We start from the raw sequence: 72,089 nt of genomic DNA on the forward strand, positions 1-72,089 counted from the left end.
TGCAAACCCACACTGGAGCCCATGCCAAAGACAGTTGTGACAAATTTCATCACCTGGGTTTTCTCGTTTATAATAGCTAGCCCATGCTGGCGGGCGAATTGGCCAGTTGTGTGCTATTTTAAACCCTTCCTGCTCTTTTTCTCATTTGTGCCAAGGGCACACAAAGCTGCCCAGAAGGAAGGAATTCAATCAGCATTAGAAGAATGCACTGAAGTTCTGTTTCCTAAACCCCAGGGGAGATGTGAGTGGGAGGGGAGGACCCAGCTAGCCAAGGACAGAGTCCTTTTTATGTGTCTGTTTCCCCAGGCCAGGCGCTGGGCCCAGCTGACACATGCTAGTGGGAGGGAACCTTGAAGGGTGGCTGGTAGCAAGGAGAGGCCTGGGAAAGAGTGGGGACCCTGAGGGGGTGGAAACACTTCCTGAGGCTTCATCCTGGCCCGGAGTTTTCATCTGCTACCCTCAGAGTCCCATCCCTCTGCCTGGCCAGGTCCACCTGGTCCTGACAGAAAGGGCTGCAGGCAGGACTTGTCATCAGCCTGTCCTTACCTGGTCCTGACCCCCATCCAAGGCCAGAAACATTATGGAGCCATACTGTCTGTCTTGGGCCCTCCAGTCAAATACCTGGAGTGCTGGACTGAAGGTCACCCTTTTCTCTGATCCCCTTCCCTGGTCAGTCTCAGAATTAACACATTCTTTTCCCCTTTCCTCAGTCTCTTCCCCTTTTCTGAAATGATACACAGATACACTCATGGAGCTGGCCGCACTCACCTCCGTGTGGCCAGCCCGCTGCCTGGGTTCATTCTGGAAGCTGAAGGCTACACCGCCAGCCTGCCCTCAATTCTGAATAGTGCTGTTCCTTAGCTCTGTATTGATGTGTGAGTGGGGATAGGAGTCGCCTACAGGCCCAAGTCCTCATAAGGCCCCAGGATGTCAAAGCACAGGGTTGCATTGTGGGAATGATAGGAGGGGAGGCAGCAATGTGGGATCAAGTCCACCCTAAAAGAGGCACCGCGTGGCTTTGTACCTGCTAAGGGGGTCAGGCTGGCCTTGCGGATAATAGGCTACTGTGTGTGAACCCCTGGTGCAGTGCCCACAAGTGCTAGAAGAAGATATACCGATGCCCAGGAGTGTCTGATTATTATGAACACCAGGGAATGGACCGGGATTTTTATGAAGTACTTTACACCCAGGGGACTTTGGGGGACCACAGTTCATATAAGCTATGAATTCAGAGACCTTTAAATGCTGAAACGTTTTGAGAAAAGGTAGGTTCCAGGTTGGCGCCATGGGAGGTTGTTCCAACCCCTTGGCCGGTGTGGGCTCAGCTTCCCCAGTCTGTTCTGGGATCAGAGTCTCCTGGGAGCCTCGTTTACCCCCTCATCTGCAAAATGGCGGAACTGCCCTACGTCATAGGATTGGTGGAAGCGTCAAATACAGTCCTAGAAGGAACTCTTTCTGGAATGAAGTCATAAAAAGAAAGTGAGGCGTTGGAGAGAGAGGCCAGAAGCCCCTCAAGTCTGAAGACTTGAGATGGAGAGCGTCTTTCCTTAGCTCGGGCTTCCGGTCCCCTGCTGTACTCCTCAGGGTCCCCCCCCCCGTTTGTGCCATCTTTCCTGATCAAAACAGACTGTTACTCAAGTCCAAAGCTTTTTGTTCCTCTTTTGTGTTTAGAAGCAACGGCAGCTCGGCCGCTATGAAGCCCCTGAAGAGCCTGGCCACGGGGAAATCCACACACTGATTCCTATGAGAAGGGGTTCCCAGAGGCCCAAGGAAAATCATCTGTTGTGAAGCTGGAGGATTTCTTCTCACAACATAGTTTTGTAGACCATGAGAGCACAAAGGGTTCCTAAAGATCTCGATTCCACCTGCTTCGAACGAAAGCACCAACCCCAGGGGTATGTGGTGAGAAACACCTAGGCGCATCGATTTCACTCTGCGAAGAGCATGTGGGGAGTTAAGTCATTTTAATATCAAATATGGATGTTGTTTTGGAAAATGCAAATTGCTCACTGATCAAGATTAAACACAAGGCTTCAAAGAAGTTTCGGGCTTACAGCTTAAAGCAGTAATCCACAAGTCTGGCTTTGGAGGGTTCCACACCTCCTCACCCCTCACCACCTCAGCACACACAGGCCTGCTTCGCCCACCCCCCCAGGGTGAGGTCTGGGGCCTCAGTGCTTCTAGAAAGGCTCCCAGGTGGCTCTCATTTTCAGATGAAATTAAGCAGTGTAGGCTCGAGGGTGTGCTTGCTCTTGAAACTCTGGGTAGGAGGTGGAAAGGTCTGGAGCATACTCCCTCCACACTGGTTTCTGCTCCCTTTGTAGGTGAGCTACTGCTTTCTTCAAGATCCAAGTGATATAGAGACAGATCCATCAGGGAGCTTTGCTGTATCAGACGAGTGGTCGTATCGAGCCCTAAAGGATGAGGAAGCCCAGTGAGGTGAGCTCCAGATGGCCTTAGGGCAACGCAGCATGCCCTGTGACACCCGATATCCACCTGGCAAAAGGGACCAAGGAGTCACACTTAGGTGGCTTTTTCCATTTTTTGATGATGGGCAGTGAACTAAGAACATCTTACAATGCCCTGCAAAAGTAATATAGCAGCCCCTAACCCCTCCCAAGGTCTAGAAGTCGTGTTTCTGAAGACCTCTGCTTCCTTCATGGAACCAGGGTCAAATGGATAAACCACAGAAAAATGAGACTTCTCAGAAAGGTGCAGATGTCCTAACTTTTCAAGTAAAATCTTAGCACCCAGAATATAGATTTTTTTTTTTTTTTTAGGCAGCTGAGTCCTTCATTGTTTGCTCCACAAACAGCATAGTATCTTTGACCAAATAGATTTTGAGGTGACTTGATGCGGCTCCCCGCCTCATGGACAGCCCATCCTAGGTGCCAGGTGAAACAGGGAGGACCTGGTGAGCTACAAAGCCAGCTTTTGGGGCACAGTGGTCTGGCATCTGCCAGCAGAGAGATCTCTGAGTCCCTGGAATGGCCAAGAGAAGGCTTCATAAAGAAGGGGGCCTAAGGCTTATCCCAGTGGAAGGTAAACTGCTCGAGGGCAAGGAAGCAGTACAGAGCAGGGATGAAGGAGGGCCTCGGAGTCCCACCAATGGGGTGAACGCCAGTTCTGCCCCTCAGCGTGTGACCTCAGGCAGGTGCATTCATCTGAGATGGTCTTCTCATCTGTAAAAGAGGGGGTACTCCCCTAGCAGAGTTTAAGGATTAAAGGTGACTATATAAATACTTCATAGCATGCTTCACTCAAATACTCATAAATGGTGGCTATTTTAACCATTTAAAAAGTTTTCCCGGGCTCCTGGGTGGCTCAGATGGTTGGGCGTCTGCCTTCGGCTCAGGTCGTGATCCCAGGGTCCTGGGATTGAGTCCCGCGTTGGGCTCCTTGCTCCGCGGGGAGTCTGCTTCTCCCTTTCCCTTTGCCTCTCCCCCTGCTTGTTCTCTCTCTGTCTCTCTCGCAAGTGAATAGATAAAATCTTAAAAAAAAAAAAAAAGTTTTCCGTCACTTGCGCATAGAATGTCTAGTACCTAGGATTTGCTCAGGTTGACTGGCTAAATGAGGGCTTGGTCGAATGTTTACCTAAAGCAATGCTTCTCCAATGGGGCAATTTTGCCCGTGTCTGAAGACATTTTGGATTGCTGCAATTGGGTGGATGTGTGCACGCGTGCATGCTTTTGTACAACTAACAAGTAGGTAGAGAACAGGGATTTTCCTAAACATCCTACAATGCACAGGACAGCCCCAGCCTGCCCCACCCCCCAATTATTGCTTCAAATGTCAGTAGTGCTGAGGTGGAAACAAGGGAGAAGCTGGGGTTTGCCCACCCAGATGAGGGGAAGGAGGGAAGCAGAGAGATTTACAAGTCTGGAATCTGGCAGCAAATGAAAACTCCTGCAAATATCGCTGGAAGAGGAATTCTCTTCTCCATAAGGGTTTAGCAGTCATGACATACATAGAGTTAAGTTAGAGAAACTGGATTCTGACTTAATCCTCCGAGATCAGTGGACTGACTTAAGCTCTTTGGTCAGATGTGAAAAAGCAATAGAAATAAGATGGGCAGAATGAGAAAGTAGTCGGAGGTTGCAGTGGGGTCCAGGAAAGAAAAAAGGGCATCACATACTGTAATAGATGAGGTCCATCTGTCATTTTAAATCTTTTTAAAAAGATTTTGTTTTTAAGTTCTCTCTCCACCCAGCGTGGGGCTCGAAATCAAAACCCCGAGATCAAAAGTTGCATGCTCCAACAACTGAGCTAGCCAGGCGCCCTGCATCCCTCTATTTTAACTTTTTTCCTGGGATAAGGCAAACTACATACTAAGAGACTATAAAGCACTAAGTAAAGGGAAGTTTCCATGATTCGGGAAAGACTAATTCCTTAGAACGTCAACAAAGGTATCTGGCGGATATCTACTCATCCTAGGGCCTTCAAGATGAAATTAAAAACCTAAGTAACAATCCTGACTTGAACACAGTTTCGGCCAATTTTTGATATTTCAATTGCTGGCAGAGCACTTTGGTGCTCAAGAGGAGTCCACACATCAATTCTGAAACTAGAATTGGTGCCTTAGCCCAGCCCAAGTCCCTCATGGTCATGATAGTTTGAGAATACAAAGTAACCCTATTGTATTAAGAAGTGCTATTGAAATCTTTGACTGGGGTGCCCAGGAATCCTGGAACCAGAGTTCAATGAAGAATGCTCACATCTCGGTTGTATAATCTTTCTGAAAATGCTTTTAGATTTGGGGATTTTTATCTTTGCTTTAAGCTAGTTAAACTTTAAAGCTTCAGCTTTTTTCCCCTGCAAAATGGAAAGAAGCTTTTTTCCCCTGCACCCTAGAGCTGCAGGAAAGATGAAGTAAGATTACGCACCTGAGTTCACTTTGTACTGGATGGGTCACCCAACTTAAAGGAAGTGTTTTTAAAACCCAAAGGTTTTTTACTTTTGGTTTACATTGCTCTTTAGCTGCACTTCCTATTTTCTCAGGGCTGTGCTGGGTTTTCAGAAGAAACAGAACAAAAGGGATGCTACTCAGGAATGCATATTAGTCACCTCACAGCATCTCCAGAGATTTGTTTCTGGAGTTTCATGCACTCCTCACAGCTTACTTATTCCCATTTTACAGATAAAGAAAATGAGACTCAAAGTATACAATCCACAAAATATGGGATGAGATGCCCTCTTATCAAAGCCAGAAAATAAGGGAACTTGAATTGAAACAGAATCCACAACTGAAAAATAAGCTTTGTGGGCCTAGTCCAGAAGCAGCTTCCAAGATGAAATGACCAGGAGAGCATGGGAAATGACTAAAAAATGAGATGTAGTCTACAAGGTGGCATGCTCAGTTCCTCTCAGTGTTCTACCGACAGACTTGGAGTCCATTTGATTCCATCTTTTACCTGGAAAGGTCTACCTAAGGGTGTCCAAATGGTGATGGAAGGGATGGTGGAAGAATGTTATTCCTGGCAAAATTAAAAGAGGTAGGGTCAAGAGCTGAAGGAGGTCACCGAAAGGGTTGAGGAAATGGAATAACAGCAAGCAAGGCTGATCTATTAGTAAAGAAAGTAAAAGCGAAAGGACCATTTCTGTAATCCTTGACCACAATCTTTGACCTGAGGCTGTATTTTCCAGAAAGCACTTAGGAATCACCTGTTTGGGAAGAGAAAACATAAAATGTGATCCTGACTCGAGTCCTCACCGCAAGCTTCCAGGCATGAGAGTAAGATTTCTTTGGTTTTCATGTGGATCAAGAGAAGCCACTGGGATAGACCAGGAAAATGAGACACTTTTGGAGCTTGCTTCCTCAACTTCAAAATGAGATGGTGGCTTTCAGAATGCGAACCTTTTCCATGTACTGAAAAGACAAACCTGGGAAGGTATGTCTAGCTTCTAGACAACTGGGACTTCTAGAATTTTTTTTTTTTAATGCCAGTCATTTTTTTTTTTTTTTTTAAGATTTTATTTATTCATTCATGAGAGACAGAGGGAGAGAGAGAGAAGCAGAGGGAGAATCAGGCTCCCAAGGAGCAGGGAGCCCGATGTGGGACCCGATCCCAGGACCCTGGGATCATGACCCAAGCCGAAGGCAGACACCCAACCATCTGAGCCACCCAGGCGCCCTGGGACTTCTAGAATTAAAAAGAAACATCCTAAGCCATACCACTGGTGACTTAACACGTGTGGAAAGAACGTACTTTCCAAGAAGTACAAATTTGGCAATGTATGGACTAACGGAGGAAAGCTCCACTGAATCCAAACCCAACCAAGAACCCATTCATAATCTATTTTTGGTTTTTATCAATAGTCAGATTCGGAAAAAAAGTCCCCAGCTGAGGTAGTAGAGACTGTTTTAAGAAAGTAGCTTTAAGAGCGGCTTTCAGACACCCACACAATTATTTTCACACATACGCAATTCTTAAAATTATTTCCAGCAAGTTCTTGCAGACTCCACCAACATGGAAGAAATGAACTGGCCTCTCTCTCCTGTTTTTCTCTGTGGTTTTAAAGTCTTACTTTCAGAAGATTTTTCTTCACAAATGATATTAACCACTTCTTGATAATAAATAGGCCGGGCTATTTCTTATTAACTCTATTATCATATTCTTCTAATTGTCACCCAACAGTGAACCTTGAAGACTTTAAATAAAGGTTATTTACACATACATGGTCAGCATTAGTGAAATCCACAAGCTACCAATCCTTTTTGAAATCTTATTTTTCTAGTTGTAAATTTATCTTTAAAGTATGATGCCTAGTTTCCCTATTTCAGCACATTACATCTATGACTCAGGTAGATGTGAAATCACTACCCCATTCAGGTCACTTGTTATGATGTCTTGGTAAATCCCCTGAAATTGCAGCAACAGATAATGTCACGATTTCCAGTTTGCCTTTGATCTTGGGAAATGTCATGGAAGATACGAGCCTTGGCGCTTTGAAAGAGGAATACCTACAATTTAGTTCCCAGTTTCAAATACTAATTATTGCATTCTTACAGTGCCAGGATCACATTTTAAAAATCCTCTCATGTTTCAATTAGTAGAGGCTAACTGCCATTGACTTATCCAAGAACATTCTAATTTAACAGCCCCTCCATCTGTCGCTGGGCATAGGTCATACCTATATTTTGAGGTTTTGTACAGCCTTTAAGATGGTGAGAATGACCTTCCCCACCTTGATATTCAATATTAATGTATGCAATAAATTATGCATAACACTGCTAGAGGCTTTGGGTAAACATTGAAATGTTGCTGGTAGGCACTGAACAAAGATTTATATAGTCTTGGCCAACTTCATGTCCCATTTCAAACTAGCAAGCGTCTTATTACCAAGCCAGTTCTTTTCAGTTTTTTGCTGTTGAATATTCAGCTATCATAGCTCCTTCTTAAGACTTTCATGTTTAAGACGTTTTATGCACACTCTGAGAGAGATTGGAGATTTATAATTTTAAAACACAAAAGCAGGGGCGCCTGGGTGGCTCAGTCGGTTAAGCGTCTGCCTTCGGCTCAGGTCGTGATCCCGGAGTCCCGGGATCGAGTCCCGCATCGGGCTCCCTGCTCGGCGGGGAGTCTTCTCCCTCTGACCCTCTTCCCTCTCATGTGCTCTCTGTCTCTCATTCTCTCTCTCTCTCAAATAAATAAATAAAATCTTTAAAAAAAAAACCCCACAAAGGCAGCAGGAACTCACTTAGGCGTCAGGTTTCAACATGTCCATTTTCCATTAGACCTTTTACAGAACACGCTGAAGGCCTAGAAATCTATGGTTTCTCTTCAGCTGTTTTGTCCTACCAAGCCCCACCTCTCATCGGTGAACTCTACTTATTATCTGAAGTATCTAAACACTTACCCTCCCTAAGGAAGTTCTCTTGCATTGGTGTACAATTGTGACCTTTAAAATGTAAAAGCAGATGAACATCACTACAGAGGGTGGCACAGAGAATCCCAAATGGCAAGAAAATAGAAGTCTTTCACAATTTTCAATTATTTCTCATGGTCAGCTTGAAGATCCTTTAAGGGAATAATTACGATATCCAAGAAGGAAAATATGGCGGTTTAAAGAAAACAGCTGTTCTTCTTTGGTGGGGGAGGGGCAGAGAGAGCATCTTAAGCAGGCTCTCCATCTCACAACTGAGATCATGACCTGAGCCAAAATCAAGAGTTGCACGCTTAACTGACTGAGCCACCCGGGCGCCCCAAGAAAACAGCTATTCTTAATCTTTGCTAACTGGAGTCTCATTAGGTTTTTCAATGTCCCTTCCTAATTCATCAGTGCTCCCCTGCCCAGTTACTCAATAACTAACAGGAAACGCTAAGTATGGACTAGCCATAAAACAGAAGGTTACTGCAGCTGAATTATGTTGTGGAAGTATACTGTCATGAAAAAGATGCTCACTATATATTATAAACACCCCTAAATCCCCATTATTTACAAAAACTTTTGGAATGATAGAAGTAGAAATTTAAGTGGGACTGGGAATGGGGGGAGCATATTGAGAACCACTGTCTGGTTTTTAGGCGAAGAGAGCCACTGATAAGAATAACTGGGGAGGGTATGTGTTGTGGTGAGTGCTGGGTGTTAAGACTGATGAATCACAAATAATACATTATATGTTAATTAAAAAATAATTAAAAAAGGAATAATTTGGAGTGTAATAACATACCTGTACCTATTTTCAAAACCTAATTATTCTAGCCTTCTTTACTCTTGCTAAAAACCTGCTTTGCAAGGGAAACCCTTCGATAAAATCCCATATAGAAAGAATGACATGCCATTTTAACTGGGCTGCCAGCCAAACCAAGTACTTTCAGCTTAGCACCTACCCGGGGAAAATGGAAGCAGGTTACCTCCATTGTCCAAAAGTTTGCTTTGTACCACTTTACTTTTATGAAAGACCCACATTACTATCCATTTTTGTTAACCAAAACAAATCTGAAGAGGATTTTCACTTTTTAACTGCTTCTTTGCTTTATGCCTTTTCAGCTCACAAAAGGTTTTATAGGAACATTTAATTTCAGATGATGGGGGAAACATGTAATGTCAAGTACTCAGCAGCTTTGCCTAATTCTTAACTATTCACACTGCAGATCATCCAGTGGTGTAGCAATTCCCTGGTAAGGCAAGTCCACAGGTTTCCTAGAGCCTCTCTACCCCAGTACTTCCCTATGCAAGAAAATGAACACAAAGGTCTGAGGAAAGGCCGCCCTAGACTTCGAACTTGGGGAAGTGCTTCTCAGTTTTGCTAATGTAAATTTCAGACAGTTTTGGCTTCCTCTGGCAAGGAAAGCCTCCAAAGTAAATTATTTCCAAGGTCCTCTGAAAGATCTTGACCTTATATTAGGTACAAGAAATTCATGTTCATCGGTCATTCTATGTTGGAGTTGTATAAACACAGCAGCCCATCCTCTTGTCTGAGGAGGATGTTCCAAGACCCCCAGTGGATGCCTGAAACCATGATTAGTACCAAACCCTAAATGTACTGTTTTTCCCTATACATGCATCCTATGATAAAGTTGATTTATAAGAGTAAGAGATTTGTAAGAGATTAACAAGAATGATAAAACAAGGGGTGCCTGGGTGGCTCAGTCGTTGAGCGTCTGCCTTCGGCTCAGGTCATGATTCCCGGGTCCTGGGATCGAACCCCGCATCGGGCTTCTCCCCCACTCCTCCTGCTTGTGTTCCCTCTCTCGCTGTGTCTCTGTCAAATAAATAAATAAAATCTTAAAAAAAAAAGAATATAAAACAATTATAATAATATGCTGTAAAACAAATTATGTAAATGTGGTCTCTCTCTCTCTCAAAATATCACCCTTCTTGTGATGAGAAAATGCCTACATGATGAGATGAAGTGAGGGGAAGGACGCGGGTGTGGTGAAGCTGTTAGGCTACAGAGGGTCCCCTACCTCCACACCGGACAGCAGCCGACCGTGTGGGTAACTGAAATGGCAGAAAGAAAAACTGCAGATCAGAGGGGCCGGATGACAGTCCTGTACCACACCCAAACGTTTCTCCTTCATACTTGTGGGGGTTAATCCTAAAGCTAGCAAAGCAATTCTAGGGCAGCTATCTTACCCATCCTCAAATCTCTTCAGTCTTCTGGCGCAGCCGAGGAATTTCTGTCCAGCACCACCATGAAAAGACTCATTGTGGCTGTGTAACATCTCTAAGAATGAACAGAATTTTCGTTTCTTTAAAACATCTTAGAAAGGTCTTTATTCTTGCTTTGTAACAAATGGCAGTGATTTACTCCAATCAGTATCAAATCATTTCATTAATGGAGTAACACTTTTATCAACCACAAACCTTTCAGAAGGTACTTCGTGACTGAAAGTTAAAAACTTGTACCTTCGCATCGGAAAGAAGTTCGTTTTCTAGATTTAATGATTAAAAAGACAAAAACCTGTAACAAACGGTAGAAACTGAGTCTATAAGGATTCAGGATTTTAGTTAACATAAATGTATAAAAAGTCATTATTTACAATTAGGTTAATAGTAATTGTGGTCGACTACACACACAAGCAACTAAACAATCTAAAACTAGCTAAATCTCTAATTTTACACTCATTTAAAGGAAAAGCTAAATTTGGATAGGAGCATAAGTGACCCATTTAACACTAAGAATACACTAAAAAAAAAAAAAAAAAAAAATCACTCCAAGAATGAACACAGGGAGCTGGCTTAGGAGAGGGGAAACTTTGTAAAAGAAAATGTTCAAATTCTAGCAAATGGCTATCTTCCAGTCTAAACTAATGATTGCATGAAAAACACCAAGGAGAATACATTCAAGTTAATGGAAACAAGTCTTTATTAAGTAACTTTTAATATCAGAAAAATAAAACTCTTATAATTCTCTTTACAGCAAATATATAATATCAGTGCTTTGGCCATCTTAAGTTAAAGGCCCTTTATCATAAAATATATGGTTTTAAACTTTACTCAAATTGAATTTATAATCCCTATGACTTCCCTACATATACATAACAAAAGAGTGTAGTAAAATTAGCAAATACTAAACTATATTGATAATTTATCATTCTTAGTTTGTGGTTTTTAGAAACAGTACACGCACCTAATATATGTCGATTCCTTGGCTTATTAGTTGCAGTGTACAATGCAACAAAATACAAAATACATGCTTGGTGAACATTCGTTCATATCTACAAGACGGCAGCTAAAGATTAGGTTTCAATACTGACATTTAACTATCCTACAAGCAATTAGCATTACATCATAATATGCCATCAAGGCAATTTTTATACTGAAAAAAATCAAAATAAAAACCGTTATTTGTAAACTTTTATACGAAATGTAACTCTTCAAGTGGAAATAAAAAATAAAATTTGTCTATTTACTATTCAATACACATAGGATTTTCAATTTTTTGTTATATTGAGAAAAAAAGCTCTTTTGTGTTGGGAAAATAACGCTTCAAAAAATAATTAGTAGAAAAACCCACCAGTATATTGTTTTGTCCTTTCAATGCCAGCACAGATTTGGGAACATACTGAGGATGAAGTTATAGACATCCACAGGTGAAATGTAAAAGTGTTTCTTAGAGAAATCTTTCCTTGTGATTGGAAATAGTTTTGAAATGAAGTAAACTGATGGAAGGTCATCACAGCGGCTTTTGTAAATTATGCTAAGGGCATTATTATCCCTCTCTCCCTCCCCCTCCCCTAAATTACTAAAAAATAAAAATATATTTCTAATGTGCAAGACATATGGATTGAACATAAAATGTTTCACATTTTGATCTATAGTCTAAAAATTAACAGCTTGATCAGACTAATGAATGGAATGTTCGCATCCTCAATTATTAGCCAATATAGGTGCATCCCAAAGCCCTTCCTGAAATGGGAAAACCCAGGTGGCCGTTTCCACATTCACCAAGGGAGGCAATGGGTAGGAATTCACAATCGACACAATTGCATTCCTGATCCACTGATCATACCAGCCGTGAGCATTCTGGGCGAGATGAAGGTCAATGTAGCAGTTTTTTGTCCCAAATTATAACCAGTGATCGAGTAAACTGCCATCAGCCCTATTATTACCAATAAGTAATCACAATGCATTAAAAAGTTACTTGCAATCCTGCAGAATTAGGCATAAGTTGTTGTAAAATAAAAAACGAACCTGTTTTGTCAAAACTGGCAGTGTAAAGAAGGCAGCACTGGAAGTGTCTGAATCATCTGTAATGCCAAGTACCCTCCATAAACTCTTAATGTGGCTAGGCTTTGGGACCCACGGTTTTGAAATCTAGACGTATAAACTTTTCTCATAGGCTCACACAACCTATGATTATCTTCACTCAGCCAAGCTGAACTTCAGTTTTAACGATTCTTACACAAGCTATGTCTCTGGGTCTACAGGATAGTATTAATAATTCAAACCAAACTAATAGACAAGAGACCACTTAGGTTTAGTGTTACCATAGCAGCCTTTTATAAGTTTACTAACAACTTTAGCCTAATCCCAATAAAGCCTGATAACAGTCATAAGAATTCATTAGGAAGTTTACTGGGGGTACCATTATACCCATGCCTTTACGAGTCCATATAGAGATATAGTATTTATGTATATATATATAGTTAAGAGTGAATTTGGATTGCCTGAGTAACAGCTGTCTGGCAAACTGGACATGATGGCGTTCTCTTTTCACAGATCTTGTTGGCACATTCCATGCAGAAGAGGTTGTGGCCACATGGAACTAGGGCAGCAATAACTTCATTCTCAAAGCAAATCACACAATCGTGCTTTCGTCTTGATTCTGGAGGTGAGCTAGAGGTGGAACCACCATTGGAAGAGGAGTAACTATTGGTACCATTAGAAAAAGCAGGGATGTATATCGGAAGGCCAACATGGTTGCCTGTACTAGGTGGGTCGCTCCTAACCCTCCGAGCAAGTGGGTGTTCAATGCTCTCAGGAAATGTAGGAGACAGACGAGGAGTAGATGGCTGACTTCCTCTACGCTGAGTCTTCATGTTACCAGAGGGATCACTCCCAAAGCCAGAGAGTGGGTTAACTGGTTCAAACGGAGTCCAGATAGTTTGAGCAGATGTTGGTAAAGAGTCAAAGGCAGGAGAATCAACTGCAAGATCTTCTGAGCCTACAGATGGTAGTGTATCTCCAAACCAAAAGTTTCCTGTGCTAAATGGGCTTGTTGGACTAAAGTCAGCCAGCCTATTGCTTCCAAAGTAGGAATCTGTGGAACCACTTCCCAGAGAACTGGAACTATCATTTCGATAATTGGATATCATTCTTGCGCGGCTGGGAGGAACTGGATTGGAGGAGAGCCACGCGGAGCCAAGAGTGCCACCTTCAAAGCTTACGTCGGTACCATTGTAATGGAAATCATTTTCTTCATTGAGTTCAATGTAGTTTCCTGTACGCATGGCAATATGCATTTCTATTTCTTCTCGTGCTCGGTCAACATTTTCGGGCATCCCTGTCACTTCAAAGACAGGCTCCTTATCTCTGCTTGGAGTTACTATGTATGTGTGGGTCTGCTGCTGAATTCTCTTTATAGTTGCTCCTTTGGGCCCAACGACCAATCCTACCACGCGATAGGGGACCCTCACTTGAACGGTGGTTTGACCTGGAAGATTTGGACTACATGACAACCCTCCTAGGGCAGGACCATTTTTATTTCGAGATGCACGGATCATGGAGAAGTGCTCTGCAGCTGAGAGAATTTCTCTTTTGGCCATGGCAACATCTTCTTTCCGTCCAGTGACAACAAAAATGGGCTCTTCACCACGAACAGGTGTCTTGATATATGTGTTTGTCTTGGCTCTCAATGCTTTAATTTTACAACCTGTTAGAAAGAAAATATTTCACAAGAATCAACATCTATGTCAATAATTTTGATAAAGACAACTCACAGAAAGCTCCTTTCAAGCTAAATGTCTGCTTGTGGGCAGTTTTTTTTCTTTATCATAAAAACCTGTCACTAGATCATGAGAAAGCTTTCCTAACTCCACAAATGCTCCCCCATCCTCAGGCATATTTGTCTGCTGGTCTTTCACTTAGGAATAGGCGGCACCTCTACTGGGAGATCTTAGAAGTCACGCCTATTGTTTCCGTCTTGTTATTAGTCACTGCAAATGATGCACGGAATACTCTGTACAGGCAAGCTATACCATATGCAGGTCTGGCATTCAGAACAGTAATAATTAACTCCCTTGCAGGATGTTGGTGGCAAAGAAAAACCACTAATGCACATATAAGACATTGAATATCTACTGTCTCATTCAATCTATACAATAACCCTAAGAACTAGGTTACTTCACTCCTTTTATTGCTAAGGAAAGGGAAGCTTACAAGAACAGTTAAACCTACTCTAACTTCAAAATCTATGGTCTTTTTGTCAGTCCGAGAACCTCAAATTTTGCACAACTCTAAGACAGAAGTTGTTTAATGGACTTCCATCTAATTGTCATATTTTAACATTACTCTCTCCTCTATAAAATTCATGATGAGCAAAATGCTCATGGCTCAAAGGCCATCTCACATCTGCTCGCATCAACTGAATTTCAGACTTACTAAGATATCCCCATATCTGGTTATTCTAGTCATACTCATGCATTAACTAAATTAACTTTGACATAAATCAGTGAAATATGAATGCAAAAAGACACTGTACTTGTATGAAAATGAAGCTGATTATTTTTGAAAATCTCAATAAAGGGGTGCCTGGGTGGCTCAGTCAGTTAAGCATCTGACTTTGGCTCAAGTCATGATCTCAGGGTCCTGGGATCAGCCCTGTGTCCGGGCTCCACGCTTGGTGGGGAGTCTGCTTGTCCCTCTGCCCCTCCCCCTGCTCATGCTCTCTCTCTCAAATAAATAAATACAATCTTAAAAAAAAAAAAGAAAAGAAAATCTCAATAAAAGATATATCTTAGAGAAAAAAAAAGGTTGTTGCTGAATTATGTATGGGTGAGACAACTGTAAAGGCCTGGGGTAAAAAACTAACACAGAATGACTCTGCATTCACTGTAAAATTCTTGCTAAATTCAAAAGAAACATATTGGAAATTGTATGGAACATGGGCATTGGATGTGATTTTATTAAAAGACTACTCAGATTGGCAGACCCATTCTCAATTAAAGCTTTTGGCCCAAATCCTAACTGTATTTAAGTTAAAATAAGATATCTGAGATGCATATTCATAACTATCCATAATTCTACAATTAACTTTTTAGAGTAATCACCTATTATCAGTGCCAACTATGTGAGATTAGAGGGCTTCAAAGTGTAACTTAAAATGTCAAATAGACAACTAAGGCATAGAATTCTGGGGTTATACTTTTCAAAGATCTTAATGTGAAGCTTGCTAGAATAGATTTGTTCTCATGAATATATCATGTTATTCCTAGGTTCCTCAAAATGAAGAGGCCAGGTGCTCTTAAAGACACATGTCACATTTTGGGTGGTCTTTTTTCTTTTAACCCCCCCTTTTTTGCCCCCAATAATTTAATAACATATAAAAACTAAGTCTTTATATACATCGTTTCTAATCTGTATAACTGCAACCCCCACCCCCCACAGGTCTCCCTGCCTCCAGTCCCAACTTACTCCAACCCATTCTCTATATTCATTTTAGTCAAATGATGGTTTCTTTTTTTTTTTTTTTTTTTAAGATTTTATTTATTTATTTGACAGAGAGAGACACAGTGAGAGAGGGAACACAAGCAGGGGGAGCGGGAGAAGTAGGTTTCCAGCAGAGCAGGAAGCCCGATGTGGGGCTCGATCCCAGGACCCTGGCATCATGACCTGGCATCAGCCGAAGGTAGATGCTTAAGGACTGAGCCACCCAGACACCCCCCAAATGATGGTTTCTAAATAAAACACAGATCACATGATCATTTCTTTGCATAAAGTGCTTTAATGGCTCCCTTTTACCATAAGGATAAAGTCCAAACAATGTAGCACACAAGGCCCCTCTTTACCTGTCTCCTTTTCCTCTTCCTCACTTCTTTTAAGATTTATTTGAGAGAGACAGCACGTGAGTGCCTGGAGTGGGGGAGAGGCAGAGGGAAAAGCAGACTCTCTGCTGAGCAGGGAGTTCCATGCAGGGCTCTTCTCGGGATCATGCCCACTCAACCCCCCAGGTGCTCCTCCCCTTCCTCACTTCTTAAACTCTGCAGTGTGCTTCTACCATATTAAACTCCTATCCATGCTCCCTTGCTTCCATGGCTAGAATGTTCCTTTGTCCTTGCCTCTTGACTCCCACCTCTGCTTGCTTAATTCCTGCTGGCCATTCAGATTTTAGTTTAGATGTCTCATCCTCTGCGAAGGTTCTTATCCCTCAGGACTGCTTTGTGGGCCCTTCCTAAACATTCCCAAACCACTGGGTGGTTGACTAGAAGTATAGGCATTTGGGGTGTCCATATGACATGTGTTGAAACAAAGATCAGTTTTCTGTATAAAAACACTGGCCTTTCTTATACATATTGCTTTGCATCTAAGCTTTTTTTGCTGAGCTTTTCAAGACCTTCATATTCTAGCCCCATACTGCTAATACAACTTTGTTGAAAGGAGCTGATTATGCTAACTTCAATTATAACATATTCAACATAACTTTATTCAACCTGTCATTGGACTTATGGATCTTAACCCAGATCTATTCACCCTTCCAACAAAATGTAAAACTTACAAAGAAATGGTTTTTTTTTCCCCTTATTGCTGGATCCTAGGTACCTATCATGAAAACACTTTTAGAGTCAGGTTTACTCGAATCTGAGGTTATATTCATTTGAGAAGACTTGGTGGGGAGTGGTTAAAAGCAAAACTGCAAGGAAAGCACTTAGTGCAGTAACTGGATGAGGTAAGAAGGGCCAAGGGGAGGGGGGGTGGCTTGCGGCTATCAAGATATTACTACAATGAGTTGAATTCATGCTACTGTAAAACTCAGAAGTTTTAACTATAAAGAGTGCTGCTGTAAGTTTACGTCTATAATGAACCATAAGATTAAGTTGATGGTGTAACTTTTGACTATAAGACAATGTTATTGCTTTTGCTCCAAAATAGAAGGTGAGTTAGAAGATGAGAGCAAGAAAACTTTTACATCTACTTATTTATATAGACTGAATCTCCAGGAGAGTCCATCAATTCAGCACAGGTCTTGCTTGGGGCTGTGAATGGAGAGTACTTCCCATCGGCCAATCAACATGTGACTGACGGAGAGCGGCCTAAAAAATTCTGAAAGGCTAATGTGAACAAATAACTAACTGTTCACCCTATACATTCAGAGGAGTTATTGTTATTATTCAGATATTCTGGGCTACAACTTAACAAGAAGGCAGTCTGTTGGCATCACATTTCTAACAAAGAGGGTCCAGTTCATCCCATAGAAAGCACTGGGCAATTTCTATTAAGGACAAAGGGAGAAATAACCAAAGGGTCTGGGGTTAGCCCCTCTCAACCTTTACTAATATTGACCACTAGAAAGTTGAATTGAGTAAACTTCTCCAAATAAATACTTTCGAGACTATAAGCAACAGTTGACCTTAGTAGAATACTTTTTGTTTAATACCTAGTAGGTATATTATTAACTAAGAAAATATGCCTAAAGGTACACAAAACACACTATGGCCTATGGTTGGTACTAACAAAGAGGTGTTTAATAATTGGCTCAATAGGAAGACAGAAGACAAACAATTTGAGCAGGAACCACTTCTGAGATAGGAGCGTTAAGAGGCCTATCCTGCCCCAAAGGACAGTGTCTGTAGGTTTTGCAGATCAGGGTTAGAGGTAATAGGAAGATTGCAAAGCCAACCCCTTTAAGCCACTACCAACAAAAACAGAAGAATGTATTTGTTCTCTCTCCTAAATTTTGTAAGACAGTTTTAATACAGTAGCCTCAGCTCAGATTAGGACTCCAGGAAACCTCATCAATCGTAATACTGTTTCTATAGAAACATATATATTCTGAGTTTCAAACAATTAACACATGTTGGGGACAATTTGAATAGGGAAAGTTCTAAATAGGCAACACAAACTAAAGAAAACAAACTTGTTTTATTATTTCACAGGTGAAGAAGGTTAAAAAGATTAAAAAGTTTTTTGGAGTATTTTAGATTGAGTTTTGATTTGAAAAGTCTAAGATAGTTAAAAAATCATGGAAGAATTTATAATCTCAGAGCAGCACAAAACTCAGATGCCATAAGAATAAAGACAAATTAGATTGCACTTTAAAAAAAATTGCTGCATGGCAAAAGTCACCAGAAACAATGTGAAGAAATAATTATTTACAACTTACACCACAAATGGCTAATTTCTCTCTTAGACACATAACCCTGGCCCTATGTATCAAAACACCAAAACCCAATTAAAAAATAGGTAAAAGAAACAGCTCATAGAAAAGTAAATATATAAATGGCTACGAACCATGAAAACTCCTATTTTCACGTGAACTGAAATATCTTTTTCCACCTATAAGACTATCAAATATCAAAACCAGAGCTAGTAAGAACAGGGAAAAGGACTTTCATATTTAACTGCTGAGAGTAGGAACTGCTCGAGGGCACTTTGCATTAATCAAAATTACAACTGCATGGATCCTTCTACCCCTACAATCCCACTCATAGAGTTGATTCTGTAAAAATACTTGCACAGGTGCAAAATGACCTTTGTACTATATTACTTGTTTGTATTAGCGTGCGGCCAATATAGCTATATAATGGAATACAATGCAGTCATAAAACTGGTTGATTTAGGGGGACAGGGTAGGAGGGAGACTTAATTTTCCGTTACACTCGAATTTTTTATAATTTTGAACAAAACAAATGCATTAGCCTTTTTCAAGAAATATATAATTAAATCAGAAAAGCTTTTTAAAAATATAAAGAATGACACATTTTACTAGACTTAGCATATTAATTAGACTTTGGCTAGAACTGACATTATTTTAAAATTGTATGAACAGCAGGGCAAATGATATCATAACTTCAAATGTGAACAAGGCTTTGTAATTCTAAGAGGTGAGGACTAGCAATTTTTTAAAAAATATTTTATTTTTATTTTTTTCTAAGATTTTATTTATTTGAGAGAGAGAGAATGAGAGATAGAGAGCACAAGAGGGAAGAGGGTCAGAGGGAGAAGCAGACTCCCTGCCGAGCAGGGAGCCCGATGCGGGACTCGATCCCGGGACTCCAGGATCATGACCTGAGCTGAAGGCAGTCGCTTAACCAACTGAGCCACCCGGGCGCCCTATAAATATTTTATTTATTTGACAGAGAGAGAGAGAGGGAGAGAGCACAAGCAGGGGGAGCGGCAGACAGAGGGAGAAGCAGGCTCCCAGCTGAGCAGGGAGCCTTACGTGGGACTCCGTCCCAGGACTCTGGGATCAAAGCCTGAGCTGAAGGCAGATGCTCAAAGGACTGAGCCATCCAGGTGCCCTAACAATTGTTTTCTTATAGCTATAGACCAAAACCAACCTATGGCAAGCTGTGTACCAGAAAGTGTAGAGGTTAAGAACTAGGATAGCACCAACTTTCATAGTTGTAATTTTATTTTGATTTGGAAGTAAATTCCCCAAATAAAAAAGTCTCCAACTTACCCCTGGTATAAGGACCTATTTCCTCTTTCTACATCACTGTGGCTAGAGCTGTGTTTAGCTGCAGCCAGAATTATGGTCCCTGCACTCCCTGGTACAGCAAAGGTCCTGTCTTGTTTCTCTAGAGTAAAGAGAACCTCTCCCACCAGATGCCTCAGCGATTAAGAGGGAGAGATCCCCTGTTGCTGGGAGAGGAGTTAGTTAAAAGGAAGAAAAGGACCCAAAATGATGGGATCTTCAGTGTTTCTCAAACCATGGGTTACAATATCAATTTAGCAGGTTGCAATCAACATTTAAAAAGAAAAAAAATGCAAAATTCAACATGTTCCAAATATGTGTACAAAGGGCTGAAATGCCAAATGTTCTTTTACTGGGGAGTGGGGTGGTGGTATCACAGAAAAGTTTAAAAGTAGTAGTCAGTAGCCCCAAATATTATGTGAAATGTTGCTGATTTTTGACAGAGTATTTCATTTTCCAGAAATTCATTGTATTTTCTATTCATTCCATAAATTATATATATCTTACATATAAGGTGACTGAAGAAAGTTAAAACCCTTACAAACACCAAAACTGTGTTATGTGTATATTTTCACTTTGGGTCATCCTTGGCATGTACCTTTCTTCAAAAATTCCCCCCAAGAGTTTTGTTTTGAGGGAAAAGGATCCTACTAGGGTATCAGTATATATATACACTTACATTAAATAAGGAGGGGGAGTGAAAACTCCTTGAGTAGTTCTTTACCTTTGAGAAAATTAGAACTCCTTGGCTTGACATTAAAATCTTTCCCCCACCAACTCTCTCCCATCAAGTAGCCAGAACCTACCTTCTTCCAGACTTTATTATCTCCTAAACATGTCTTGTTCCTCTTCTATCTCTGCTCAGATAGTTCCCTAAATAACATGGAAAACCCTCCTGGTACTTCCCCTCCACACCTTATACCTTCTGAGTCACAAACATGGCCTTCTGGAAGATGAGGCTGTATATGTGAAGGGCTCTATGAACTCAATAAGAGTACAGATAAAGGTACTGACTCTTATTATTATGGCTACTGCATATAAATCTTCCAAGGCACAGTTTAAAGGAAACAATGTAAGAAGCAGAAAACTGATCATCTGCAGGCCTTGGTTCTAATCTATCACCAATTACTCCTGGTTTCAATGTTAGGTCACTCAACCTCTAGGTTCTTTCCAATGCTTAAATTTTTTGACCAAGTCCCTCTTCTGCTAGGAAATACTGTCACTGCTTCTTTTTTGGTCTTAAAAGCATTGGGACAATCAGATACCACCTTATCTCTCTCTCTCTCTCTCTCTCTCTCTCTCTCTCTCACACACACACACACACACACACACACACACACACACACACACACACACACACACACACACACACACACACACACACACACCCCTATTCTTCCTCTCCTCAAGGAAAGGTAGGTTGAGTAATGGTTGGGAACACAGACTTTGGATCATCACTACCCTGCTTTGTGAACTTTAGCAAGTCACTAAACCTTTATCTCTCCTTCATGGGTGAGACTGATTAAAGATACTTCTGTCACTTGGTTTTTGCGAGGATTAAATGAAATCATGTATTAAAAATGCTTATTACTATGCCCATTATTCAAGTAGGTATCTCAGTATAGGGTAATCTTTCAGACTACCCAACCACCCCCCGAAACACTTCTTCAAGTATTTCCTGAGTAAAATGATCCAATACCCTTAGCTTTGAAATAATAAAAATTTGTAGCACACTTTTCAGTTTTCCCAACTCTTCTAGATATATTCTCATTTAATCATCATAATAGTGTTTTAAGCAGGGCAGGAAAGAGCTTAACTGAATTGCTCAAGATCTCCCAGCTGGAAAGTCAGATCTCAAACCCATGTTGTCTTAATAACCCCAAACTCCTCTTACTACTCCATACTATTTTTCTTTAAAAGCACTAAAGAAACACAGTATTTCATGTTCCATGGTATATTAGAATGAGGGAGGTCCTTTTCCTTATGGGATAGTCCAGACACATTATTCAAAAGCTCCTTTAAACTTTACAGGGACTTAATTTCAGTATTATATCTTCAAACTGATGAATATCAGCTAAATCCCAGTAAGGGAGTGTTTCTTATGTACACAAACTTAACTCAACATTTAACAAACTGTTTAGATTAGCAATGCAAACTATCCATAAATGCACACTATAGAATTAATAGGTGTTCTTTCTAGGGTTCAAGTGTCCTTGTAGCTCTTCTAGTCAAAATCCTCTGAAATTTTTTTGTGAAGAATACAGTCTCATTGTAGACATCACTGACAACATTTCAAATAGCTTCATTTATGTGATTTTAGTTTTGTTGTTATCAGTATTCATACTGACATCTAATGCCTTAAGTCAAGTACATGTCTACTGCCCTTAAAACAAAGTCAATCTCAGGTTGACTGGCTCCTTACATAAAGGGTTGGGGATAAAGGCAAGAGAGAAGAAAATCCCAATTACTGCAATATGGAAACTAAAACAGTAATAGTAAAATGGCAAGTCTAATCCAATAATCCAGTTCAATAAAATAAACATCAAGTATTTACTTTGCTTCAGGTACTTTAATTCACATCAAGGATGCAAAGATGACTAAGATTCAGTGCTTGCGTTCACTGACTTGTATCGACTCCAAGCACCAGAAGGATTTGATGTCTACACATATTCATGTACAGATATCAATCTCTTATTTTCTTTTCTTATATTGTTGGTGGTGTTCAAACCTTCTATATCCTTGCTGATCTTTTGTCTGCTTGTTCTACCACTTACTGAGATAGGAGTGTTGAAGTCTTTAATTCTATTAGCTTGAGGCCCTGGGTAAGTTACTGATATCCCTACAGATCTATTTCCTTATCTGTTTGGTGGAACTGAGAATGGATCAAATGAGATAAACTGTTTTACACACTTGAAGGTTTATCATTGAAAAAAAAATCAAACAAATCAATTTTCTATAGGAAGTTGAAAAACACTTAAGGAATTTATTTCCTAAAGATAAAACTTGTATTTAGATTGTACAAAACATGTTAAAATATTATCAACTTCACAAAACTTGGAGGAGATATGTTGAAGTCAATCTAACTGGGAATTTGAAATCTGGTGTAGTTTTGCATGATTTTAGGGATTCTTTTTGGACAAAAATCAGAATGTAAGAGTTATAAGAAATAATCTAGCTCAATCTCATTTTATACATGAAGGAAACTGAAGCCCAGAATTGCCAAAATTACAAACTGATGACTCCTAAATATACCATTCTCTCAATCTGCCTTATTTTTCTAGTTGATTCTTAAACTAAATTTAAAATGCCCCCTCTTTTTTCACTTAGAAAAGGGAAAACTAAAATAGTTAATAAAAAAAAGGCTCATATTTGGTCTTTCACTAGGAAACACCTAGAAGAGGGTGTAAATTAGAGATGAAAGGTCAAACAATTTTCCTAATTGGGGATTTTAAAATTAGATTCATGCCCTTTAGAGGACATTAATAGAAACCTTAGAATTACTTCTGTTTGTATACCATGTAATAGAATCAGATTCATTTGTAAACTTTAAAAAATGTACTGTGCATCATTTAGTTAGTGGTACACCCTGGGAAAACTTAATAAAGTGACAATTTTTACTTTCAACTAGCATTTGCTCAGAGTACAAATCTAGCAGTAAAAAAAATGATAAACTTTATCCTACCCCACATATAATTTATTATCTCTACACTTTCAGTTGTGCCATGAATTTGTACTAATGACATCTTCTCAAACTTGATTCCCACAACAAATGCAGTATGGGAAGGGGCAAGGAAGAACAAGTAGATGGACCAGGTTTTTTTCCCCACAAGAATAGAGTCCGCAAGGTTAAGTGATTTGTCCAAGGTCACAGGCAACAAATGGTGAAACCAAGTCTCTAACAAGTTTTTTAACTCCAAGTTCCAAGGACCTTTCCTACAGTATACTAAAATGGTACTGACGGAAAGGTAGAAGTCAAAGGGAAGAAGAATGGTACAGAAGAAGGAGCAGTAATAAAAAGGTCAGTCCAAAATGCAAATACTTTTACAACAGTAACCCTTTTGGGAAATTTTTTAGTTGTTGGAACTATTCCCTCCCCACTCTTGTCCAACCATGTTCAAAAGACCAACTACTTCATGCTAATCTTCAACTACACCTGCAGTTTTTGCTGAAGAACTGTCTTTACCATTTCAAGTCTTAGTGTTATTATTCCATGATACGACTTTAATTGTAGACAAATCAGGCTTCCCTGTGTACAATGAATTGCAATTTTTGCTTACTGGACAAAGGAAACAAACCATGTCCACATGAATTGTTCTTAAATCCCAAACACTGGCATCAAAGAGGTTCTAATGTTATGCAGTGCAACTTAAAATTCTCAAAATCAGTCATGGAATAAAGACTTGATCTAACCCAATAGCATTAGGCTGTGCAAACATTCAATTTAGTGTAGTTGGGCTTGGTAACATTAATACTGGAAAATTATTTTAAAAGTTTAAATATCAGATTTAATCTTTAAAAATGTCCATATGATACCTAATGGTGGCATGGGGAAAAAAATTAAAAGTAAACCCACAAATTATGGCATATAAGCCACCTGGGAGGCATTAAGATGCAGTTTAATTTAAAAAAAATTATCACTTTAGAATCACCTGAGGATCAGTGGGGTTTTAAAATAGATTTTCCATAATTTATTTGGAGTTTTCTAAAGGAGTTTTCAAACTGCAAATACATTTACCTATTTAGCATCTTATGAACATTATTACCTATTTTTTTCACTTGGGAGTTCAACTTTAAATTACAAATTCTACATGACATAAATTACATTTAAAAACTCTGTAATAATCCCTTTGATCATAAAATAATACTGTGGCACTCATCACAGCCATTCACTAATATTCTAGTGCTCTTCTGTGGGCACATGGTTGTAATGGACTTTCTCACCTACTTGAAGGTAGGCGTGGTCAGATGACTTGCTCTGATTAATGAAATATGAACAGATGTAATCATTATTTCCGGGTTTAACATTTAAAGACCAGCATGTCCTATTCCACAGTCTCTTATCCTGCGGGCACGTGGGAAGACCGGCCAACACTTGAAATGGTGGCCGCTGCGTTGGCCAATGTCCTTGAATGACCGAAATGATCAGAGTCCCTGAGAATAATAAACCTTTATTGTTTTAATATTGAGATGTTGAGCTTTGTTATCACAACATAATTTAAACCTATCTGGACAGAAGTGCACTGTAGCCAACAGGTGTTCAGACATCAGTTGGGTTTAGTTCTTTCACATTAGAAGAATATAATGTGTGAAACTGCTAAAGCCAAGAAAGGTAAATGAAAGCATGGTTCAACTGAATTTTAGATTTAACTTAACAAAAATATGTGCTTATCACTTAACGTTTCATGTGTTTCAATTTATTTGTGAATCATTCAATGTCTAGAGGTATTACAGATAAGATTACATCCAGCTGAGGAGGCTATCTGTAAAGCCTAGGGAGTTTTAAGAGACTTGTCCAAGATCAGAAGGTGAGTTACTGGCAGAGTAATCAAATTTAGAAATTTTAATTTCTGATTGCTGATCCTTTCCAATATACCACAGTTGAGTGAGACTGTTAAGGGAATTTGGGGTAGTTTTTACATTAAAACATATACTCCGAAACATTTTTGTATTCAGTTTAAGGCAAAAGTATTAAATCCTTCAATACATACAAATACCAAATTCATTCAAAACCAAACCCACAGACTATTAAGCACTGTCTTATAACTAAATGCTACCTTTCCTTGAAAACTTAAGGTGTAAGATGAGCTACTTAGAATTCCAACCCATAAACTCTGTTGAAAAATTTCTAAAGAGAAATCTCTAACAGAGTAACACTTTTCAAATACTTGACACTCTGGATCATTTTTAGATCTCTGGTAACCAGGGGATAGAAAATACACCCTTATATTACCACTTTATTTTCCATTTCCTCCTAAATGAATCAAAACAGTTCATTAGCTGAATAAGGCAGGAAGAACAGGCAGTAGATTCCCCATCCATTTATAAAACAATAATCATTGAACCTTTCCCAGTGGTCCCAGAGCTAATACAAACTATTATCAACTAAATTTAAATTTTATTTTATTTTATTTTATTTTTTAAAGATTTTATTTATTTATTTGAGAGAGAGAGAGAATGAGAGATAGAGAGCACGAGAAGGAAGAGGGTCAGAGGGAGAAGCAGACTTCCTGCTGAGCAGGGAGCCCGATGTGGGACTCGATCCCGGGACTCCAGGATCATGACCTGAGCCGAAGGCAGTCGCTTAACCAACTGAGCCACCCAGGCGCCCCTAAATTTAAATTTTAAAGTCTAGAAGTAACAACATCTGCTTCTTAAAGCTAGCATGTATATAACACAAACTAAGTTTCCGAACTATAAATGACAGAGCATTTTTAGTTAAGCGTAGGAGAATAAGAATATTAGAATGATAACTGTGCCTTCTGGGTAGCAGAGACATCAAAATTTTATTAAGTGAATTAATTTGGATAGTGAAGATATTAAATTATCCACTAGAAATACAATATCCCAAAGCTCATGATTAGGGCAGAAATTAACCCAAATATCATTAACCTTCCCGAGCAGGATGCTTGACTACAGAGGCAGCAACTTAAAATCTTCTGATGTCAAACTGGTCTAAATCCAAGTTCCACTTTTTGAAGAAGTTATCTTTTGGACCTTCAGTTTCTACATCTTAAAATGGGGATAGGGGCCTAGCAGGATTGTAGTACCTGGCAAAGAGAAGGCCACCAATCCCCCCTCCTCCATAAAAGAAAAAGACATTGTATTTTAGCATTGTTCTGAAACAGTTTGTCCTCATGAAATGTATTTCGTCTTGAATAGGGAACTTATGAATGGCAAGACCAAAGTTTCTCTTTTTCTCCTGGACATCCATACATAAATAAGCATACACCTTATTTCAGTTGTGTTAAAACTTGGAAGACTCCTTCCACCCTAAGAAAACTGGGGAAAAATGTCACAAGGATGCATTTATGACAACTTGAAACACTGTAACATATTATTTAAAAAGTGACCACGTACACAACCCCTGGGAATCAGTGGAGACAGAGTAGCTCACTAAAGAAGAAAACAATTTCCAAAGGGTCTAGCTCAATGATAGCCAAAGTAGGGTACAAGAAACTCTGCTGGAGTGCAGGAAAAAAAAAATTAGAGGACTCCAATTTCCATTTTTACCCCATTCTTTAAGTTTTTTACATGTTTTATAGTGCATACATATCATTCAAACATAAATATTCAGACATTGGGGATACAAGCTTGATTTTTTTGACAAGGCGTACAATCAAAAAAAGCTGGAGATGACTTTTCCAGACTATGAGACTAGAGAACACACATATAAAGTCACTAATGAAAATAGTTGAAGACCCACATTAAGCTTAAACAGTAACATAAAACCTTGAGTTACAAGTTTTTAAAACAACTGAATTTATGACATTCAATATTTACTTATAATGTAGTTAAGAATGGGTATAGAGTTCTACTTTAGTTTGCTTTTTAGTCTAACTGGATATCAATGGCTATACAAAGTAGAACAAAGTCCATTACCTTAAGCCTCCAGTTAACCACTGTGAATGTGTCCTGCAGGTAGTACATTTAACAAAAGTTAAGTCTTAAGTCTGTTGTCAGGTTTATCCTCAATGTCCATATTCTAAAACTTCTACAAAAAGCCTCTTTTAGTTCCTAGCTTTATTTTACAGTATGGTTGGTTTCAATATGAGATGCAAAGCTTAAAAGAAGGGGCCAATTTAACATTTGCAAACGACCATATGCTGCTGGGGAGTACAAATATGAGGTCAACACTGCCAACTTTCATCACTATCAAAAGCAGTGGTTTTTTTTTTTTTTGAAAGATACTGGAACCAGAGGCCATTTACGTGAGTTCTAGTCTATATGACTCAGAATTCCATTTGTCCTACCCTTTGCTTCAGAGCTGAAGTCAGAAATGTCTCCATCTGTGTCATAATTATTTCCAAAACCAATTAAGAGATGGCAAACAGAAAATTATGACTTCAGGTAATGAATAAAATGGCAAGAATGGATAATTCTTTAGAATCAAAATTTAGTTCATCCAAAGCAAACAAGTAAATTAAGTGATTTGCCCTGTTTATTCACTTAGAGAAAAGACAAATTATCACACTTTTAAAGGATGCAGGGGGGCCTGGGTGGCTCAGTCAGTTAAGCATCCGACTCAGGTCATGGTCTTGGCTCAGGTCACAGTCTTGTGGTCATGGGATCCAGCCCCCGCCCCTCCCCACTCATGTGCTCTCTCTCTCAAATAAATAAAATCTTTAAAAACAAAAAAATAAAAGGATGCAAACGTTGTAAGTTGCCTTGTCCCCCATAGGAGTGGGAAAACACTTCACAGGTTTTATTATGGTGCTGCTAAGGGGTGGAGGTAGCAAAGGGGTCAATGATCCACTAGAGGCAGGGAAAGAGGGGCAAGACTGCTCTTAAGAGAAGATAGAGGATGATGACATACTTTTAACAATACTGTCAACTCTGGGAAATATTAAGTGTAAGAGGAATAGTCAGCAATTTGTCTCTATGTCCTGAGACATAAATAGAACATTTCCTTATTAACCAATAAACAGCCCAATAAGCACAGAAAAACTAAAGACTTTATCTCATTTGCTATTAAATTATAAAATGTTAAATTATTTTAATAGCTGGTACAAAATAAAAACTCAGAATGAATTCTGTTTACTTTTAAGTAAATGGATTTGTATAAAGACAACAGTTTGTGCAATTAGGGACCATTTTTTGTGCTTTAAAGGGTACAATATAGGTAAGGACAAAAGTTTGTATTAAACTAAATATACAAAAGATTTCATTATCTTGTCCCTCAGTCAAACCGGCAAGTAAATGTTCTTTTCTTTTGTTACCATAAACTGGCACCATAAGCACACTGAAGCAACTTGTGCTGAGGAAGTGCCATCCTAGTATAGCATTAAGGGTTTTTCATGTTCTGGCTTGAATGCACACCTTTCCAGCCCCTTTTCTTTGCCACACCCCTTTAAAGACCCCAAGTATCAAAAAAAAAAATATCACAACTTTCTAATTATACCTAGAGATTATTCCCCCACACCTTTCCCCACATTGTTCCTCAGTCATTCTTCATCTCCATTTGTTAAAGTCCTATCCATTCTCCAAGTCCCTCCAGGGTTGACGTTCTCACATGTATGACTATCACACACTATGGAGAGTGCCATTAACTACACATTCGTTTAGTGACATTCCACCGTTGATTAGACTGTTAGTTTCTTAAGGGCAGCAAGTTTGTCTGAATCAATCTCACATTTCCAACTGCCATAAACTCAACATCTGGCAAAATAGAAGCTTGAAACACAGCAATTCCTCGATGTTCTTAATTGAATGGCCAACTCATTCTGGATTTATAAATTGAGATACTACAATTTTATCCTATGTAAGGTGAAACAGTGGTCTCCTGGATTAGTATCATTAAGTATTGCAAAACAAAACCCCCCAAGCCCCCAAAAATAAAACAAAAAACAAGGCATCTGAATCTTATTTACTAACTATAGGTATAAACTCAGTTGAATGGTACCAGCTTTGAACTGTGCCTTTAAAGTACCAGTCATAAGGCAGTCTGAAATAAGCTATCTCCTTTATCCAGATTTCAGACGGGTTTTTCTTATTAAAATCCGAGAGGTAAGAAATGAGCCAACTCTGATATTTGAAGCCACCATTTCCACAGACCTCTTATTTATGTGTACTTTAGACCACTTGGGAAAGATGAGATCATTTAAGCAGCAGCGCCATTATTTCTCTTTATTTGACCCCAACAATGCTCTCAACCTCACAGTAAAGAGACATGCATCAACCGGGCCAAGCTATAGTGTAACAAGGTAGTTCAGGGGGAAAAAGCTATGCTAAAGAGCAGAGGACCGTCCCTAAAAATGTCGGATACTGAGGTACTCTGGGCATCCCCTTCCCCCACCTTCACAAATCTACTCCTGGAATCTGAGACATAGGTCCTTTGTCTGAACAATGTGGGAGGAGTCTGTCTGCAGTGCTGGTGTGCTGGCAAGTGAAGAGAATTTACTGAAAACTGTATAAACGCATAAAGTTCCTTAACTCAATTACCTTACTGTCCATTTTTTTTTCTTCATCGTGTACACTACAGTGTTCTAAAAGATAGCCAATGCGCTTTTTCGAGAGTTAAAATGTATCAAAAGAGAATACAAAAAGATGAACAGAGAGTTAGGCTGCTCTTCAAAAGCTAAGTTTCTGAACAGTGGAGGGGTGGAGGGGGGTGATGGTGTTACCCACCACTTGAACATTCCCTTCCCTCTCGAATGAGCTCTTTATACAAAGCCTCCATTTCTGTCAATTTCTTCATCTGAACAAGCTGCTGTAAGGTAAGCTGAGTGCCTTTTATAAGACAGTCGGCTGCGCAAACTTGCAGTCTCGCAGCTTTCCGTGCACAACACCGAATCCACAACCGACCCGACCTTTTACCACCTCACTGAGGTTTTTGGTGTCACGCCAGCCTACTGTTCCACGAATACAGCCCGGGTAAAGTGAACACCACCGGATTGGGTGGCTCGAGAAACTTAACACCTTTTACCATGCAAAAACCAGCGGAATACCGTGGGTTTTCGCAAGGTGACCCATCTTCTCATCTACCATGGTTCCTCGCAGACCCCTTCGCGATGGACTTGGGGGACTCGCCGGGTTCAATGTTGCTGCCCAGAGCTCCTTTCTTTCGTCTCCCCACCCACGCCCGGGGGCCAAGCCCAGCTGGACTCCCCTCCTCCCTGCCGCACTCACCCTGGCGACCGACAATCTCGGCGACATGCTCGGAGCTGGGCACCGGGACGCACTCAGTGGTGTTGACACTCTTCCTCCGGAGCAGGGCCGCCTGCTCCCCGTTTAGGGCGGCCGCCGCCGCCGCCCCGCAGCCGCCGGGGCCGTAGGCGTGGGACAGCATCGCCGCCATCATGCCCTGGGCATCGTCCCCTCCGTAGAGCACCCCCGCCGCCGCGGCCGCCGCGGCCGCCTCCCGGGCATCGAAGCTGGCGGCGGGCAGCAGCACCGACCCCAGGGACCCGCCCGGGATCGGCTGGGTCTGGGAGGCGGCGGCCGCGGGCGGCGACAGCAGCAGCAGCGACGGCCGGTCCTCCTCCTCTGCCTCCTCCAGCTCCTCCTCCTCCAGCAGGTCTCCGTCCAGCTCCGCTTCCTCCCCCTCCTCCTCCTCGTCCTCCTCCAGCTCCAGCTCGGCTGCCTCCGGGACCCCGGGCCGGCCGTGCGGAGCCCGCTCCTCCGGAGACAGCCCCGCCGCCCGCCGGGCCTGGCCCTGCGCCGCCGCCGCCGCGGCCCGAAGCGCCGGGGTACCGGGCTCCGCCGGGCTGGGGTCGTCGAGGCCTAGCGCGGCCAGGCGCTCCCTCAGCAGGAGCCCGTCCCCCTCCAGCTCCGGGCCGCTCGCGGGCGGCGGCAGCGGCGGCGGTGGCGGCGGCTGCGGCAGGGGGGCCGGGGCCGCCGCCAGGGCCAGGGCCGCGGAGCTGCCGCTCGGCATCGCGGCGGCGCGCTGTCAATGGCGGCGGCGGCGGCGGCGGCCGGGTCAGGCGCGGCGGGCGGCGAGCCCCATGGCGGACAGGGCTCGGGCCCTGCTCAGCGCGCAAACACCTTTCCTCTGGGGAGGCGGCGGGGCTGGCGACCCGGGCCGAGGAGCGCCAGGGCCGCCCGGAGACTGGAGAGGGCGGGGTGGAGGGGCAGAGGAAGGAGGCAGAGGCAGGTAACTAGGTGGGTGGGTGGGGACGGCAGCGGGGCGGGCTGCTGGAGGTGGCAGCGGCTCCCCTCTCAGGGTTTCTTTTGTTTCATGGCCTTAACCAGCCCCCGGCGCGCGCGGCGGCGGCGACGCCCCACGCCGCTCTCCGAATGAAGCCGGCGCGCTCTGATTGGCTGCTTTTAATCTCTGGGAGCCCGCCCTCTCCTCCCCGCAGCCTTCTAATTCCTTTCCCTAGCCCCACCTCCCACCCTCTTCTGGGGCCCCGCCCCGCTCCTCCCCAGAGCTCTCTGATTGGGTGATCGGGACAAGCCAGTCCCCGAAGCCTTCTCCTTCCGTCCTGTCCCCTCCCCCCTCCCCCCTCCCCTCTCCCTCCTGGCTCACGGGGAGAGGGACTGTGATTGTTTGCTTTACACGTCACTCTTTGTGACGTACCCAGGTGGGGGCGGGGAAAAGTAGGAGGGACGAAGGCGCTGTAACAGGCTGAAACTGGGGCCGACTAGGGGTTTTCGCGCAGGCGCGTGCAGTTGAAGCACACACCTGGATATCTCCTTTTGTCCTCCTCCCTCTCGCCTACCCGGGTCGGGTCTTTTAGGGCGCTGTGTGAGCGGCCTTGGAGTGGAGCGTAGGCATGGGCCCGGAGGGCGTTGTTTCCCCAGGTTGAGGACTAGATTTCCTCCTTTCGGGGTAGGGGCCTGGGGAGAGTCAGCGGAGGAGGGGCCAGTGCGGTGTCCTCCTATCCGGCCGCGGGGGTGGTTTCCTGAGCCGCGTGGCTCCTGGGCCTTCCCTGCACGATCCGAGAACGTTCCTCCCTCCGGGCAGGGTCCTCCCACGCCCGGCTGGCTGGGCTTCCAGTGCCAGGAGGCCGCTGGGTTACAGCGGGAGCCCTGATGGGCTGAACTTTAGTTCTTTGGGGCTCTTCAAGGAAATTAAGTCATTGTTTTCTTCTCCAAGGCGCTCCTCCCACAGTATGGCCTGGGTGATCCCGCACAGTGCTCTCTTTTCTGGAGGCTTATTTTTAAACGGCTTGTTAAAAACAAAGCCTATTGCTTTCCAACATCTTAGGCTATGACATAACCCCCACCCCTACCCCCGCTTTAGTACCAGTTAGTCTCCCCAGGTTAATCTTAACCCACGTCGTCCTACAGAGATACAGAATGCGAGCAACATAGTGGAATTTTAAGGTTTCTAGTGGCCCCATTAGAAAAAATAAAAGGTAATAGATTTGATTCATTATATTTAAAACATCATTTCAACATGCAATCAATATAAAGTTATTAGTGATAGATTTTATGGTTTTTTCAGTCTTTGGAAATGGTGTGTATTTTACACTTATACTCAGCATATCTCAATTCAGTTCGCTTCACGCCAGCCATATTTCAAGTACTCAAGTACATATTTCAAGCAGCTCTAGACCTCTTGATTTTTGAATTATAACTTGGGACCTTTTTATATTGAATTTATTTATTATATCTTGCTGCCTCAAATTCATGAGTGAATTTTAATTGAGCTCCTACTCTTCTAAATTGTCTAGAATGTTACAAAGCCAGTAGTTCAAGAGGAAGCTAAACTATGTCTTTTTCTCCAGTTTGTGGCTTTACAGTGAGGTGCAGAATCCTTATTTCAATTTACTTCACCTCTTCAATCAAAGGCCTAGAGAATTTTCACTAACACTACAACTTTCCTGTTACTCCAAGGTTTCCCTAGACCTCAAATAAACCTGTGTGTTGCTTCTCTAACAACTTATTTGTAGATAAAATCTCCGGAGCAGGGATTTCAACCCTGACAGCAAAGTCAAGAAGGGCTTTAAGAAAAAGCTAAATGCAGAGCAAGGAGAGGCAAACTCTGGATATTTGGATTTAGTGGGAAACTTGGAGTGGGAACCTGGACATGTTTTTAAAAAGCCACACAGGTTGTTCTGAAGCTCAGCTAGGGTTGAGAACACTGATCTAGGGTGTGGTTTTGGGTTTACAGAAGGAATTTGCTACTGAAAAATGATCTTTTTCTCCCCTACCTTCCCAGTGAAGTACAATTTTCACTGATTTACTACATCTACACCCTTTCTGTGATATGCTCCAAGGACATATTATTTCACAACATCTTAACAAAGGTACTGAAACTTTTAATGTACCAGTGAATAGCTTGTATAACATTTACTTATAGAATATACAAATACTGTATGTTTGCTGTCTGATATTTCAGTTTAAACAATAACCATTATTTGAAGGGTAGATCTTCTAGCAAAGCAAATCTCATCAAGGGAGAAAATCAAAGCATGCAGTGGCCACTCCCAGGATACAGTGGTCATTGGGAGGAAATTCTGAGAAATTCATTTTGCCATCTCTTTTCATGATTTGTCATTTAATGCTTGCATCTTGGTCCCAAGACCAAAGGAAGAGTGGGAGTGATAGTTCGCCATTTTTCTTTTGAGAGGGAGAGATGTAAAGAATAGAGACCCATTCAGCTAAGGTTTTTTAAAAAGCTAAATGGATTAACCCAGGTGTTCTTAATATAAAAATTGCTTTCTGCTTCATTCTCACATAATAAATGAGGTTTCATAAGTTCCCATACACAAATGTATATATTCATGCATTAATTTATACTTGATCAATATTGTGATTTATGAACAAGGTGGGAAATATTGAAGCTTACGGACCTTCCCATTTGGGTCTAAATTTGTCTTGTATTAAATTTTGTTTATGAAGCAAATTTAAGATTTGCTTTTGCTCTAAATATATGCTTGGGATTCCTTCATTTAAATTCATTTAACAACACCATCTTTTCTACCCCAGCCACACAACACCCTAATTTGTACCTGGGTAGGGTTTCTCTTTCATTCCTCGGCGCCTGTTTATGACGTAGGTAGATACACTGGGGCAAAAGAGTTGCCTTAGGGATCTCAGGACAAAAAGAAAACTACAGAGTTGGCTACATTTTATCAACTCACGGGCTGACTGCTGAACTAGCTTTTTAAACCTGTGTAATTGTAATGATTTTAAGGTTGGAACAACTGCAAATTAAACAAAGCTTAACAAAGATGTTGGTCCTAGCAAGTAAACAGATTATTAGGGGTGCCTGGGTTGCTCAGTCGGTTAAGTGTCTGCCTTAGGCTCAGGTCGTGATCCCAGGGTCCTGGGATGGAGTCCTGCATCAGGTTCCTTGCTCAGCAGGGAGCTTGCTTCTCCCTCTGCCTGCTGCCCCCCTGCCTGTGCTCTCTCTCTCTCTCTCTATATATATATATATATCTCTGACAAATAAATAAATAAATTTTTTTTAATTTTTTTATTTTTTTTTTAAAGATTTTATTTATTTATTTGAGAGCGAGAATGAGATAGAGAGAGAGAGAGAGCACGAGAGGGAAGAGGGTCAGAGGGAGAAGCAGACTCCCTGCTGAGCAGGGAGCCCGATGCGGGACTCGATCCTGAGACTCCAGGATCATGACCTGAGCCGAAGGCAGTCGCTTAACCAACTGAGCCACCCAGGCGCCCAAATAAATAAATTCTTAATTTTATTTATTACCACTATCTTCTCCTATCACCACTTTCTTCTCCAAATCCACTGCTCCAATAGCTATCTGCTCCCCTTCTTTAGGGCACACTGCAATGCACCCATGGGCTCTGGCAGCTTCCTTGAAATCATCCTCATCTTGTCACTGAATCCCATGAGCACTGCTTATCCTCATTCAACTCTCAAGTCCGTCTATCATTCTGCATTTTTGCTACCATTCCCGCAGTCAAGGCCACCATCATTTACATCATGGACTATCCCGGTAGTTCCCAACCGTATTCTAATATCCAGGCTTGCTCTCCTCCAATTCATTGTCCATGCTGCTGAAATGATTGTAATTCAGGTTTATGCCTTCCACTGCCCTGCTTAAAATCCTTGTTGTCCTCAGAATAACATCCCAGTTTGTTAATATAATTTACAAGGTCTTCTGTATCTGAGTCCTGCCTTCCGCTTTAGCCTGATTTCATGCCATTCTTCCTCTTGCATTCTTCGCCTCTTCCACAGAGGCCTTCCAGCAGCCATTCCTGGGTATATTGTACATACTTTATTATGCTTTCAGGCCTAGAATACAGTTCTCCTCTGCCCACTCTTAGCAAACACCCACTTGTCCTTCAGGGCTCAGCTTGTATATCACTTCCACTAATCTTCTAGGGGTAAGGCATGTGTCCTTGCAGCAGGGTCTCACTGCAACCTCCATGTCTGTAGCAGTATTATCCACATCTAGTTGTTCAGGTATCTCTCTTCCTCTGTTTGCACCCTCATACAGCCAGTGTCTACTATAGGTCCTGGCACATAGACGAGCCAGTGTCAACTTGCTGACTCAATCCTTCAGCTAGTCTGAGCTTTTGGCCATTTCTCAAACACACATTATAATCTCCCATCTGTGCCTCTGCTTGTGATGTTTTTGTGCCCAGATTCCCCTTGCCTTCTATGCCAACCTCTTCTCTCTCTACCTATTGTTAAGCCTCAGCTTAAATTCAACTTCTCCCAGCATGCTCTCCTAATTGATATGGTCAGTCTTTCCCTTACCCTAGGAAAATGCATTGAAGGCAACATTTTGCATATATCTTCTGAACGCTTATACAACCTCCTGAAGTCTATCCATGGACCCCTTTAGGTTCCATAGGGCTGGACACAGACTGGCGAGGTGGTCACAGACTGGCGAGGTGGTCACTAAGCCAGTTTTCTCTTCTTCCTGAGCACATAGCTGGCCTACATTTCCTGGCCTCCACTGCAGTTAGGAGTAGCTGTAAGACTGAGTTTTACACCATTTCCAGATCAAACCTTTAAAAATCCCTCACGTTATCTTCTGCGTTCCTTTCCCATCTGTGATGTAGATGAGTACGATGCCCATAGAAGCCACATGTTAAAGATGTCCAAGCCACAAGATGAAGGGAGTCTGGATCACCATGTGGAGGAGAGGCGCCCTCCAATCAGATAAGAGATAAGGCTTATGTGAGAGGAAAAATATTTTTGTTGAGTTTGAAATATTATATATTTTTGTGTACATTTATTACAGCAGTTAACCTGTTTTAACTACTATACTATAAAAGGCCAGATTAAAAACGTCTGGTTTGTAAAGAGATAGTAGAATGATCAGTGGTATCAGGGGTTAAGGGGAAGGGGGAGATAAATAGGAGAAGCACAGAGGATTTTTAGGGCCATGAAACTATTCTGTATGTAACTATGATAGTGGATATATGTCATCATACATTCATCAAGACCCATAAAATATACACCACCAAGAGTGAACTCTAATGTGAACTGTATAGGCTTTGGGTGATAATGATGTGTCAATGCAGGTTCATCAGTTGTAACAAATGTACCACTCTGGTGCAGGGTGATAGAGGGGGAAGCCGTATGTGTGTAGAGTCAGGGCATATATGGGAACTCTCTGTACTTTCTGCTCAGTTTTGTTGTAATCTAAAACTGATTTAAAAAATAAAGTGTATTAAAAATGTTTTTAAACCTGTTTGCCCTTCAACAATATTTAGTTTGAATTTGCTTTGGTCACCAACTGCCTGGGATGTTCCCATGTAGCATGGAATCTAATAATATATATATATTTAAGATTTTATTTATTTGCTTTAGAGAGAGAGCGAGAGCATGAGCTGGGGGAGGGGTAGACAGAGAGAACCCCAAGCAGGCTCCATGAAAAGCATGGAACCCGACATGGGGCTCCATCCCATGACCCCAAGATCATGACCTGAGTTGAAACCAAGAGTCAGACGCCTAACCGACTGAGCTAACCAGGCGCCCCTGGAATCTGATAGTATTTATTTACACAAGGAACAATCCACTAAGTGACACAGCAATCCTCAAACTGCATGCACCAAACAACAGAGCTTCAAAATATATGCAAAACAAAAAACCAGATAAAGCTGAAAGGAGAATTAGACAAATCCACAATTATATCTGGGGCCTTCAACACCCATTTTTCAGCAATTGCTAAAACTGTTAGATTAAAAAAAAATCAGAAAAAATGTAGAAGAACTAAATAATACTATCAGCCAAGAGGGATCTAATTGATATTTATAGAGTATTCTACCCAGCAACAGCAGAATACACATTTTTGTTAACTGCCCATGCATCTTTCATATTCTGAGCTGTGAAACAAATCTTAACAAATTTAGAAGAATTGAAATCATATAGAGTATGCTCTCTGACCATAACAGAATCAGACTAGAAATCAATAACAGAAAGAGAACAAAAAAATTTTGAAATACATGGAAATTATATGACACACTTTTAAATAATTCATAGATCAATGAGAAAGTCTCAAGGGAAATTTAAAAAAATACATTGAATGGAATGAAAATGAAAATAAAATACATCAAAATTTGTGGGACCCAGCTGAAGCAGAGCTGAGAGTAATTTATGGCATGAAATGCATTTGTTAGAAAAGAGGAAAGGTCTCAAATCAGTAATCTAAGTGCCTGTCTAAGAAAAAAAAAAGAGCAAAATAAACCCAAATAAAATTGATACACCTTTAGTAAGACTGACAAAGATAAGAGAGAAGACACAGATCACCAATATTAGTAATGAAACAGTGGATATCACTACAGATCCTGCAGCCATTAAGAGAATAAAAGGAGAAAACTACAAACATTGTTATGTTCATAAATTTGACAACTTAAAAGAAATGAACCAACTCCTCAAAAATCACAAACTACTAACCGACATGAAATAGACATTTTGAATATCCTATAATGATTAAGAAAAAGGAAAGTGTTTTCTCGTTTTTATTTAAATTCCAGTTAGTTAACAGTGTAATATTAGTTTCAGGTGTATAAATTAGTGATTCAACAGTTCCATGCAACACCCAGTGCTCATCATGACAAGTGCAGTCCTTAATCCCCATCGCCTATTTTTTTAAAGATTTATTTATTTATTTATTTATTTGACAGAGAGAGAGACACACACACACACACACACACTCACACACACACACACACACACACACAGCGAGAGAGGGAACACAAGCAGGGGGAGTGGGAGAGGGAGAAGCAGGCTTCCCGCGGAGCAGGGAGCCCGACGACTCAGGGCTTGATCCCAGGAGCCTGGGATCATGACTTGAGCCAAAGGCAGAAGCTTAACGACTGAGCCACCCAGGCGCCCCCCCATCACCTATTTAACCCATCCCTCCACCTACCTCCCCACCAGTATCCATCAGTTTGTTCTCTATAGTTAAGAGCAAAGTTAAGAGTTGGTGTCTTGGTAAGAAAATTGAATTTGTAATTGAAAAGCTCCTGAAAAAGAAATCTCCATGACCAGATGGTTTCACTGGAGAATTCTACTAAATGTTTAAAGAGGACTTAAGACCAGTTTTATACAGTCTTTTCCAAAAAAATAGAAGAGGAAGGAATATTTCACAGTCGTTTTATTTATTATTATTTTTTATTTTTTTAAAGATTTTATTTATTTATTTGACAGAGAGAGAGACAGCAAGAACAGAAACACAAGCAGGGGGAGTGGGAGAGGGAGAAGCTGGCTTCCTGCCGAGCAGGGAGCCTGATGCGGGGCTCCATTCCAGGACCCCGGGATCATGACCTGAGCTGAAGGCAGACGCTTAACAACTGAGCCACCCAGGTGCCCCTTCACAGTCACTTTATGATGGCAGCACAGATACTAAAACCAGACAAAGACAATGGAAGGAAAACAAAATAAAACTACAGACCAAAATCTCATGAATATAGACACAAAAATCTCAGTAACATTTTATCAAATCAAACCTAGCAACATATAAAAAGAAGCATACGTACATCACCGCCAAGTGAAATTTACTTCAGATACTTAAAGCTAGCTCAATATTTAAAAGTTCATCAGTGGAAAACATATGTTCATAGAAAAACTTGCTAGGAATGTTCGTTGCAGCATTATTCATAATGACCAAAAAGTGGAAACAACCCAAGTATTATCAACCGGTGAATGGATAAACAAAATATGCTATATCCATCCAATAGAATATTATTCAGCCATAAAAATGAATGAAGTACTGATATATGCTACAACATACATGAGCCTTGAAAACATTATGTGAAAGGAGTCAGTCACAAAAGGCCACATATTGTATGATTCCATTATACGAATATCCAGAATAGGCAAATACATAAAATCGGAAAGCAGATTAGCAGCTGCCAAGGACTAGGGAGTGAGGAGAAAGGTGGTGACTGCTGAAGGGTATGGAGTTTCTTTTTGGGTTAATGAAATATTTTGGAATTAGTGGTGATGGTTTAAAATCTTGGGAATATATTAAAAGCCATGGAATTGTATGCTTTAAATATGTGCATTATGTTGTATGTTAATTATATCTCAATTAAAAAGCCAATAAATGTACTCTACCATATCAAAGTCTAAATAAAAATCTTATTATCCTCTCAATTGATGCATAAACAGCATATCACAGAATTCAATACCCATTTGTGATAAAAACTCTTAGAAACCTAGGCATAATGGGACATTTCCTCAACCTGATAAAGAAAATCTACCAAAAAACCTATAGCTAACATTATACTTAATGGTGAAAGACTGAATGCTTTTCCCCTAAGATTGAGAACAAGGCAAAGATAGCTACTCTTCATGTTCTTGTTCAGCATAGTACTGGGGGTTTCAACCAGAGCAATAAAGCAAGAGAAAGAAACAAAAGACAGGCAGATTGGAAAGGAAGAATATTTAGATGGAATTATCAAATATAAACAGAAAGTTAGTTGAAAACCCAAAAGAAAAGACCATTTCAATAAGAAATTTCTGGTTTCAAAATAAAAGAGAAATCAGCAGAATTGATCCCCAAATTTATATCGAACTGGCTTGAAAGTCTCACTATAAAGGAGTAGTTATCACGAATAAGTACAGTCAGAAAAAGTGACATATGGCACCAAAATGTGGAAAAAGGAAGGGAGAGTTTAATTAGCTAGCTAAAGAGTTAAGCTAACTAAGAGTTAATACTGGCAGATATCACATAATATATATAATAGTAAAAATTGATAAAAGAGAAAATGAGAATACCAAAGAAGGAAATGAAATACAAGTTGTAGACAAGAAAGAAAAAATACTGAAATGAATATGGAATAGGTAAGTAAATATTAGTTGATAGGAGATGCTAAAGAAAATGTCTTTATAAAACTGTAAAGGAAATCTGACTGTACAATCATGTTGCAAGTAAAAACCATTATTTTAATACATTATACAGTTATGTTTAAGAAATATTCAAACTATGTAAAGAAGTTTGATGGATGAACATGTAAATAATTACATTCTTCTTTAATTTTTGGCCTTATTTTGGATGATATCAGCATCCAGGAGGATTCTTCACTCTCTTGTATTCTACTCCACCTCTACTTATCTGCCTATCTTTAAAATTTATTGTGTAATACTGGTTTTCCTAACTTTGGAAGTTCATCCATTCAAAACTCAGCTTCTCTACCAAGTTCTAACCCATGGAGTATAGGTCTTCTGAAGACAGTGGGAAACATGAACCAAACAAAGGGGAGTTTGCTACTTTTCATCTTGACAAATGCTTATTCTGTCTTGCTTCAATTTCTTTTTTTTTAAGATTTTTTTTTTTTTTTTGAGAGGGAGAGAATGAGAGATAGCACGAGAGGGAAGAGGGTCAGAGGGAGAAGCAGACTCCCTGCTGAGCAGGGAGCCCGATGTGGGACTCGATCCCAGGACTCCAGGATCATGAGCTGAAGGCAGTTGCTCAACCAACTGAGCCACCCAGGTGCCCATCCTCAGTTTCTTGACAGATAAAATATGGAGTCATTTATTCATTCATTCAAAAGATAATTATTTAGCTTCTACTATATCCCAGGTACTTGAAAGTATCTGGAATGCATTAGTGAACAAAAGAAAAATCTCTTCCTGGGGGACTCACACATTTTATGGGGGAGCGCATAAAAACATAAACAACAAATGTAATACATAAATTACATAGTATGTTAGAAGGTGATCATACCATAAAAAGGAAATGAGTGCAACAGATAAGGATGGTATGGACTGCAGGGTTCTGGGGCATGGTGCAGTTTTAAATTGGGTGGTCAGGGTAGGCATAATTGAGAAGGAGATGTCTGAGCAAACACTTGTAGGTTAAGATTAGCCAAGTGGAAATGTGGGGGAAGAACGAGCCAGGAAGAGCAACACATCTAGAGTGAAGGTCTAAGTTGGGAGCAGATGATGCCAAAGCTTTGTGGACCATTTTAAGGACTTCAGCTTCACTTTATGTGGAATGGAGGCCATTGCTGGGTTTTAAGCAAGGAAGTGATGTTTTCAAAGGTGCTGAGAATTTTCGGTAGGAGGCACAGATGAGAGCAAGGTGATAAGATGCAGTAGGATTCAAGACATATTTTTGAGGACAGTGCCAGCTGGCTCCATGGTTTTGACCTGAGCAATCAGAATGATAGTGATGCCATCAGTGGGCAGAGCTGCAGTCAGAGCAAGTCCGGGGCACGAATTTTTGGATTACATGATCATTGGTAGCCTTTTTTGTGGCTCTTCTCAGATTTGGTGTTTCTCACCATCCCTGCTGCTCATCCTGCTCCTCAGCTTTGCAACCCTCTAAGTCTTAGCTTTACGGGAGGTAGAGCAACCTAATTTTCCAGGCAGCCTATTGGCTGGTTCCTCTCACACTTTGTGGTTAATTGTAAATCTCTCTGCTAAACCTTCTCCCGCAGGACACTGGTCCTTGAGGGAATAGGAATGATTCCTAGTTGGAAAACACAGAAACAAAAACAAAACCGAAACTTCCTAATACTTTCATTCTTCCTCTTTTTTTTTTAAAGATTTTATTTATTTATTCATGAAAGACAGAGAGAGAAAGAGAGAGAGAGAGGCAGAGGGAGAAGGAGGCTCCCAAGGAGCAGGGAGCCCGATGCGGGACTCGATCCCAGGACCCTGGGACCATGACCTGAGCCGAAGGCAGACGCTCAACCATCTGAGCCACCCAGGCGCCCTTCATTCTTCCTCTTAACATTTTTTTCATAAGATTAATATTTTCTTAAAATTTTTTGTAAAATTGTATTTTATAATAATTCAATTTTTGGAAGCAAATTTGATGCTCATTTTGCAATACTGGATGGTTAATTTCTCTAGATAAGGAGGATATGGAAGCATTTACTCTTCCAGTTTTTAGTAGAATGTTTGGACCTTGATCAGGAGAAATTCCTCTTTTTTTTTTTTTAAAGACTATTTATTTGACAGAGAGAGACAGCAAGAGAGGGAACACAAGCAGGGGGAGTGGGAAAGGGAGAAGCAGGCTTTCTGCTGAGTGGGGAGCAAGACCTGAGCTGAAGGCAGATGCTTAACGACTGAGCCACCCAGGCACCCGGGAGAAACTCCTCTTAAGGGTGAGCATGACGTATACTTTCCATATCAATCTAATCTCTGACTTCTTTATTCTGGGTCATGTGTAGGAGTTGTTGAGTTTGCAGTGGATAGGGTGAGTTGTAAAATATGCCAACTGTCCACTAGGACTTAGGTTGAAATGATAAACTTATTTTATTTTGGTCCCCGCATAATTGTGATAGAGGCATTGGTCCCTGTGGTCAGGTTTGCACTAAAGTCATTGCACAGCAAAACTTTCCCAAGCCTACGTTTTTATGCTTCATTTTCAGACTGTTGGTGCCATAGGAGCAATTAAAATTTGTGAATAATGTCTGTTTCCCTCTTGGTAAATAACATGGATGGCCTGCAGTCTGTTCATATTCATGGCAAAGGATTTAACAGGCTATTGTGTTAGTAACAATGTGGATACAAATTGTAAACATTTATCATCTCCAAAGTTTCTTGCAATTTCCAAAGTAATGCCAGTTGAAACAGATGCTCTAAACCTCCATCAAATAAAACAATCTTTAGATGATTTCTCCACATTCTTCAAAAATATCGTCTCCCCAAAACAGCTAATTTATTATATCAAATAATATTGTAAAACCTACTAGGAAGTGAATCGTAATGGATGAAAAGTTTAATGCAGTGTCCTTTAAAATTGATTTCCTGTCTCTTTAGATGCTATGAACCATTATTAAGATATATCAATAACTTGTGGTAGCAGGTTCCCTTTGCATGTTTATGAGAAGGTAAACTACATATATGCTAGTTAAAATTTCCTGATATATTTATCTACAATCTCAGAATTTTATAATTGATATTCTCTTCACTCATGACAATCACTGATCCTAATAGGAAAGGTCAAAGATTTGAAAGGCTTAACATTAAACTAAGGGGAGAGGAAGAAGAGGAAAATCCTTCAGAATTATTATGTCTCCTAATACAGCAGGTTGGAGGAGACAGCCATGGATCAACAAGTACGGACTCACTTCTTCTTATAAGTCCTTGAACTAAGCATGTGGGAATGCAAAGAAATATGAGGCATGGGCTTGATGCCAAGAGGCTCACAATCTAGCTGGCAGGATGGTCAAAAGTTAAAAAGCACATGGGCAAAAAGGCAATTAAGTGGGTATCAGAGAAGCATAGTTTAGGCATTTTGAAAAAGAACTATTTTTGTGAGATAATCAGGAAAGACTTTATGGAAGAAGTGAAATTAAACCGAGATTTCAGGGGAGGTGAACTCTCAATAGGTGAGGAGTGGGGCGGGGGTGTGGGGTGGGTAGGCAGAGCATTGGTGAGAAAGTACTTCTTTACCCCAAGTAAAGAGAGGAAGGCAAAAGAGAAGCTGGCAGACTTGGGGGTAGTGCTGGTGGGACTGGGAGGCAAATAGGTTTGATGAAAGTGAGTGATAGAGGTATGGCAACAAAAGGAAGCAAAGCCTGGAAATTTGAAAAAGTTTGAGCTGTTTAGACTCTACTTGGAGACCCGTCCACTATGAGGAGCTTGGTTTCTGGGGTAAGGATTCGGGCAGCATAGATTAAGTCCCAGCTTTGCCACCTCCAAACAACATGTTACTTAGTGATTTTGCTTCTCTGAGCCTCAGTTTCCCCACTGTCCCATGGAGATTTTATCTACCAAGCAGAGTTCTGAAGACTGCATGAGACATTTTCATTGTCACATTAGCCGTCACCTCCTCTCTAGTAAATGGGTGGGGCACAGAGAGGCTTGGCCGAGGAAAATGACGTCATTAAAGGGATAGATGTGGTATTTTGGGACCATCGATTTTTGTGATGGCATGCAGGATGAACTGAAGAAGGGGAGCCTGTGTGTGGGGAGAGGTGGGGGGAATTGGGAAAATGAGCTCAGTCGACCATACACAAAGGCCCAGGGCCCTGAACTAGGCCACGGCCAAGCCAGTGGAAATGATGAAGTGAATATCAGGAGGAGGGATGAGGATTTGGTGAAGATAGAGGCAAATGTAAAAAATGAAATCCAGAAGAGAAACTTGTTGATTTCAGGATGAAGAAGGAAGTATCAAACTAGGAGAAAAAAGTACGAAGGACACATTAATGGACATTTGGTTTTTCATATTTTTCCGCTTTATTTTGCTTTGTCCGCCTAGTGCTTTAACCCATTCTTCCCTTCAGGTTAGCTGCTCTAGTCTCTCTTGATATACCCTCTATCTGGCAAATCAGAGTCCTTTATTTTCTTGGCACAATGACTGGTCTGGAGGTGAGCTTGGCACACGGCAGAGCCAGCCAGAGTCCTTCTTTAGGATTTTTCTACCTGAAGATAAGTCCTCATGGCCTCTCTGGGTATAGAAGCTAAAAGGATATCAATCTGGAGAAAGCTGATGGTGGGAATATATGAAGCCAAATGGCGACCAGAGGAAATGAGAGAAACAGAAGGGCAGATTTATAAGTTTGATAATGTGAGATTAGTTTCATTTCCTAAAATCCACAGAGTTGCTCTGATTTCTGTAGGATTTCTTTTTAAATTTCTGTGAGCTAACTACTATCCTTCTAATAAACCCTTTTCCACTTAAGCTAGGTTATATGAAAAGACACCAACAGATTTGATTGAACAGAAGTTAAATGTTTCTGCAAGCAAAAAAATTATAAACAAAATGAAACTCAACACTTGGGAAACATTTGCAACAAATAGAACATGACAGAAAAAAAGGTAACTATTCTTATTACATGGAGAGAGTTTACATATCAGTAAGAATTTCATTTCATGAAAAAAATTCCATTTCAAGAAAAAAAGTGAGCAGAGGCCATGTACCACTTGCAGGAGAAAAAATACAAAGAGTCAATAAATAAGAATCTGCCTCAGTAACAATCCAAAAAAAATATAGATCAAAACCGTTAGGTATGCTATTTCACTAATCAAATTGCAAATGTGCAAAAAGCACAAGTGCAAAGGTGAAAAATACGGTAAAACTGCTCAGGCACAATGTGTGTGAAGGGTATTCCAGGTCTCTTAAAGGCTCTATGTATCAAGGGCCTTAAAAATCTCCATAACTTTTTTTTTTTAAAGATTTTATTTATTTATTTGACAGAGAAAGAGACAGCGAGAGCGGGAACACAAGCAGGGGGATTGGGAGAGGGAGAAGCAGGCTTCCTGTGGAGCAGGGAGCCCGATGTGGGACTCGATCCCAGGACCCTTGGATCATGACCTGAGCCGAAGGCAGACGCTTAACGACTGAGCCACCCAGGCGCCCTCCATAACTTTTGATTGAAACATTTTCCTTCTAAGGGAATTATCCTAAGGATATAATCAAAGATGTGAACAAGGTTACATGCAAGGATGTTTATTGCAGAGATGATTATATTAGCCTAATTGTAAATGTCTAATTGGGTGATGGTCGAATAATTAAGGAGAAATGGACGGTTGTATAATGAAAAATTATGAGCCAATAAAAACCACGTTTTTGGAAAATACTTGACATGGGAAATGCTTACCCTATGATACTAATGGAACTCAAGTAGGATGCAAGATGATGTGATGTGGTTCTAATTATTATTATTATTATTTTGTGTGTGTATATATATGTACTAGGATGTGAAATGGAACTTTTTCTTTTGTCTATTATTGAATAGACAGAAGCTGAGAATAATTGATAAGAGTATCCTCATATTCTCAAGAAAGTGTCCCATAGTATTTAGTATACATTTTAAAAATAAAAAGAAAAATTAAAGAAGCCTAGTACTCACCACTCCCACCAGGAACAATCTCTATAAGAGGTTTTATTTGAAGTGAATTTACAGGTTAGAGTGTGCTTGTAGGGATCCGAGTGTGCCGGATGCGGCCCTTGGAGGTATCTGAAGGTGGGAAGCTGGCTTGGCAGATGGAGTGGGGGCAGCAGTGGGACCCAGGACTTGCTTTTACCTTTGGGGTAAATGCATGTGGATTTTCCCGTGGGATCTGTGGGGTGGGACAAAGAGTAGGAAAGACCAGGGCCATTGCCTCCTTCTCAGCTCCCAGTCCCCGAGCTCCAGAAAGGACTGGGCTCACAAAAGAGAGGAGCATTGCCTTGATGTAGATCACAGGGGACTTTTTCATTTCTGCACATGCAAGGGTTCTAGTATCTGAAAGTGACGGACCAGCTGTGGCTCAGCCTGCATCATGGCATAGGGCCGAGCAGGGAGAACTGAGGAAGCAAGCTTGAAGGCAGTGGTAGAGGGAAAAAATCAAGCTGTTTTATCTTTGTACTCTACCTCACTCACCCTGTTTAATAATTGCTCTTAAAGCACCAGTTGCGGCTGGGGAAAAAAATACACGAAAATGGTTATCTTTAGATCATCTCTGGGCGGTGAGAGGACAGGTGCTTTTCAATGCCTTCTTGATATTGTTTCTGTACTTTTCAAATTTTCCAAAATAAAACATATGCACTTTTATAATAATTTAAACGACATAAAAAAGAAAGGTGGAGAAGAAATGGCTCAAGAGAAAAGACCCAAGATTAGAGCTTTAGAAGGGAAATAGACTGTCTCCTTCTTGGTCTAGTGAGCTGTGCGTTAGATCATTGTTCCCTGTTTGACGCGCCTTTTGCGTGACTCCCTCCATTTTCACGCCACCACGCCAGCGCTGACCCTCCCACCTCCCTCATAGAGACTGCAGTGAGCTCATAATTAGTGACTTGCCTCCTATTCACCCCCACACCTCTGGCAGGACCATCTTTCCAAACACCATCTCTTCTCTCGCATTGTTTCCCAATCCGTTCCCCAACGACCCACACCCTCCTGCTTCAAAAGCAGTCCAGTTTCTTCACAGTCTCTTATGAGGGCAAGGCTTAACCTCCGTGGGCTTTCCAAAGTGACCGTTCAATCCATTCAAATAATAATCATTTCCTGGAGCTCACCTGGGTTCCTGCCCCTTCTCTCAGAGAGCAAGAGGCACTTGGTGTGGGAGTTGGTTCCATGTGAAATAGAGATCTCTACTTTTTCAGGCATGTAAATTGAATAAAGATATATAAACTCCACAGGTGATGGGGCCATGCAGTGTGTTTTTGTGTGTAATATCTCCATGTCACACACTACATTGCTTAGCACATAATTGTCTCAGAAACTATTGTGGAATTGATTGAATCTAAGAAGTTATGGAACTATTTATCTGTTAAATCATTACCAAAGCTTCTAGGATTCTGGCACACAAAATAGCCCATTGGATCCAACCTTTCCCGAATCTGGTGAATTTTCTAAATCATCTTTCTCTTTTTTCACTTCTGGTATGTGGTCAGGTGAAAGTAGTTTGACATCAGAATATCTAACATGTAGAATTAGAGAGGGGACTTAGATAAAACAATCCTTATTTACATCCATTCAGTGGGTAGGGGGATGGGTGAAATTCGTGATGGGGATCAAAGAGTACACTTATGATGATGAGCACTGAGGAATGTATGGAATTGTTGAATCACTATCTCCTACCCCTGAAACTAATATAACACTGTATCCTGGAATTAAAATAAAAAAAAACTAAAAAAAAATTAAAAAATCCATTGGTACTTGCAATGAAAAACCCCCACATATTACTATCGTCATTTAAAATGTACTTTTTTGAGCTTCCAAACAGGTATTATTAAACATACAGCAGTCCCCCTTTATTCGCGGTTTTGCTTTCCAGGGTTTTGCTTCCCTTGATTTCAGCCCCATCAATAGCCAACTGGAGGCAGGTGCTCCTCCTGCTGACGCATGGTCAGAAGGTTCGTAGTCTCCCACCCTTACGTCAAAGCGCCTGCATCATCATGTCACTTCATCTCATCACGTAGACATGTTCTCATCTCGGATCGTCTCAAGAAGGGTGAGTACAGCACAGTAAGATATTTTGAGAGACAGAGATCACAGTCTCGTAACTTTTATTACATTAATTTATAATGGTTCTTTTTATTATTGTTATTCTTAATCTGTTTCTGTGCCGAAGTTATAAGTAAGACTTTATCATAGGTATATATGTATAGGAAAAACCTGTATAGGGTTCAGTACTATCTGCGGTTTCAGGCATTCACGGAGAGTTTTGGAACCTATTCCCTGTGGATAAGGGGGGGGGCGGGGCGGAAACTACTGTACGGAAAACATCTCCCTCCTCCACAACCTAGGAAAACATTTTTTTCTTGACCTTTCAGACAGATCCAAGGAAATAAAATAGAGGCTCATACTTGTTTTCTCCACAATTAAATTTTTTTCTTTGTAAGTAAATTTACCGAGTCCACACAAGCAAAGTATTAATTAAAGTGCAAATAAGAGAGAGAGATTGGACATAGAAGTCAAATGTTCTCGCATGTCTGCAAAAGGGTCATGTCCAAGGGGACTTACCAACACTAAATGTTTCTGTGAGCTGCGTGTTTCAGAAGGCTATGATATAGTGTACTAAATTTGAATTTGACCTCCTTACCAGACATAGTGCTGATCATAGTACTGATCTAGCTTTAGTTTTTAAGTTTTTTTTTTTTTTAACTCCTTATTTGACCTCACATAGAAACCCACAGACACATTTTCCTTAGTTCCCACCCCTCTCCCACTGGAACCCCCCCCCCCCACCTTGTTCTTTGTAGCAGCAATGCTGTAGTGCAGACCAGGCTTGTCTTCTGGGTTAAAGCTCAGAGGAGCAGCCTGCATCTCTGGAAGACCCTAAAACCCAGAGCAGCTGGGATCTTCCACCCTGAACCCAACTCCCCATTCTCCACAGCCTGGTTCTACCTCCCCTCACCCTAAGCCCTTTCTTAAAAATAAAACACTCTAGGCTTCTGGCGTTTCCCTACCATTGGGTTGGCAGGCTGTGGAAGGTGAATGCTGGACTGTTCCTGTTGATGGCAGAGGCAGAGGTATGTTCACAGCTGGAATTCAGAACTCATTTTTCCATAGAAACCATAGGAACTGTGGTGTATTGTTAGGTAGGTTCTAGAGTACAGTTAGAACCCCAGATGAGGTATGTGAGTCAAGTGGACTTTTATGAGTTCTTCTGGGCACCTACATACTCCTTTTAGGTTGTTTCCTTAGGAAAATGGCTCTGAATTCCAAACAATTGACCATATATTATCTTTGTGTAGAGGGAACCCCAGGGGCAGAGGCCTAAATTGTTTGCTGTGAATCCAGACCGGTGTGGGCCCCTTTGAGGGGCATAGCCCACCCTGCCCTCACTCCAGGCCCCAGACTTCTGAGCTGTTAGAGAAACCACAAACCCCCTTAGAGTGAGTACCCCAAAGGGAAATAATAGACCTGAGTGGGGAGAGGGTGTGTTAAGGCAGGAAAGCAGGAGACTCAGAGATGGTAGGGGTGAAGGTTTCCAGAGGGTCTTCTGGCCCAGTTCCTAGAGATTTTAACAGTGTTATACTGGTTTTTTTTTTTTTTTTTTTTTTTTGCTTGTTTGTTTCTTTGTTTTTAGAGAGGGAGGAGGTGAGGGGCAGAGAGAGAGAGAGAATCTTAAGTAGGCTCCATGCCCAGCATGGAGCCCGACTCAGGGCTCAATCTCACAACCCTGAGATCATGACTTGAGCCAAAATCAAGATTCTGAGTCACAGGTGCCCCAACAGTGTTAACTGTTGAGGTAGTTTCTATAGACAAGTTCCAGAGTCGTTGGCAGGAGGGTTATAATAAAAAAGTGGAATGAAGAATTAAATCTTTAGAGTTTTCTATGAAATAGAGTCTGGGAGTAGAGTTATTTTGTGGTCTGGTAATAGAGTCCATCACAGGTGTGTGTGTGTGGGGGGGGGGGCATTGCACTGTTCAGGTGGAACAAAATAAATGTATGGCTATAGTGAAGGTCACAACAACCTAGTGATGACAGGAGGTGTGACAGTAGCAGCAGGGAAAGCAGATACGCTTTTAAAATGATGAATGAACTGGAAGCCACCATAAAGTAGGAGAAGAATTATCATGGCCATTTATGAATCTGTGTGGGGTCCCATAGGATCAGAAGGAAGAGATTCAGCGGCACCAGAATCTAGACACTGAGACGAAGGGGTCTGATCTAGATTTAGCAAATAATTACTGTTCTTGTCACTCTTTGGATTGTGCCCTGGGAAAACCTGGCTGCTTTTATATATCTTTTAGTGTTTAGCATGGTATCATGCATAATAGAGTAGCCCTCAGTAAGTGTTACTGACAGCCTAAGCAAATAAAACTAAGTAAAAGAAACACATTGAGGTTCAGACAAAAGGCAATACTGAAGACTGTAGGTCTGGAAGCTGATTTCCATTTATAACTGTTGAGTGTTCCCATCCAGTCTTTGCCTTCAAAGGAACTCAATTATGAAGAGAAACCAGCTTTTACTGTGATAGTTTAAAGTTTGTTTTATGGTGTTTAAAAGTGGTCTGCTAGGGCTCTGAGCCTTCTCTCCTACCTGGTAAGTAATAATGTCGAGGGGAAGTTGGGAAAATCTCAATGGTGATGGCAGCAGTGATGGTGATGGTGGGTAGGAAGGAATTTTTGATGAGAAGCATAACACGTTATGCCGGCTCCTGTAGCCAGAAGGAGCTCTCCCAGGCATTGTGAGTGGAGGATGACTGCAGATAGAAAGTGGCCTTTCCATCAGAAAAATCCCACCTAGGGGGAAGCGCCTGGGTGGCTCAGTCAGTTAAGTGTCTGCCTTTAGCTCAGGTCATGATCCCGGGGTCCTGGGATTGAGCCCCATGGGCTCTCTGCTCAATGGGGAGCCTGCTTCTCCCTCTCCCTCTCCTTCTGCCTGCCACTCCCCCTTCTTTTGCTCTCTCTCTCAAATGAATAAATAAAATCTTAAAAAAAAAAGAAAATTCCATCAACGTGTTACATTTTGATGCATGAGTTAGGTGTGGGGACAGAGGACTGCCTTGCTCTAGTCTACATAATAGACAAAATATATGCAACCAAACTATTTCATAAATGCCAAATGATCTTACTCATGAAAAGTGCCATTAATCATCTTTTGATTTAACAAGCATAATATTGAACTCCTAATATGTACCAGGTTTCAGCCTTCCGGAGGTACTGGAGATGGCCTCAAGTTTCTGTGCTTTTATGACTATAATTCCTCAAGACCAGCGACTTAGACTATTTCATTCATTCTTTTATTCCTTGGGGTCTCTTTTCTGGGATTTTTCAGTGTGGCAGTGGAAGCTGTAGCTCTCTTTCTTCTTAGATTCCAGGACAGAGGCAGACATGTCCCTTGTCACTTGGAGGGCCTTGAGAGAATGAGCCCTAAGTACAGGTGGAAGCCAAGTGGAGAGAGAGATGGGGCAGGACAGGGAGCATGTCCTGATGGTTTTAGATTTAGTTATGAAGTCTTTGCTACTTCTACCTTTTCATCATCCAGTTTTATGAACCGTGAAATTGCCTAAGGTAGTTTGACATGGGTTTCCATGGCTTGCTGCCAGGGAGTCCTGATTTACACAGTATGCAACACTGAACCCATCATCTTTCTCTCCCAAAGCTGTACCTTGTCCTGTATCCTGGTTAATGGTTCCACTTCCCACCTTGTCCCCTCAGGTCAGAAACCTGGGGGTCATTCTAGAATCCTCCCTTCCCATCACCCCTGACAGTCAGGGACGGTCCTCAAGTCCTAATGATGTTGCTTTTAACTGTCCCTCGAACCCATTTCCTTCTCCCCAATCCCATGGTCCCACCTTCAGATAGGCCCTCAGGAACTCTTGCCTAGGGCTTTGCAATGGCCTTCTACCTGGGCTCCTTTTAGTCTCGTCCTTGTAAAATCCATCCTCCACATAGCAGCTAACAGTAAGATGCAAAGCTAGCTTTGTTGGTACAATGCCCCAATTTCCTATGACCCAGTCCTAACCTCCAATATCTCACTTTTCATTTTACACTGTGTTGATCAACAAAAAAGTTTATTTCACATACAAACCAAGTCCAGGCTCTCATGTTCGTAGCTATGATGGCTTTGATACTGAGGAAGAGAAATGGTCTGTTTCCATGGACTTAGTCTTCAGCAGCCTTTAGTACTTCATTTCCTACAAGATAGAGCCTAAATTTTATAGGTTGTCATTTAATGACTTCCCAATCTCTTCAAGCCACCTCCCTCCAACTAAAAGTCTGTAAAAATCATTGCTTCAGCAGACTGCTCTATAATACAGTTACCTACCAACATCTTTCCCTCCGCTTGTTTGTTAATACAAAGCTTTCTCCTGTGGAGTTCTTTACTTCTGCCCATTCACTTGTGCCTACCCTCAAGGCATTCTACCTCATGGTGATTTCTTGTTCTTCCAGCATCTAAGTTCTTATTGTTTGCACAATTCTTTTTATCACCTATTATATACTGCTTTATATTGATATTTGACTCTTCATGAGTATGTCCTACTTCTGCCACAGGTTTTCAAGCTCTGTGAGAACAAGGACAATGCCTCAAGTCTCAGAGTGTGCCTAGCATATTGTCTTGTATATGGTGGGTACTCAGTAGATGTTCATAGATTTTCTTCTACTGGATCCATTCTCTTGAGTCGTGGCAGACCCACACTTTGGTGAATTTTTAATAAATGGGTTCAGAGTAGATAAGGGGTTAGTATCCAAAAAATATAAAGAACTTATACAACTCAACACACCCCCAAAATAATTCAGTTAAAAAATGGGCAGAAAACATGAACAGACATTTCTCCAAAGAAGATGTACAGATGGACAACAGACACATTGAAAAGATGCTCAACATTACTCATCATCAGGGAAATGCAAATCAAAACTACAATGAGATATCATCTCACATCTGTCAGAATGTCTAAAATAAAAAACACAAGAAACAACAGGCTTTGGTAAGGATGTGGAGAAAAAGGAGCCCTCTTGCACTATTGGTGGGAAAGCAAACAAGTGCAACCACTGTGGAAAACAGTATGGAGGTTCCTCAAAAAGTTAAAAATAGAATGAGAACTACCCTATGATCCAGTACTGGGTATTTATCCAAAGAATACAAAAACACTAATTCAGAGGGATTCATGCACCCCAGTGTTTATAGCAGCATTATTTATAATAGCCAAATATGGAAGCAGCCCAACTGTCCATTGATAGATGAATGGATAAAGAAGATATGGTACACACACACACACACACACACACTGGAATATTATTCAGCCATAAAAAAGAATGAAATCTTTCCATTTGCAACAACATGGTTGGAGCTGGAAAGTATAATGCTAAGTGAAGTCAGTCAGAGAAAGACAAATGCCATATGATTTCACTCATATGAGGAATTTAAGACATAAAACAAAGAAAAAAAGAGACAAACCAAGAAACAGCCTCAACTATAGAGAACAAACTAGTGGTTAGTTACCAAGAGGGAAGGTCGAGGGGGGTTGGCTGAAATAGATGGTGGGGATTAAGGAGTACACTTGCGATGATGAGCACCGGGTACTAATATAGCACTGTATGTTAACTATACTGGAATTAAAATTAAAAAAAAATAAATGGGTTCAGAGAAGCCAAGGCCAGTACATTTTAACTTTCCAACGTAAAAGTTATTCAAGGTCAAAATCCTCAATTCCCACAAAGGGGATAATCACTTTTGTGAGGTGCCTAGCAACAGTCTTAAGTTCTACTGAGCAAGTCTCAGGAGTCTGTAACTTTTGTGTCAATGAAAATTATAATTACTGAGTACAATTACAATGCCATGGAAATCATGAATATTATAATTCATGCATCTGTAAAATTGCCATTTCAGGGCTCATGAAAGATACAAGCTCAAGACAAAAGAGAACAAGAAAACCTTGGAACCAGATTTCTGGTCACAATAAAGAAATTACTTTAAGACAGTCTGGGACTATAATTTTTTACTCTAATTTAATATATTTCTATTTATTTCTGAGTGCTTCACAAATTGGAGCTCATGAATATAGAAACTCTTCTGGTATTTCTATCTATTTTATTTTCTTGCTCTCAAATTCTCTTATCTGCTTTCATAATCTCTTATGATTATGATGAGAATTTTAGTCAACATCTGATCATCGTAATATATAAGGCAGTTTCTCTGAAGGTCTTAAACATAAGTTACATTTCATTTATCTTCCCATAGAATTTAGCATTCTTCTATTGTAAGTGACATTTTGTATTTAATTGGCTGATTCAAAAAAATAATTTATTGGCTCATGTAGGTTGAAAGTGTAGGGCTAGATCAAGCTTCAGGTACAGCTGGAGTTAGAACCAAAAAGATGTCATAAATATTTGGTTTCTCATCATCTTTTTTTTCTGCCAAGTGTTGTTTCTAGTCCTAGACTAGTAGCAAAATGGTAGCAACTGCTTCAGGCTCTATATCTCCTCAAGTTTCAAGACAGTGGGAAAGAGTGATATTCTCTTTCCTTGAAGTACCAACAAATGGATCTCATTAGCTCTCTGTGTTCATGTGCCTACCTCTAAACCAGTTACCGTGGCCATGATTTACTTAAACCTGGTGGGGAGGCATGGTAGGCACTCCTGGCCTCACAGGTGTAAACTGCTCCACTAGAAGTTTATGGACTAATAGTGTAGGTGAATTGATATTGGTCTTGCAGAAATCCGCTTACTGAATTCTCAGGAGCAATCAGCCTTATTGACCACATCCTCTTTTAATAATATTTTCTTGGCTTTTGTGGTGCTCTAGGCTCTTGGTCCCTTTTTTATCTGGACATTGAAAGTTCAACTCTCTCAAGGCTATGTCCTAAGCATTCTTCTTACTGGCTTCTATTCTAGGTGATTTCATTCATACACAAGGCTTTAATAACCACCTAAAAACCAAAGCTTTGCAATTCCTCCGCAACCCAGGGGAAACTCTGCACTTCTGTCTCCAACTGCCCACTGTCTTTTCTATTTTGTTCTCTTAAAGTCACTTCAGACTCAACATGTTCAAAAACCACATCCCTTGTCCCCCAAACAAACCTAGTCTGAGCAGTGTTTTTTTGTTGTGGTGAACTGAACCATTATCTATCTAGTTCAGCAAGTTGGAAACCTACATACCATCTTTAACATGGCCTTACACTTACTCCCCATTGCTTAGCTTATCTATTGCCAAATCCTACAAAATTTACTTCCTCAATATCTCTCAAATATTTCCATTTCTCTCCACCTTTACAGCCACCTCCTTAGTCCAAGCCATTACCTTCAATCATCATTACTACCCAAGGTCTCAACTAATTTTCAGTGTTTTTTTTTTTTTTTGCCTTCTTTCAGTCTATTTTTAATTTTTTAGTTAGAATGCACTTTTTTTTTTCAAAATACAAATTCAGTGACTTTCCATTGGTCTTCAAATACAGAACAAAATCCCTGCCATGGTCTATAAAACTTTGCTGATATGGCTCCTTCCTTGCTTGCCATCACTATAACTCTCCCTATTGCCTTCTTGCCCTTTCCAGCCACCATTGTAGCCTTCTTTCACTTTCTTGACATACTTACTGTGGGAGACAGAATAATGGGCCCCAAAGATGTCGATGACCTACTCACCAAAATGTCTGAATATTCCTTTGAATGGCAAAAAGGACTTTGTAGATGTGATTAAGTTAGGGATCTTGAGATGGGGAGATTTTCCTGGATTATCCAGGTAGTCCCAATATAATCACAAGGGTCCTTATAACTGCAGAGCAGGAAAATCAGAAAATCAGGTGGAGAAGGAGGTGTGATGATGGAAGCGGAGGTCAGAACGATATAAGGAACGGATGGCAAGTCAAGGAATGCAGGCAGCCTGTAGTAGCTGGAAAATGAAAGGCCACAGGTCCTCCCCTAGAGCTCTCCAAAAGAATGCAGCCTTATCAACACCTCAATTTTAGGATTTCAGAACTGTCACAAAATAAATTCATTTTTTTTAATTCAGCAAATTTGTGATAATTTGTTATAGTACCCACAGCAAACGAATACACACACCATGGAGCTGAATTCTAATTAATTCTAACAAATTAAGTTTAAGAACTAGTAAAGTTAGCAGAAAACTTTTAAGTATGTTTGAAAAAACTCGGGCATGTGAATTGACTTTATCAACTGTAAGTTTATGAAATTTAAATACAAACTAAATACTTCTGATGAAAATTTAGTGCCTGAATAGAGATAGGCTGTAAGGATAAACCATGCACTGGATTTCAAAAACTTCATACAATAAGGGTAAAATGTGTCATCAATAATTTAAAAATAGTGATTGCATGTCATAATGAAATGTTGGATCTCTTGAGTTAAGTAAAATATATTTTTAGAATCAATTTTACCTGTTTCTTTTTAACTTTTGTAAATATGGCCATTAGAACATTCAGAATTCTATATATGGCTCACATTGCTATTTCTCTAGGTAAGTTCTTCTCCAGACTAGAGAATACAGTTCAAGAGGGCAGTTTTTTCCTCCTTGTATCCTTTCACACACTGTCTGATGCTTCTTAGTAGGTGCTCCACAAATATTTAATACATGAGTGAATCAACAGAAGTATGTACTCCAACAGTGAAGTAGCCTTAAGGAACACTTTATCAACAGATTTCTAGCCTGCATCACTATATATCTTAAGAGTCAAAGTTTTAGGGGCAACAATGATACAACCAATAATTTTAGTGAGGTTCCAGCATGTTTCTATCTTCTGGAAGTGAAGATGCCTACAGCCTGGGAGGTGTAGTGGCTGTGTCTAAGCAATGGCAAACTAGACCTTATCTGGTGATGGGTAGAGTGTGGGTCAGTAGTGGCCGAGTAGACTTTGCTGCACTTGGCAGGAAGCAGGCTTGTAGGTGGTCTCGAGAGAAGAGAGTGAGAGCCATCTGTGACAGAAAGTGCCCTGGCATTTTCTCTTCCCCGCCGGCAATGCTCCCTTCCCTACAATGTTGATGTTTCCTTTCTGTGACTCTCCCTTCCTTTTTCCCCAAAACAAGGTCATCCTTGTCATTTTACTCTGGTTTCACCCAGCCTAATCCCACAGGATGCCCTACCCAACGTCCTACATCCAACTGGGGATGCTTATTTTGTAGACAGTAGCCTCAGGACTCTTCAAAGGAGATGGGACAGCTTGGGTGAGGTGACAAATAGATCACCCCCCAGATTGATTTCTGTTGGAAGGAAGTCAAGTGTGTTAAGACCTCTGCATTTCAGGTCACACATCTTCATCTTTTTAGCCCCAACACCTCATTTCAACCCTATAAAATGGCATCTTCCCAGATTGCTTATCTCTTGTACCCACTTGAGCTCTCTCCTCTGTTTCAGAAGAAATGCATGTAGACCCAGGCAAGACAGTGACTTCACGTCTTTATGATAAAATCCCTTCAATGTCTGACTAGTAATGCTGTTAGGTCTGAGTCATGGGGAGGCTCACAGGGGGGACTTCCTTAGCTCGCCCAGCCCGGCCGCTCTGCCCGTCTCCTTGTGTTTTTTTTTCTCACAAACCTCACACAAGCCAAATCCAGCAGCTTATTTTCATTCATGCCATCCTTACACTTCCTTTAGAGCAATGACCTACTTAAGTTAAAGGGAAATACAAACCCCCAAGGAAATTTGCTGACAGCTGGTTCCTGGGTAGAAGTAGGTTGGGCATGTGTCTGAGAGAAGCTTATAAGTTCTAAGAATCATTTTGGCTGGGGATGGCAGTGGAAAAGAAGGGCCTGAAGGTTTAAAGAAAAGTGTCTGACGAGAAGTGCCCCTGGGTAAGTGATTGGAGATGGATGATGGTGGGGAGGGTTGGGTAGGAAGCAGTTTCTCAAGGGCAGGTCTAAACTGGAATTTCTGTGTTCCCTCAGCCCTCAGCCTGCTCCGAAGCGCTGCTCCTTAGATCATGGGTCTAAAGAATATCAGGGTCCAGATGCAGCAGACAATGCCAAGCCATTACTTGAAATAAAACCCACTTTTGGCAGACAGTACATGAGAGCGCAGTTTGGAAGATAAATTAAGGATGAAAGATGACAGGTGGAAACAACTTTTGACCAAGAGCCTGGATATTTGAATTTTTATCTTGAATTTGCCAGGAACTGGCTATGTACCTTATACTACAAAAGCTGACCCTTCTCAGCTTCACTTTTCTCATCGTAAAATGCATGGTTTAGACTAGATGGTGGCTAAGATGCTTTTCAGCTATTCAATTCCTTCAAACCCATAAAATAATTAGCCTATTGGCTAAGCTAGCTAATAACCACTGCTCTTTAGTATAGTTGTTAACAAGTAATCAGACTGATTTATGTTTTCTCTCGTCCCTTTTTAAAATCTTATAAAAATTTTTTTAAAATTTTTTTAAACTTTTTTAAAAAGATTTTATTTATTTATTTGAGAGAGAGAGAATGAGAGATAGAGAGCATGAGAGGAAAGAGGGTCAGAGGGAGAAGCAGACTTCCCGCTGAGCAGGGAGCCCGATGCGGGTCTCGATCCCGGGACTCCAGGATCATGACCTGAGCCGAAGGCAGTCGCTTAACCAACTGAGCCACCCAGGCGCCCCCAAAAATTTTTTAAAATTTAATTAAAATTTTTCCTTTTCCTTTTTTTGAAGGAGGTTATTTTGTAGGATAGCCAAAAGGTGGGGCCCAGAAAAGATCAGAGATTCAAATAAATCCCTAAACAACAATCGGCCTCCGAATTGGCTGTGGACTGTAGAGTCCTTTTGGCGCCCTCTGGTTTGAGTCGTAGGCCTCACGATCCCCCCATCATCCGATCCCATGAGGTGATCCTTATCTTTCTGTCTGGTATGTGGGACGGCCAACTATCTCTGGCCAGAAGCTCCTGGCTGAGCCCTAATGCACACTTTGCATGCTGTCTTCATTCAACAGTAATGGTGTGAATGCAGTGGGCACTGATAACGTTTGATGCTACATTCCACAGTAGATCATCTCTGCTATTTATTAGAGGAACAGTCAAAACCAGGTATAGCAGATAAAAGTACTCTTCGGTCAGTTTTTAAGCTTAAGCTTATAGTGCTATAGAATTTTAGAATTAAAAGAGCCTGGAGTCTGTCTGATCTAACACTTTAGAGATGAAGTGCAGATGAAATGACTTGCCCAAGGTTACAATTTAATTAGTGCAAAATGATGACTTGAGAACACCACCAGATTCTCAGGTCTGCAGTCTTTCTACTATACTATATTGCTATACTAAATGTAAGAGCTACATTTTCAAACGATTAATTTTGAATATGTGATGCATGCACTACAAAGTGTAAGACACAAAGGGTTTATAGTGAAAGTTTAGCCTCCTATCCACTGCTGTCTCTAACTACTTTGTCTCCTCACTCTTCAGTCAATCTGGACTTTATTTCAGTATAAGGTGTGATATGGGGACCCAACTTTATTTTCTTTTAGATGGCTATTCAGTAGTTAATAAGGTGCATTTCCTTTATTTGTGCTTCTCTTTTGGAATTTTTGTATTTTGTTTTTTCTCCTACGTGAACTTGATAGTCAGCTTGCCCTTTAAAAAAACTGTGTTGGTTTTTTAAAATGGGATTGTGTTAAATTGATAGATTAATTTAGGGAGATTTGTTGGTGTTATGAAGTCTGCTCTAGAGCTTCTGGGTGTCCTTTTCTCACTGGTAAAAAGAAATGTGGTGGTAGATACTATCCTTTCTGTCTTTTGATGTGGTTCAGTGAGGGTGTGGTTGTCACGCCTTCAAACAACACACCTTACCTCACACCTCATGCTACAAAATAGAGCAGCTACGTTGTCCTCCTTGCTATTTCTTGAACTCAGCTGGTAGGTTCTCTCTCTGCTTTCCCAGATAGCTGCAGGTGCTGCCTCACTCCCTAAAAGTACTGTGGACAATGTTGTCATCTCACTGAGCCTGCCCTAACTACTCTATTTAAAATCACTACTGCGGGGAGCCTGGGTGGCTCAGTTGTTTGAGCGTCCAACTCTTGATTTTGGCTCTGGTAGTGATCTCAGGGTCATGGGACTGAGCCCCTTGTTAGGCTCCGTGCTGGGCGTGGAGCTACTTGGGGTTCTCTCTCTCCTCTCCCTCTGCCCTTCTCCCCCACCTCTCTCTACCTCTCTAAACAAATTAAAAAAAAATCACTATTGCCTCTACTCCCAACTTTCCTAATTTTCCTCATTCTGTTCTGCTTTATTTTCCATACCACGTACTGCCTTCTAACATTCTAGGTAATTAATCATTGTGCTTGTTTTTATTTTCTGTCTCCACCACTAAAATGTAAACCTCAAAAGGGCAGAGATTTTTGCCTCCTTCATTCACTGCCATATCCCAAGTGCCTAGAAGCGTGCCTAGCATATAGTAGGCATTCAATAATTATTTGCTTAGTTGTATTAAAATAAAGATAGTCTTTATCCAGTAAGAGATTTTATTAAGAGTAGACATTACGTTTTTATCAAATATCAAATGTACTTTCAGCATCCATAGAAATAATCATGACTACTTTCCCTTTTCATTCCCCAGACATGGTAAATGATATGTTAAATTTTCTAACAGTGAAATATCCTTGCATTTCTAGAATAAACCCCACTTAGTCATGGTATGTTAAATGTATTCTGAGCTGCCTGATTCTGTTCACTATTTTATTTATTATATTTAGGTTTTTGAATTGATACTAAAAGTGAGATTCGTGTGAAGTTTGCCATGACATCTTTATTTGGCTTAGTTATCACATTATGCTAGTTTCAGTAAATAATTTGGACTCCTCCCACCCACTTTTTTTAATGCTCTAGAAGAGTCTAAGTAGAATTGACTTTATTCTTTCTTTGAAGTATAGTTACTTGTGCATTTCCATGATTCTAATCTCTGGGACCTTAAATTTTCTACTTTGTTGTGCTTAGTATTTTATAAATGTAGCTATGTTGTTTTTTATTTACACATTCAAAATTAAGCTAGAGTTAATTAGCTGAGGAAATTATCAAGAACAAGTCATCTTATCTCATACATTCTTTTTAACCAAGTTTCACTTAACTTGGGAGTTTAGGTAACATTGCTGCAATCCATCCCTTCCTTACTTCCTCCCTCCCTCCCTCCCTCCCTCCTTTCCTTCCTCCCTCCCTCCTTTTTTACTTTGAAATAATCAAGTCTTTGCTCTATTTTAGATTGATGTTTTGTGTAGGCACATTAAAAAAAAACAAACAACAACCCAACTCCTAAACTATTTTCCTTGAATGCTTATATAATTCTAAAGCTATAAATTCCTTCTCTTCCAGATGATAAAACAGAAGCCCGGGAAGTTCAAGTGCCCTGCCCACTTTCATTCTCCCAGAATGGGTCGGAAATAGGTCCCAGATTCGTATGAGTGTGTGTGTGCACATATCCTCTGTTCTGCTCTTCCTTCCAAACCTTCTTTCTTTCCCAGACAAATGTTAAATACCAACTATGGTCCAGTCATTGTTCAAGGTGTTAGGAGATAGGAAGATGAACAAGGCAGTCTTTGTTTTCTAGAAATTTGCTGTTTAGTGAGAGACTCAGACAAGTGGACAAATAATTACAATACAGCATGAAAGTGGTGCATACAAAATGAAAATGAATGGAAAACATAGTGGAGGGGAGGGTCGCTAAATGTGACAGGAGGCCCAGGAAAAGCTTGACAGTCTTGGACTTGACCTGACAAGGAGGATTCTGTTTCTGTTTATCATTTCTTGAACTCAAATATTCTATCAAGAACCACATGTATCTAAAAATATCGTCACTCCAGGGAAGCTACTTTTGCTTATAGAGCCCTGCAGTTAGAGGCCCTATATTCTCTGTACTCTAATTTCCATAATACTTTCTTTCTGTTGGTTAGCACTGGGTCCTAAACCAGGTTGGGGTTTCCTGCTCCATCCTATATGGCTTCTACTCTCAGATCCTCTAGATAGAACCATCCCTTTGGCAATGTTCAAAGCCTTCAGCAGTTCTCAGGATGTAGGAATTTATTCTTGAGATGGCAGAAGATGAAGATGTTTACTTTAAGATTAAAACAAGGGTTCCCTGGCAACTGCCCAAACTGTGTTCACTTGGTGCACCGAGGGTAACATTATTGAATTATCTATACCAAAGAATTTCTGAGTTTATTTTTAGCATCATTCCTAAACTAGTTCTTTTATTTAACATGTTGTGAGTGCCTGATGTGTGCTCATCTCTGGATGAGGCATTGTGGGGGTACAAAGAATTAGAAGATAGGCTCCCTGCCTGAAGGAGTTTTTAGTTTAGTTGGCAAGACAAGACAGATAGAAACCAAAGATAAACAATAAATCCAGTCACTGTGTGATATGTCTCAAATGCATGTTATAGACAATTATAAGTATTAAGTTCAGAAGATAGAGAGATTATTATAGAATATACCAGTTCTTATTTTCCCCAGGCTTGCCCATCTTCAAGCCTGTGATGGTGAATTTTATGTTTCAAGTTGGCCAGGCTATAATACCCAATTGTTTGGTCAAACACTATTCTAGATGTTGCTTTGAAGGTATTTTTTAGATGTGATTAACATCACATGGCATGCAGTAAGCACTCAACACATGTTAGCTATCTTTTTTTGTGACTATATACCAGGGGTACTGTGCCTGGATTTGTAGAAACAATGGAAAATATTATACAGAGTTAGCCCTTAAGTTGCTCATGGTCTGTTTGGGGAGTTAGAGAAATAAATGTACAGTTCCAGTAGAACATGCTAGGAATATTGATGGAGGTATGAACAGGGCCATAGGCTGTTCAGCAGAGCATGGATTTGGTGCTCAGAACCCTCAGTGGTCTGGAGAAGGAAAAATCCATGGTTTGAGCTGCAAAGTCAGAGGAAGTAACCAGAGGCTGGAAGCTGAGAAACTGTGGTGCACTCAAGGGAACTGTCTGCCTAGAGCGGAGAGTATGAGAATGAGCTGGTGGCAGATGAGGCAGAAGAGGTAAATCCTGGGCCAGATGGTGGAGGGCTTTACATTGCCAGAGTAACCGATCATCTGATCTTTACCTTGTTTGTAGTTAAGAGCCTCACTTCCCCAAGGGCCTGAAACCCTTTGAGGTATTCTGGAAGGGAAGCAATATGGCAAAACAAAGAGGTACACACATATATACAGGCACCATGAACACATTAATAAATATATAATTGAATGAATGAATGACCTCCTCTTTTTTTTTTAATGGGAGAACAATGAGTTGACTAGAACTTTGGATGTGTGAAGTTCCTGCAGAGTGGTGGCTCTCAACTGGGGTAATTTTTGACCCCCAGAGGACATTTAGCAATGTTGGGAGACATTTTTGACTGTCATAATTGGAGTGGGGAGTGTGACTGATACATAGTAGGTTGAGGCCAGGGATGCTACTAAAAGTTCCACCTGCACAAGACAGTCTGTGATAACAAAAAAAAAAAATCAGGTCCAAAATGTCAATAGTGCTGAGATTGATAAATCCTGCTGCAAAGATACTGAGAAATAAGGCTGGAGGAGGAGGAAGTTAGATGTACCTTACAGCATACCTTTAATGCCTTGACAAGTATTTTGGACTTTACTGTACAGGTCATTAGGAAGCCAATGAAGGCTTTTGAATACAGAGTGACAATGAAGGGCCTGTTCTAGAGGATTTCTCTCTCTGCGAGATGCAGGGAACTGAAGAGGTCAGGACGTGCCACCCCCAGATATGCTGCTTTGTGATATTGATTAGTTTGGGCTGAAGGCGCTTGAACAACACCAAATGCAGGGAGAGGCTTTCTCTGAATTCCCCTTATCTGCCAAAAGGCAGGTCCTTCAATAGCAACTCCATTATGGTTAAGTCTCCTCCCTGGGAGTTCCATCAACCAGAGAAGATAACTCTTGTCACAGGAGAGGAGACTAGAGTTGACACTACACCCAGATAAACTTTCTCACAAACTATCATATCTCCCATCTATTCTTCTAAGGGCCCCTTCATCTTTCCTAAAAAAACATTTACTCTCCTTAAGTTGCCTACATTCCCCCTTTACCACTAAGACAGTATATATGCTCTCAAATCTCACTGCTTTTCTGGATATTCACTCTTTCCTCCTGTGATGCCCCCATGCATGCAATATTCAAAAGTAATAAATTTGTATGCCTTTTCTCCTGTTAATCTGCCCATTCCCAGTTTATTTCATAGACTCAGCTATGGAACCTAGGAGGTTAGGGGGGAAGTTTTTCCTCCCATTACATTACATTGGAGGGTAGGAGGGACTGGAGGTAGGAGAATCATGTAGAAAGCTATTGTGATTCTTCAGACTCAAATGTTAGGAGCCTGACTGGGAGGAGATGGAGAGGAACATAATGAAAATTGATGGACATAAAAAGTCTAGAGAGGGAAGATAATGTGTTTTTTAAGAAAACATTCATTTTAAGGTAACAGTGCAATTCATGCAGAAATATCTCCGAAGCAGACAGTTGTGTGCTTAGGAAAGAAGACAGGACTGAAGATATAGGTGTCCACGGCCTAGGAGGGACAGGCAAAATGTTGGTAGTGGATTAGTTCTTTGGGGAAGAGGTGGCAGCAGAAAATCAGTAGATGGAGGACCAAGGGTAGTTCATGATGTCTCTTCTCTTTCCTGGTTTTATTATTATTTTTCTTTAAAGGACCCCCATTTCCCACCAATGTTGTAAATGTGAAGAATGGAGAAAAGTGCTGTCCCCAGATATTCTGACTCCTTTGGTATTCTAGGCCCTTAAATAACTATTTATGGAATTGATTAGCCAGGTGTTTCTAGGAAGGTTGACTCCCATTTGAAGACTAACCGCTGAAAATCAGCCCGATCATCTTCATGCTTCTTGGTACTTTGTTCCTCAGCCAGGCTAGATAGTATATTTGTGAGCACAAACGGAACATTGGGTAGACCCCCACCTCTCCCATCATGCCAATAACTGAGTTGGTGGCATTGCACAGATATTTTCCCAGATCATATTTTTATTGAATCTTGATTACTGCCTTCCCTGATGTGGGTTTCTCCCATATTTTACCAATAATTTTCTCTCCCATGTACCATGTTAACCACATAATTCTAGAGTCTCTGAAAACTGAAAACTTAATTTGGGTATATAGCAATGCAGTGAAAAAGGAGTTGGTGTTAAGGAAAATAGACCAATTTGTTTGGTTTAAAAAAGGGAAAATCCATTAAAATATTTTTTTTTTTAGTCAAGGATTATATAAAGCCTTAAAAAGGAAGAAAATGCTGTCATTTGGGACAACATGGGTGGACCTGGAGGACTTTATGCTGAGTGAAATAAGCCAGACACAGAAAGACAAATATTGTATAATCTCACTTCTATGTGGAATCTAAAGTAGTCGAACACATAGAAGCAGAATGTAGAAGGGTGGTTGCCAGGGACTAGGAGGAGGGGGAAATGGAGCATGATGGTCCAAGGGTACAAAGTTTCAGTTACATAAGATAAGTAATTCCAGAGATCAACTATATAGTATGGTGCTTATAGCTAGCAATGCTGCATTGTATATTTAAAATTTTCTAAGGTGATAGATCTTATGTTAAGCATTCTTACCACACACACACACACACACACACACACACACAGTGGGAGGAAACTTGGTGAGATGATGGGTATGTCTATGGCCTTGATGGTGGTGATGATTTTACAGGTGTATATTTATCCCCAAACTCATCAAGTTGTATACCTTAAATATGTACAGCATTTTACATGTCAAGTAAAGCTCAATAAGGTGGTTTAAAAAATTTATATAGTTTTAAGTGGTTATTGTATAGTGGATACTATCTGTTATTTGATTCCTACAATAAGAATTTAGCATAATACCATTTAATATAAATACACATATTCAATTTTTGAATTTAAACCTCCAGGCAGCCTTCTTCTTTTTTTTTTTTTTTTTAAAGATTTTATTTATTTATTTGACAGAGACAGACACAGTGAGGGCGGGAACACAAGCAGGGGGAGTGGGAGAGGGAGAAGCAAGCTTCCTGCCGAGCAGGGAGCCTGATGCGGGGCTCGATCCCAGGACCCTGGGATCATGACTTGAGCCGAAGGCAGACGCTTAACGACTGAGCCACCCAGGCGCCCCCTCAAGGTAGCCTTCTAAAGCAGTTATTACTAGGCCCATTTCACAGTTGAAGTTAGAGCTCAGAGAACTGAACGGCCAAGGTCTCAGAGGAAAATGGTAGCACCAAGCTGCAGGTCAATTGTGGTTCTTTCTGTTCTAAGTGCAACAGTGTAGCTAGTTAAAGGTGCGTGTGCGCGCGCATGCGCACGTGTGTGTGCGTGTGTGTGTTTTCCCCTTCTTTTTCTTTTCTTCTTCATATTGGTGTCCTAGTAGACAGAAGTTCTATTGTTTCCTTGGAGTTCATCCTATATCATATCACATAGAGTGCTTTATTATTCTTTTTAGTGGCTGTGTAGTATTCTCTTGTAATGGCTATAACTTATTTACTCAGCATTTAGGTTTTTCCTTTTAAATTTTTCTATGAGAAACAATGCTGTAGTGAACAACCTTGTGCATAGATTATTTTGCACATATGTGACAAATACAACTGGAGAATACATGCCTAGAAGTAGAATTGTTGTATCTAAGGGTGTATGTATACATTTCTAGTTTTGCTAGTTGTTGTAAACCACCCTCCACAGAGAATATACCCAATTTAACTTCCCCCGAACAATGTACAGGATTGCTCTTATGTTCTTAAACATCTATTTCTTGTCCTTCTGATGATAGCTTCTTGTACCTTTTCTTTTCTTTTTCTTTCTTTCTTTCTTTCTTTCTTTCTTTCTTTCTTTCTTTCTTTCTTTCTTTCTTTCTTTCTTTCTTTCTTTCCTTCTTCCTTCCTTCCTTTTTTTTTTTTTTTTAAAGAAAAGGTATGAGCAGGGAGAGGGGCAGAGGAAGAGGGAGAGAGCTTTAATCAGGCTCCATATTCAGCGTGGAGCCCCACCTGGGGCTCAGTCTCATGACCCTGAGATCATGACTTGAGCCGAAATCAAGAGTTGGGCGCTTAACCGACTGAGCCACCCTGGCGCCCTTTGCACTTTTCTTTTTATAGTGTGGCTGAATATCTTTTCATAGGTTCAACAGACATTTGTATCCAATTTTTAAAAATCGGCATTCTTGATAACCTCTGGACCTTATGAATCCTAAGAAAGGTCCAGTTTGTCACTGGATCTGCTGAGTCAGTCCAACCCACAGAATCTCAGTTTTCCTTCCCCATAATGATATTTATTGAATTGATTGGCCTAGAGTTCCCTCTTCCTTTCTGCGAGAGCTCTCCCGGAACATGGTATTAGACCCTGCTGGCCCTTTTGCCATCTCTGTCCCACCCTGGCCGCCAGCCTCCGCTGCACTGACCAGCCTTCACCTCAGACGTTCTTGGGTGTTGGTCATCCTCCAGGCCCACCTGGAGTTCCATGCTTTCCTAGCCTGCCTCTGGTCACCTAGTCTTGATGCCACCAAAGCTGTTTAGCTCCCCATGATGACGACATCTGCACCCTCTTTGAGAGTGTACTTTGGACCCAGCATGGTTGTCTTAGTCAATTTGGGCTGCTTTAACAGAATACCATAGACTGGGGGTCTTATAAACAATAGAAATTTATTTCTTATGCTTCTGGTGGCTGGAAAATTCAAGGTCAAGGCACAGGCAGATTTGGTGAGGACTCTTTTCCTGGTTCATAGACGGCTGTGTTCTGTCTGTGTCCTTACATGCTAGAAGGGGCAAGGGAGCTCTTTGGGGTCTCTTTCCTAAGGGCTCCAATCCTATTCGTGAGAGCTCCGCCTTCATGGCCTAATCACCTCCCAAAGGCCGCACTTCTAAATATCATCACATTAGGCATTAGGATTTAACATGTGAATTTTGGGGAGACACAAAGACTTAAGTCTATAGCAACAGTGCTAAGTACTTAACAGGAATTATCTCATTAAGCCTTTACAAGAACTCTATTGTATAAATGAGGGAGCTGAAGTTCTTTTAAGTTAAATGAACTTCCTGAGGGTAAGCAGGCAGCAGGTGCGGGAGATGGAACTGCATCTCTGTCTCACTCCAAAGTGCATGCTGTTAGTGGTCCTAGTGGTGGCGCTAACTGGATCTCGACCTTTGGGGTTTGCTCTTTGTGGCTTTCTGGGGTTTGCCAACATCTCTTTTCAGCTCACGTGAACCTTTCTCTCTCTCTGAATGGATTAACAATTATCTTCCTCTTCAAATTGGCCAGGTCTGTCTTTGGGGGGGAGGAGTGGGAGAGGAGAAACCGCTGTAGGGGTCCTTCAGCACAGGAGCTAGAGCTCGGGGTGACCCAGTTCTTGCAGTTTGATCTCTCAGGTTTCTTCTCCCTGAAGCACATACACACCAGGGCAGAGGCAAAGTCTGGGGGAGGGGGGAACAGTGCAGAAGGAAGATGAATAGTCTCCCATTGGAGAGAACCCATCCCTCCCATTTGGCACTGTAGCCGTGCTGCCCAGTCTGGCCTAACCCACCATTCCAGACTTCTCCCTCGCTCAGGAGATTTTTATCCCAGGAGCCTCTTTGTCCTCCTGGCAATCAGGCTTCTATCCGGTGACCCAGGCCATCAGATCTGTGCATAGGTGGCTCCCTTATACTGTGTGGTCTCAAAAGTTTCCCCAAGGGGTTCTCGGGGTCTAGCGCTTCAGGCGCTATCACTAGGCCATTGTTTAAGGGTCCGTGAACCTTGAAGCAGACAGAGGGTTCACTGTGTGCTGAACACACAGAAGACCAACAGGGTGTGTGACCAACTGCGCGTACCTCCTTGGGTCTTAACCGTGGATCTGACAAACTGTCCCTTTCCATGGCCTGTGCCATCGTCCCAGCTGTGTTCCGTGGTCTTGTCTGGAGGACGGACAGTGGACTCAACAGGCTCTTGGAGTTGAGTTCACTTTCATCTGTATTTATGTTCCATGTTCTCATCAGAGACCACTGTCTCTGGATTGTCCAGCTGCCACTGCCGTGGGGGCTGCTCCTTTGCACTCTCCTCCCAAGCAGCTTGGTTCACACCCTTCCTTCCCAATGGCAGTTCTCAGACCTTATGGCCCAAGCACCTGTTTATCTCACCCTTGTCAACCAGCAGTCTCATCGGCCACTCCAGTCCTTCCCAGTGGCCCTTTTCCTCCATCCCAATCCTGGAGGCAGCAGGAATTCTGGTTCTTCCTCCTGGCCATTGCCCACAGTGCCCAGCCACACCCTACAGGTATTCCATCAGCAGAGTATTCCATCTAGCTTCTCTGTCCACTGGAAGACAGAAGCAGGAATAAGAGGTTGCTTATCCAGGACTGGAGGGTTTGTAGCCAGGAGCTGTTCCACAGTGGTTCCATTTGCTGCATCTTTAACCACTCAGGGTAGAAGTATGAAGACAGAAATACTGGAGATTCAAAGAAACATCAGGTCTTTTGATCTCCTTGTTAGCTCCTGGCTAAGGCCTTGGGCAGTCATTTCACCTACCCTGCCTGCAGTCAGAGGTCTGGCAAGATAATCTTGTGAAGTCCCTCCCCTCTTAGAGAGAGGCAAATTTATTCTACCTGGAGGTATCCAACACACACGCACACAATTCCAAATGGGAAGTTCCAAGGTTTTTGAAAAAGAAGAAAACATCCTCTCCAATAGAAGCTTTATTTTCTAACTTGTGGCACCAACAATTTGACCGAGTTGGCTTGAAAGAACATGGCAGAGTGGCGGGACCATGGTGTGAGTGCTGCAGCCTTGGCGCTCAGTACCCAGGTGCTTACTCTGCCAACTTGTACGACTTCAGGAAAGTCACTGGAAGTTTTCCCGTCATCTGTAAGTGATGGGGTTGGGCTAGCCAGTCTCTGGATTTCTGAGGAGAGGCAAGCCATTGTGAGTCTTCTTCACTCAAGCAAATAAACAGAGGCACCAGCCTCCAGTCGCAGGAAGAAAGAACACATATCTTTTCCTGATATAGTCTAACCCCAAGGCTTCCTCAATCTTGGATTTATTGATATTTGGGGCCAGATAATTCATTGTTGTTGGGGACTCTCTATTGTAGGTGTCCAGCAGGACCCCTGACCCATAATGTCAGCAGGACCCCTCCCCCCTCCAGCTGTGAAAACCAAAAATGTCTTTGGACATTGCCAAATATTCCCTGGGATGGGTACACTATCCCCTCCCACTGAGAACCACTTTATGTGGGTTGCACAGATTTTCTTCCTGGAGCAAAATCTTCCCAAAGAAGACAGACAGTAGACCACAAAGGTGCTACCCTATCCTCTGCAGGTGGTAAGCGGAGGGCTACAGACGAAGACCGCAGCATGCTTAGCAGCTGGGAGTTTGTTTTCATTTCTCAGTAGTTGCTCTGGTCTTAAACATCCTCACACTGGCTACCTGGCAAACAGTGGTGCCTAATAAGTGTTTTGAAGCTCTGGGAGAGATTGGTGTTTGGGCCCCATGAAAAATGTCTCCTCTAAATTTTTTTTTTTTTTTGAGAGACAAGGAGACTCTGTAAATCAACTATGAGAAGCCTACCTTAGTCTAAACTCTAAAGCCCCTAATTTTTGCTCTAGGCTGCTTGTGTCAGGATAGGTGAGCCTTCACTTCAAGGTCCTGGAGTGCTCAGTGGGGCTGGTCAGATAGAGCATTAGGGATAGAGAGACAGGATATTCAAGTCCTGTTCAACAGTGGAGGCCAGTGGAACTCATTCACAGAGCTAGGTAGCTGCAGAGGACAGACGTGTGAGTGACGGAGAAATGTGGATTGTTGAATCAGTCTGCTGCTCAGAAAAAGAGGATCACTCAGCACAACTTGGACCTGGCGTAGGTAGCTCGAGAGAAACGCCACCCTCAAGGGGTGCAGGTAGTTGTGGGATTGACCCCCATCCCCACAGTCAGTGTGCCTGCCGACCGGATCTAATCAGGCTGTGCTTCCAGGGTCAGCCTTGAGAAAAGGCTGAATGGAGACTTAGTGCAAAGGTTAAGTGCAGCCTCACGGGTGTGTGTGTGGGGGGGCTGGTGAGGAAGACACTGGACCTGGCTGCAAAGCCTAGTCCTTCTCCCTGCCATTTACTTGCTGATTCCATACAGGGGGCCTCATATGTTTGCAGCAAAAGCTCACAGTACCACGTTCTTCCCGTCCATCTGGTCCTTCTGTAGCATCTCCTCCTCATCCTCCAACTTCTCACCCCCAGACCAGCCGCCAGTCCTGTCTGTGATTTCCCAGGGTTGACACTGCAGGTCAAGAGGGAGATGGGGGAAGGTCTTCAGATATGGCTGCTAGGAGGGTTAGAAGTGGGGAGTGTGTGTTGTTTTTTATTCCAGTCCTTTCTCCTCTCTGCTGTCTCTGCCTGACCAGGAGTTCTGAATTCTAGACCTTTCCCTGTGGCATTCCTCTTCCCACCTCCTCGAACTTCTGATTGTCCTTTAAAGCCTAATTCAAGGCTATCCTCTTTGAGAAGACTTCCTGCCCCCTTTGGCTGAGTTGGAGCCTCTCATGTGTCTCCTATAACATCAGTTCTTCTGTCTTTGTAGGCTTATCCTTGTCAGTCTGTGTCTGCTTTCATGTTCATTCTTCCTCACGCTTTGCTAACTCCTTCAGGGCAGAAATAAAATCTTTTAACTCTATCTACTTTAGACCTTTGAATGTTGAGCCACAGGAGGTCCTAAATAAATATCTGTTGACCAAA

The 72,089-nt window shown here is 41.3% G+C and overlaps 1 protein-coding gene across 4 annotated transcripts; it reads right to left on the bottom strand.

Annotated features, from left to right (window-relative positions):
• Positions 1 to 2,057: 2,057 nt before the first annotated feature.
• On the bottom strand, positions 2,058 to 31,321 carry MEX3C (mex-3 RNA binding family member C). 4 transcript variants are annotated; one of them, XM_027576698.1, is made up of 4 exons: positions 30,428 to 31,321; positions 12,618 to 13,822; positions 10,081 to 10,171; positions 2,058 to 2,496 (listed from the first exon to the last, which is right to left on the bottom strand). In XM_027576698.1, the coding sequence occupies exons 1-3, from the start codon at positions 31,170 to 31,172 to the stop codon at positions 10,097 to 10,099; spliced, it is 2,025 nt and encodes a 674-aa protein (XP_027432499.1). In that variant the 5' UTR covers positions 31,173 to 31,321; the 3' UTR covers positions 2,058 to 2,496; positions 10,081 to 10,096. The 4 variants fall into 4 exon arrangements, with proteins under 4 accessions (XP_027432499.1, XP_027432500.1, XP_027432498.1 ...); XM_027576699.1 differs by lacking the exon at positions 2,058 to 2,496 and adding an exon at positions 7,889 to 7,899; XM_027576697.1 differs by lacking the exon at positions 2,058 to 2,496 and adding an exon at positions 9,534 to 9,706.
• Positions 31,322 to 72,089: the final 40,768 nt, after the last annotated feature.

The sequence above is a fragment of the Zalophus californianus genome, chromosome 14 (assembly GCF_009762305.2).
Source record: "Zalophus californianus isolate mZalCal1 chromosome 14, mZalCal1.pri.v2, whole genome shotgun sequence".
Classification (NCBI taxonomy): Eukaryota; Metazoa; Chordata; class Mammalia; order Carnivora; family Otariidae; genus Zalophus; species Zalophus californianus.

Bases quoted from the DNA above. Each gene is read 5' to 3' on its own strand.
- MEX3C (XM_027576698.1), bottom strand. From the start codon at position 31,172: ATGCCGAGCGGCAGCTCCGCGGCCCTGGCCCTGGCGGCGGCCCCGGCC. The intron at 13,823-30,427 runs GTGAGTGCGGCA...TCTTTCTAACAG, and splicing joins CGAGATTGTCGGTCGCCAGG to GTTGTAAAATTAAAGCATTG. The intron at 10,172-12,617 runs GCAATCCAAATT...GTTCATTCTTAG, and splicing joins GCCAGACAGCTGTTACTCAG to AGATGTTACACAGCCACAAT.